At 44.8% G+C, this 72089-nt stretch overlaps 1 protein-coding gene across 1 annotated transcript; it reads left to right on the forward strand.

Annotated features, from left to right (window-relative positions):
• Nucleotides 1-4322: 4322 nt before the first annotated feature.
• Nucleotides 4323-59910, forward strand: DCT (dopachrome tautomerase). Its single transcript, XM_088457083.1, has 8 exons — nt 4323-4983; nt 45402-45701; nt 46336-46436; nt 46678-46844; nt 54356-54535; nt 55095-55230; nt 58349-58550; nt 59062-59910. Exons 1-8 carry the CDS (start codon nt 4692-4694, stop codon nt 59241-59243), a joined length of 1560 nt encoding a protein of 519 aa, XP_088313209.1. The 5' UTR covers nt 4323-4691; the 3' UTR covers nt 59244-59910.
• Nucleotides 59911-72089: the final 12179 nt, after the last annotated feature.

Consider the following 72089-nt stretch of genomic DNA (forward strand, 5'->3'; position numbering starts at 1 on the left):
TTACATTGCACACATCCGAAATACTTAGCAGAATAGTGAAACCATCGGTACAATCGAGTACCATCGCAGCCTCACGCACACTTGCACAAACTCTGACCTTACTCAGAAATTGCTAACAACCACGCCTGCTATGTAATGGCGGAACTAGCGGTGGTGCACCCGGTGGCTTACACCGGGGCCCACAACTGCCACTGCACCTGCCGCTACTGTCCCCGGCGCTAGTCCAGTGCAGACCGCAGAGAGCGCTACACAGTAACAAAACACACAACAGCGGCAGCTGTGTGTTTGTTATAGCAGCCAATGAGAGTCAGGCAGACTCTCATTGGCTGCTGCTTCCACGGAGGGAGCCGGCTGGAGCTCACTCATGAGCTCCGCCTTCTGGTTCCCCCCCGCAGTGGGTGATGGGAGAGATGTCATGACGTCTCTCCCATAGTGCAGAAGAAGAGCGGGACGGGACTTGGCGCAGACAGCAGCAGTCACGTCAGTAGCAGGGATTCAGGTGAGTTGTGGGTTTTTTTTGTCAGTAAGGGGCACTGGCACTGCATAGCCCCCCTACCTGCGCTACAGGGAGCACTGTATGGGGGGGGCGCTACTAGGGGCAATGGATAGGGGGTCTACTTCTGGGGGCAATGCATAGGGGGGACTACTAGTGTGGCACTGTATAGGGGGGACTACTACAGGGGGCACTGTAAAGGGGGGCGCTACTAGGAGCAATGCATAGGGGGGACTACTAGTGGGACACTGCATAAGGGGGACTACTACTGGGGGCAATGCATAGGGGGTACTCATACTGGGGGCAATGCATATGGGGGACCACTACATGGGGCACTGCATAGGGGGGCCCAAAGCATATTCTTGCACCTGGGCCCACCACTCCTTAGTTCCGCCACTGTACTGGGGGCAATGCATATGGGGGACTACTGCTTTGGGCACTGTATAGGAGGGACTACTACTGGGGGCACTGCATAGGAGGGACCACCTCTGGGGGTACAGTATAAGGGCCACTACTGGGGGCACTGCATAGGGGGACCACTACTTGGGGCACTGCATAGAGGGGCCCAAATCATATTCTTGCACCTGGGCCCACCACTCTCTAGTTCCGCCACTGCCGCTATGAGACCTCACACTGCGTATTGCATCGCAGTGGATAATTTATGCACGTCCCTGCAATGACGTAGGAACGTACTGGGATGCCTTTGTTTCCCCGACCACCCCCCCATCACCTCCCACAAATGGAACTTCCTTTCAATCACTCTGCGATAGATCTGCATAGTCACTGCGATCGCAGTCCTGATCGCAGAGGCCGGTTCGTGCACACGCACTGCGATGCATACACAGAATGCAACAGTCACCCGATTGCGTAATCACAGTTGCGTATGGTAGTGAATCAAGCCCCAAATCACCAACATTTCAGGCCTGAGCAGTGACTAGCACACTCCTGTCTCGCCAGCGCGCTAAGCTACTTAGACAGTCAGACTACTCCCACTTGCAATAGGCAGCAGCGAGGGCCTCACAGCGCACTGAGAGAGATATATGGTGAATGGGGGGGAGGCGGGGGGCAGTGGGAGAGAATGTATGCGCCGGGGGAGCTGGTTGTCACAGACAGAGGGGAATGTGTGTGTGTAAGAGGGGGGCCACTGACAGACAGTGTGGAATGTGGGGGGATAGCTGACAGAAAGAGGGGAATGTGGGAGGGGCATTGCTGAGACAGAGAGAGAGAGAGAGAGAGAGAGAGAGAGAGGAATGTGGGTCATATCACTGGCACACAAAGAGGTGAATGTGTATGTTTGGGGGGATCACAGAGAAACAGGGGAATGTGCAGGGGATTACTGACACATAGGGGAGTATATGGGGGTATTGCTGAGGGAGGGGGTAATGTGGAGGGGATCGCTGAGAGAGAGAAAGGAATGTGGAGGGGATTGCTGAGAGAGTGAGGAATGTGGGGGGAATAACTGGGAGAGAGAGGGAAATGAGGAAGGGTTTGCAGAGAGAGAGAGTAATGTATGGGTTGTTACTGAGATGAAGGGGGGGGGAATGTGGAGGGATTGAGGCTGCCTGGTACAATAAAGTCAAATTTTTTTATTATGGCAAGGCACGTGTGACGCCATTACATTATGCTCACCACACCACTGACAGAGGATCCGGCCAAGTGAAGAGGAGCAGCCAGAAGACACAGGAGACAGTCAATGTCTGTGGGCTGTAGGGGGGCAGGATGCTGTGGCTGTCAGGAGAGACAGAGGGGTGCTGGCTGGGGAAACACTGTGGGGATGAAGTTGCAGAAACACAGGGAAGGAGGGGCCCTGCCTATTTTGTGAGTCCCCGGCTCCACAATTTCTGATGGCTGCCCTGATCATAGATATTAGTCAGGTGATTTGATAACCATTTTGTATATGACTGCTTGGTTCATTATGAAGATTTGCAGATTTTGGGGCCTATGTATCAAAAATTGCAGCAGTGCCGTGATTGTAAACAGTCCATATCTATCTGCATTTTTCCATATTTTAGTCAAATATGCCCTCTATTTATTTGTCCTTGTGATTTACATACCGGCACAAATGAGGAGTCTCACATTTTTTAAACAACAGTTAACGCCATCTGAAGATGGCATTAACCTACGAGGCCACAGTCTGAAAAGCTACCCTCTTTGGAACACAATATACAGTATAGAAGCCAGAACATATTCCCAATTAAGAATAATAGGGATTGCAGTTTCCGCAAGATTTAAGTAAGTAGGGATCTCATACTTTTATATATTTGTATTGTTTCGTGTAATACAGAGGTTCTCAAACTCCGCCATTACAAGTCGAGGTTTTAGGGATATTCATGCTTGAGTCCAGATGGTTAAATCAAAATGACTGTTCTAATTAAGTCACCTGTGCTCAAGCTTGGATATCCTTAAAGTGTGGACTGCAATGGCAGAGTTTGGAAACCTCTGGAGTAAGGCAACAATATTTTCTATGCAAAGATTACGGTGCAGTGATTAAAGTGCTTTCAGCCACAGAACCTGTGTAATTCATGAGTGTCCCAGTTTAAAGGGACAGTATGGTAAGTATATATATATATATAGGCGCTGCAGAACACTTGTATACAAAGGCAAAAGTGCGGCACTCATCCTAGAAAAAACGCTTCAAGATCTATATGATATATATCAACGTTTCAGTGCTATTTATTGCACTATCTTCAGGATATTAAGAAACAAAGAAAACAGTCTTAAAGTGCGTACACACATAACAATAAAACTGAACGATAATGATATCGTTCAATGATAAATCGTTCATATCATTCATTATTATGAAGTGAGCGATCAACCAACGACCAACGATGTGCATTCCAGAATGAACGATAACGATATCTATGGTCTTTCATGCCTGCAGGCCAATTTGGACGATTTTGTAAAGATTTGCCTGTATAAAGATAGATATCTATGATAGATATTTCAGTGAAGCTATCAGTGTGTATAATCAAAATCGTTTGCCCTGCACTACAGAAAGTTGGAGGGAAATCTATCAGCGATATCTATGGTTGTTCAAGTCGTACCGTGTGTATCTAGTATTACCTTTATACTTTAACACCCCTGAGACTGAGCTTGAACCGGGACCTCACACCCCGCAGGTGTCCATGGTCAATGACATAATTGCGATAAATAGCACTGAAACGTTGATATATATCATATAGATCTTGGAGCGTTTTTTCTAGGATGAGTGCCGCACTTTTGCCTTTGTATACAAGTGTTCTGCAGCGCCTTACAAAGTACATAAACAAATAATTTGACAAGTGACTTACAGTACAATATAGGACATGGACATGGATAATATACATTGCTACATTAGTGACCATAACACTTAGATATGCAGCAGAACATATTAGGTTAGGTATTTAGTAGCATAGGTTTGGCACTCCTCCTCTGAGCATTAGGCTCCGGGTGCCCTCCGAAGTAAATGAATACAAGCAAACAGGGTAGTGGAGGCACTCCACAAAACAACACGTTGCCTCCACCACCCTGTTTGCTTATATATATATATATATATATATATATATCATCACCTTAGTAAATTCCTAAGAGTTCACAGTAGTATATATGGAATACAATGACCCTGAACAGAATATAATTGCCCTACACCCTATTTAGTACCTCCATAGACGTGTGTGCAGTTCAGAACACATGATACAATCCACACAATATCAGCATTCTTTTCTATAGGTTTGTCATGTGGCCTATGTCATCCATGTGGATGCCTGCAGCATTAATCATTCCAATGGCCAGTAATACCCCCTCTATATAAAGCGAGGAGCAGATGGAGCTGCCTCCTTCCTAACGAAGCACTGTTAATGAATGAACAAAGGCCTGGGAAAGGAATCTCACCCTGTAAAACGTTACATTATCTGAAGATTATAGACAACCACGTGAAGAGGATTGCAGAAAGGGGTTAGAGGCAGTGCAGTGGGCTAAACGGTTTTGAAAGGAGAGAACGTCTAGTTTAGTCATCTTAAATTAGTAGCGATAGAGGAACACACTGCATGTAATCAGTAATTTATTGGATAATTCGAAGTATTATACATGCAATAAATTGTTTAAAAGTTAGGGTGGGAATAAAGAGGTGTAGCCCTCCGCCCAGTTGATGACTGTTTAAGTGCTAATTATCTCTTGACAGTAGTTGAGAGGCTGTTCCTCTCCTCAGTAGTTACTCGTCATGCCGTACACCAAGCATCTGGGGATTTTGATGGTTGCTCTGTGCTTGGTTCATTTGGCTCAAGCACAATTTCCCAGGGCTTGTACGACGGTCGAGGCGCTGGTGACCAAGCGATGCTGTCCTCCGCTGGGATCGGATCCAGCCAATGTGTGCGGCTTACTGCAGGGTCGCGGCAGATGCGTGGCTGTGGTTGCGGATGACCATCCCTGGAGCGGTCCTTACACCTTGCGCAACGTGGATGACCGGGAGCGCTGGCCTCTGAAGTTCTACAACGCCACCTGCCAGTGTATCGGTATGTGCTACTCCTGTATCTAGCTAATAGCTCATACCAATAAGTTACTATACACTATCTCTGACATTCTGTCTTTTCTCATTGTTTTATTAGTTCGGTGTAAAATGGTTTTACTGTGATAAATGTCCACGATTCTAACTCAGATAGTGTTTGTGTTATGATGTTGCACTCCAGCTAGGATCACACACAGTGGATGATGTAAGGAATGTGGAGTAGGGTTGAGTAGTGTAATTCCTATACTAATTGGTCCCATAGCATCAGATGTTTGATGTTTCTACTTGTTTGAAGTAAAGTAGCTACTTAAACACGTATTACACTTCTAACTTTCTGTGATCATCCTTAGAATTACATACATTTTGATGGAAGCTTACATACAATTCAGTTGGCTAAAAATTGCTAAAGATATATACAATTTAATGAATCAGGTTAATATTTGGCTCTCTACGGGGGCGAATTCAGTAGCGCCAGGAGCGAGCTCCCGGAGCTGTCAAATTCAGTGCGCTGTTTGGGTGGGCTAATTATTTTTTCTCACGCGCCCCTGGGGATGCGAGGAGAAATCCGACCAAAGTGCCGGGCGCGCAGCTGTTTTTCTGCTTAGTGCAGCGCTATCAGCTGCGCGCCTGGTACTTTGGTCAGCGAATGCCGGTTAATGCGCCTTAACACCCATGTTAAGGCGCAATAACCGGCATTCTCCGACCACACAACGCACTGAATTGAATATCTCTGAGAGCTCGCTCCCAGCGCTATTCAATTCGCGTTGAATTGAATCGCCTGCTATATATGCAGCCGTTGCCGATCAGAACAGGCTGCATTGAGCTGAATACACTGTACAACAAAAATCCTTTTTAGTTTTGTTTATGTTCTAAGACTAGTCCTACTTTCCTAATTTGAGGTCCAGAAAAGTGAATATGACTTCAAAATGTTTTTCTAGCTCTAGTTTTTGAGCTGCACTACGTGTGCTATATGTATTTCAGTAATAAAGTCAAAGTGAAAATCTATTTTAAAATATCCTGAAATTTTTCTTAATTCACCAAATATAATAATTTTCAAATCAATCGCAAAAACGAAAACCAGACAACATACAGCAACCGAAAGTACTATCTCAAACCGTGGCCTATTCATGAGAGCGCTTTCTTTTTGCTTGTCACTTGTACTTCTCTCCTTGAGCATCTCTTGTCACTGTCCATCAGTAGTCAGCCAGTATAGAAGCATCCCACCTACCCTGATATCTTCCTTCCATTGCTGAAATGTCTGGGTGGAATCGGTCACCGTGCTCGTCACTCGCTGCACGGCAGGTGTCAGGGCTGAAGTCCAGATGAGAGCTGAGAAAGTAGATGTTGAGTGACTTGTTGCAGCCTAATTGATACTTTTCTAGAAGGTTGTTCACAATCGCAACATAGTTCCCAGCTGTTCTGTAATACCCCTTTTACACCGGAGCTAAAACACGGGTTTTTGAAGGGTTAACCCGGGCAGCTCCCTGGTGTAAAAGGGGAGAGAGTTCGTTCGCCGGGTCGAGTGACCCGGCAATCCAACCCAGGTAACTAGCAGGGTTTAACACGGGCGTAGCCCGTGAAACCCTGCTGTGAGAACAGCGCACTCCGGGTCACGATGACCTGGAGTGCGCTGCTAGCCGGCCAATTGGTCCGGCTTCAGTGGCGCTTGGAGATGACGTCATCTCCAAGCGACCACTTTCACTCCGCAAAAGCCGGGTCTATGCAGACCCGAGTGCGGTGTGAGCGGCGTTGACTCGGGAATATCCGAGTCGGCGCCGGCAAAATTCCGGGTCTGATCCGGATAGGAACTTTGTTCCAACTCCGGGTCAGACCCGGAATTTAGGTGGAAAAGGGGTATTACACAAGAAGCCATGCACTATGTACCTTTTTTAAAGGTTTCCCTTTTCTCATTAGCCTGGAGGACTTGGTCAATTTTTTCATCTCAAAGAAGTTGATGAATTTACAGACCAACAAGGATTCCTTCCTTAACTTTAGCATCACTCATAAAAGAATAAAGATGGAGAAGCTTTCAAGTATCTAAGAGGAAAATTTCCATTTCTAAGTCCTAGGGGCCTATGTATCAAAGCTTGATGCAAGATAAAATTGTGAGAGAAAAAGTATTAAGTAACCAATCGGCTCCTAACTGACATTTTTTTCAAACACAGCCTATAAAATGTACGGTAGAAGCTGATTGGTTGGTAATTTATAGCTCACAATTTTATCTCTCATCAAGCTTTAGTAAATAGACCCCCAAGTTTGATGTGTAAATGGGCAAATAATTTAGCTTCGATCATCCAGAGGACACTGATGGATAAAACATGGCCTACAATGACTCAGTATTCCTGTATTCCGGGTTGCTAACCTGTATATTCTCTAATTGCCAAAATTTCCTAGTATTTAACAAAATATCATTACATCGTCATAAATGGGCTGTATCCCAGAACAGGGAGCTAACTGAGGTTTTTAAATGTCAATTCGAAGTAACTATTGTTGCACAGTGAATATTAACCCTCTACTGCCCCCACCTCACCCATATATTGCAACCTGCACTTTACATGGAGTAATCAATGTGAGGAGCTGCAGCCAAGCACCACTGACACATTTTTAAAAGAGACCTGGAAAACATGCACTGTGTGGCATCCTGAGGACCGAGTTTGAGAACCTCTGCTCTAGAGTATGTCCCTGCAGAGTTACTTAGCCTGGTGATATAAAATGTAAACATCTTTATCATTTTTGCACCAATTGTATAGTATATAAGCCTCCAAGATTAGTATAATTTAAGGATGATCACAGAAAGTTAGAAGTGTAATGTTTTTAATAGCTACTTTACTTCAAACAAGTAGAAGCATTGGAAACCATTGATGTTTAAGTCTACACAATGTTTTGTGACCGATGTTAAACATTAGTATAACAATTTTCTCTTCTTCTAAATAGAAGCTGGTTGCTGTCTGAGCTATATATATAGCTCCAAATGTTCTTTATGTTCCCTTATCATTAAAGTAAATATATTGCAGCACAGTGATTGCCTTATTAATGCTAATAGGCATTTGCTTATAATGGAATAACAATGCTTTTAGTTAGAATCCTATTACAATGTCTGAGATCACCTTTGTGTAATTTTATACAGTATTCCAGACAGTGCCGTAATAGTGCTTTGTGCTGGCCCCGCCCCCTAAACACATGATTTCATGATGTAACACCTAGGGCACGGGCTGTTGAATCTGCCTCCGAATCTGGTAAGTAGAGCACTGCCCAGAGCATCTTAAGTACTCTCAGGCAGCTCCACAGGCTGCAGGTTGCTTGTCAGGAGTGTCCCTGCAAGTAGCACTAGTGGCTGTAGGGTGCTGTTCCAGGTGCCTTGGGAAAACGGTGGTGCTGCCCTTAGGGCTCTGTGCAGTGGCACTGCACACACAGCCATAATTATGACTGTGATTCCAGAATATACTGGCTCTATATACACCAGTACAAGGTGTCAAGGCTGGATTCATTTTTTGTGTGGGCTCCTAAAATTAAACTTGTCAAAAGTATATACGGGTGATGATGTTAAAGTATAATGTTTAATATTTCCAGCACCGCAAATATATTGAACACATTCTGGTGCCCCCAGTTATAATTTTGCAATAGTGCTCCCCTCGCTAGTGATCAGAGCAGCAGAGAGCCGGCCAGGAGGAATGGGACGTGGCATGACCACACCCCTTAGTAGAAAAAACTATTTGCAGTGCTGGGGAGGGGGCACTGTGAGCCCCTCAGCATGGTGCAAATCCATAGGGGCTGGGCCAGATTAAGGCTTCCTGGGGCCCCTACAACTTAATTGCCATGGCACCACGCAGTGACTACTTTCCCCCTTACCTTGAGGGAGACGGACAGAGAGGGAGACAAAGAAAGAGAAGTCATGAGGGAGATAGTGAGTAAGAGAGAGAGAGAGAGGGAATCTGCACATGCAGTGGCTTAACTACAGAGTGTGCAGGGGGTGCAGTTGCTATGGGGCCTGACGCTAGGGGGGCCCGAGTTCCAGCATGCAAATTGCACCTTTTTCTTATATTCTTTTTAAAATATATATTTTTCAATACAAAGTTTATTCAATCCGGCCCTGGTGCACCCTCTGTAGTTATGCCGGCCCACTGCCTTCAGGTCTCACCGGGAGTCCCTTACTACTGTGAAGAGCTTCCCAGAGCCGCGACATGAAGCAGCGCAGGAAGGAGACGCCGCCGAGAAGTCTGCTGCGTTGAGTACAACCCTGTGCCCCGGGCCCCCCTCCCTCCCTCAGTGCCGGCCCAAGTCACCCCGATCACGTTGCTGCCGGTCAGTCACAGACTGACACACTCTGTCCCGAGCCCCGCTGCTGATTGCTCCCCCCACACCAGTGCCAGCCAGACAGTCCCGCATAATACATTGAACTCCCCTCCCTCGGGTCACTGAGGGCAGTCAGTAAGGTGCTACAGGGGGAGTAAGAGGTGCTACAGGTGAGCGGAGTGAGGTACTACAAGGTGAGGGGAAAAGAGGTGCTGTGAGGGGAGTGTGAGGTGCTACAGGGTGAGGGGAGTGAGGTGCTACATGGTGAGGGGAGTGTGAGGTGCTACATGGTAAGGGGAGTGTGAGGTGCTACAGGGTGAGGGGAGTGTGAGGTGCTACAGGGTGAGGGGAGTGAAAATATATATATTTATATATTACATTTATAATTTTATATACAGTCAGGTGCATAAATATTGGGGCATTGACAGAATTTTCATATTTTGGCCTCTATTCACCACCACAATGGCTTTGAAATGAAACAAACAAGATGTGCTTTAACTGCAGACTTTCAGATTTAATTTGAGGGTAATTACATCCAAATCAGGTGACTGGTGTAGGAATTACAACGGTTTCTATATGTGCCTCCCACTGTTTAAGGGGCCAAAAGTAATGGGACTATCAACTAAAAAGCTATTTCATGGACAGGTGTGGTCTATTCCCTCATTATTTCATTATCAATTAAGCAGATAAAAGGTCTGGAGTTGATTCTAGGTGTGACATTGGCATTTGCAATCAGTTGCTGTTGACTCTCAATATGAGATCCAAAGAGCTGTCACTATCAGTGAAGCAAGCCATCATTAGGCTGAAAAATCAAAACAAACCCATCAGAGAGAGAGAGCAAAAACATTAGGTGTGGCCAAATCAACTGTTTGTAACATTCTTAAAAAGAAAGAACGCACCGGAGAGGTCAGCAACACCAAAAGACCTGGAAGACCACGGAAAACAACTGTGGTGGATGACAGAAGAATTATTTCCCTGGTGAAGAAAAACTCCTTCACAACAGTTGGCCAAATCAAGAACACTCTCCAGGAGGTAGGTGAATATGTGTCAAAGTCAACAATCAAGAGAAGACTTCAAAAGAGTGAATATAGAGGGTTCATCACAAGATGTAAACCATTGGTGAGCCACAAAAACAGGAAGACCAGATTAGAGTTTGCCAAACAACATCTAAAAAAGCCATTACAGTTCTGGAACAACATCCTATGGACAGATGAGACAAAGATCAACTTGTACCAGAGTGATGAGAAGAGAAGAGTATGGAGAAGGAAAGGAACTGCTCATGATCCAAAACATACCACCTCTTCAGTGAAGCATGGTGGTGGTAGTGTCATGGCGTGGGCATGTATGGCTGCCAATGGAACTGGTTCCTTTGTATTTATTGATGATGTGACTGCTGACAAAAGCAGCAGAATGAATTGTGAAGTGTTGGGCAATATTATATGCTCATATTCAGGCAAATTCTTCAGAACTCATTGGACGACACATCACAAGTGCAGATGGACAATGACCCGAAGCATACTGCAAAAGCAACCAAAGAGTTTTTTAAGGCTAAAAAGTGGAATGTTATGCAATGGCCAAGTCAATCCCCTGACCTGAATCCGATTGAGCATGCATTTCACTTAATGAAGACAAAACTGAAGGGAAAATGCCCCAAGAACAAGCAGGAACTGAAGACATTTGCAGTAGAGGCCTGGCAGAGCATCACCAGGGATTAAACCCAGCATCTGGTGATGTCTATGCGTTCCAGACTTTAGGCTGTAATTGCCTGCAAAGGATTTGCAACAAAGTATTAAAAAGTGAAAGTTAGATTTAGGATTGTTTAGTTTGTCCCATTACTTTTGGCCCCTTAAAAAGTGGGAGGCACATATAGAAACCGTTTTTTAATTCCTACACCGTTCACCTGATTTGGATGTAATTACCCTCAAATTAAATCGGAAAGTCTGCAGTTAAAGCACATCTTGTTTGTTTCATTTCAAAGCCATTGTGGTGGTAAATAGAGGCCAAAATATGAAAATTCTGTCAATGTCCCAATATTTATGCACCTGACTGTATGTATACACTCTGGTTGAGATCTGAGTTGGGGGTCCTCTTAAGAATTTTGCTATGGGGCCCACACATTTCTAGTTATGCTCCTGTGCACATGCGCAGGACCCGTTCTGCAATCGTGCAGAACAAGTCCTGCCTGATCGCATTGAGCCCCTTCTATGCCTCTGCCTGATTGACAGGCAGAGGCATTTAAGGTGCAGTGCAGGGGCGAGGTCGGCTTGCATTCCCAGAAACGGGGACGTGTCCGCTCCATTTTCTGGAAGTGGCAAGACCACTCAGCTGACTGGCGGCCATGGTCCATCAATGACTGTGCTGTCGGGAGCCAGCCAGAGAGGGTACAGAGTGGCCTGGAATGTTTAACTGCCCCACCTATAATCTGGCCCTGCATGGAGGTGGGGGACACAATCACTGAGAGGAGACTGCTGCCGTGCTAGACTGCTGACAGGTAAGAGGGAGGGGGGGCGTAGTACCCGGGCCCCTCCAGCAGGCCCCGGTAGTTAGTATCCACTTGTCATCATCATATTAAATTTCTCCCTTTGACATGTAAATGATGTTGCAAGTTTGGAGAGAAGATCAGTATATCATCCATATAGACTGCTACACAGACATAAAGCAAGCCCTGGAATATCTTTTATGGAATTCTGGAAGACACCAGGAGCATTGTTAAGGCCAAATATTCATAGTGGCCATCATGAGCATTAAATTATGTTTTCCAATCCTTTTAAGATTATAAGCACCCGAAGGTCCAACTTGGATAACATAGTTGCTCCTTTTACCCTGTCAAACAGTTCATATATCAGTTCAGAGGATATCTGTTTTTATGGTAATTTCATTTAACCCACTATAGTCGATGCAAGGACGTAAGCCACCATTTATTTTTGTTTTTGTTACAAAAAAGTATCCAGCTTCAGCAGAAGTTGAGGGATGGATGAATCCTCTGTCCAGATTTTCTTTGATCTAGTCAGACATGGCTTGAGTCTGGAACAGAGATGAAGGATAAACTCTACGTCTAGGGGGAGCCTTGTCAGGGAGGAGATTGATGGGACAATCCCAGTCTCTATGGGGTGGCAGATTCTCTGCCTCTTGCTTGCTAAATAAGGGCCTGATTCAGACCCACTCGCGAGCGGCTGTCCGCTTGCAAGTGGGTCGATGTTGTGCACTGCGCATGCGCACGACGGCGGGAGCTCCGTCGTGCGCATGCGCCAGATGCGACGAGCGAAGGACTTTCCTTCGCTCGTTGTGTCTGATCAAAGGGGGCGTGCTGTCGATGTTGATTGACAGCACGCCCCCTTTGGTGGGCGTGCCGGGGGCGTGCCTCCCTGACGGGGGCGTTCCCAAGGGAACGCCTACCGTCAGAAGCAGGCCCACTGACATCACTAGTGATGTCAGTGGGAGTGATTTTGGCTCTGATAGAGCTAAAATCACTCCGGGCCTTGCGGTTGAAAAACTCAACCGCAGGCTACGGCTCGCAGTGGCAATGGTCGCGATGGTCAAGACCATCATGGCCATCAAACTGCACGCTCGTATAGGCTGTGGGTGGTGACCCACAGCTATACGAGCGTCCAGGAGGACGCTCCATAATTATGGAGGGCGGCCCTCATTCAGAGCGTGCGCTCTGCTCAGAGCTTACGGCTCTGAATGAGGGCCAAAGTTCACTGCTGCCCCAGAGTCAACAGAGAAATACAATCAGGATGAGCTGGAGAGTTCAGTCACACCTAGATGAGACTCTCCGGATGCTGCTAGGTGCAATAATTTCTAGGCCTCTTAGAACAAGATAGGATATCATGCCCTCTACAGTCACCATTCTTGGTTTGGTGCCGAATGGGTGGGCTAAAATACTTTTTGTTTTTTTTCTTTATTTCGAGGCATGGTAGGATTAACAAGGTAGTACACAGTACAGCGGTGTAACTATAAATTTTGCTCCTCCCTGCCAAAAATGTTTCTACCACCCCCCCCACAGCATTTTGGTCAAATAATTACAGGGCCATTTATATGCAATTTGGCTCCCAGTGCAAAAGTAAAAAATGTGCTCCCACCCCCCCCAGACAGTTTACTGTATCTTTCCTCCTTGTAGTAATGCCCCTTACACATTATGCCACACACCGTAATGCCCCTTACACATTATTCCACACACTGTAATGCCTATTACAAAAAGTGCCACTTACATATTTACCCCCTGACACCATTTTATGCCCCACAGTAAGGCTTCTAATTGCTTTTAAATTACCTGCTCATCAGGGGTCTCATCCTCATTGTCAGGGGTTTTATGCTCATTACCAGGGGTTTCATGCTAGATGCACGGGGTCTCTGGGTTTCATGCTTGTTGTCAGGTGTACCATACCCGTTGCCAGGGGCTCCATGCTCATTGCCAGGGGATTTACGCTCGTTGCCAGGGGTATAATATATATATATATATATATATATATAGATCGGAGTGTATGTAAATGGGGGCGCTGGTGCTACTTTGAATTCACAGAGCATCCCTGCTAGTCACAGAGCACCACTCCTAGTCACAGGGCATCCCTCCCAGTCGTATAAAACATTCTATATCGCCAGCATCCCTCACACTGCATGTATATGTACAATACACCATGTATTACAGAGCACCAATCATCATCACCATAATGAGCATCCTGCACAGATCATCCCTCCCGTACAGAGACAGAGCACAAAAGCAGAGCATTGCTCCAGTACACAGAGACAGAGCATTGCAGCCTGCACACAGCAGCATCTGGTACACATCCAGTATCCTGAGTGGCCTGGGTTTGGGGGGCGTCAGGTTGTGGCCACTGCAGACCCATTGGCTCCTTCCACCGGTGTCTGACAGCCCAGAGAAAGAGGAGAGAGATAGAGAGCCAGTATGAGTACCTGTCAGACAGCAGGAAGCGGCTGTACTCCTCCGTGTCCTCGGCACAGTACAGCGCGCGCAGGAGCCCCTGGGTGCAGGGCCGGTGCAAGGTTTCTTGGCACCCTAGGCATTTCTTCAACCTTGCACCCTCCCCCCCCCCTCTCGCATAGCTACACAAGCCCTTATGCAGTGCCCCTTATATAGTGCCCCCAGTAGCAGTGCCTCTTATATAGTGCCCCAGGTAGTGGTCCCCCTATGCAGTGCCCCTTATATAATGCCCCCAGTAGTAGTCCTCCTTATATAGTGCCCCCCCAGCAGTGCCTCTAGTAGTAGTCCTCCCCCAGCAATGCCCCCAGTAGTAGTCCCCCACCTATCCAGTGCCCCCAGTAGTAGTCCCCCTCCTATGCAGTGCCCCCAGTAGTAGTCCCCCCAGCAATGCCCCCAGTAGTAATCCCTCTCTCCCCCTCTATGCAGTCCCCATAGTAGTAAACACCGCCCCCCCCGCCAGACAGACACAGAAAAAAAATCCGCTTACCTTGATCCACGCTCCGGCATCTGCTCCTCCGTCCCGCGTACTCCCGGGCCGGCCTGCTCTGCATGATGGGAGAGACGTCTTTCCCATCACCCACTGCGGAAGCCAGCAGAGCCCGGCTCCGGCAGTGGGCGAAAGGCAAGCAGCCGATGAGAGTCTATCTGACTCTCATCGGCTGCTAAAACAAACACACAGCTGCCAGCGTCGGCAGCTGTGTGTTTGTTATACTAGTAGTGTAGTGCGGACTGCACTTATGTGCGGTCCACACTACCGCCCTGCCTGGGTGACTAACAGATGCTAGAGGTCCAGTAGGACCTCTAGCATAAGTCTCCTCTTAGGCGGCGGTCATTTTTGGCGGGCCGTTTTCAGCAGATTTCATGTGGACGGCTAGTCCGCATGGAATCTGCAGCCCAGCTGCCACCACGCCCCCACGCCCCCAAGCCACCTCGGGGTCTGTGGAGGCGGTAGTTACGCCACTGACACTGTATATCTGTCTACCATATTGTGTATGCAGTACCATAGCAGGGCAACACCCAGTGCCCTGTAGCTTCCTTGCAAATGGATGCCTGCACTCTGCAATGTAGAACATTGTGGTTGGATGTTGTTGGGATAGCATCGGGGGCAGTTCTAGGGGCTGTCTGACAGCCGCCCGGAGCCAGGGTTGCCAACCTTTAATATTCTCTTCCCGGGAGAAGCCCGGGTAATAGAAGCAGCAAGGGGCCGACGGGGGCGGGGCTTGACGAATCGCGTCATTAAGCCCCGCCCCCTCATGGTAAATTACCGCGATTGGGCACAATTTACATAGGGGACGGGGCCAAATGCTGTGATTCATGCAGAATCACAGCTTAAGCCCCGCCCCCTTCACGGGGACCCGCGATTGCCGCGGGTATTCTCCTAATTCTGCCCACTTCACTAGGAAGTGGGCAGAATGCGGGAGAAATGCCTACCCTTCCGGGGGTGCGGGGGGTTACCCGAAAAATCGGGGGCCTCCCGCGAAAACCGGGCGGGTAGACATGTATGCCCGGAGCCCTATAGCCTGGAAAGGTGCAGCCGAAGGCAGCCCAACCCCCTCCATGCAGCTGCTCAGCTGCTGTCTCTCCTCTGCTTTGTCCTTGCGATTCGCCTCCCCTCCTGGTCCCTGCAGCAGTAGCTGCTGCCTGCCTCTCCTCCGCTCCATCCAGCCCCCTGGTCCCAGAGCTGGATTAAAGGGGGGCATGGGGGACATGCCTTGGGCCCCTCTCACTCAGGGCCCCCATTTGAACAGTAATTAAGACTGCTATGCCCAGTGCAGCATCTGAACTGCCTGTGCTATAAGCACTTAGTAAGCATTCAGAGGAGGATAAGAGGGAGAGGGGGTGTACCAAGGATGGGGCGAGGCTAAACGGCACTGACAAGACAACTTCAGCTACTTGTCCTGCACGGTGAGAGAGTGTCACTGTAAGTATGTGTCTCAAACCTTGTCTACATGAAAGATCCCCTACCTGTGAGACTGTATGTATGACCTGCTGCATGTGTGACTCTGTGCCTGGGGCTGGCTGCATTTGTGACATGTGTAAAGCTGGGTGCACACTGTACAATTATCAGGCAGATAAGCCACTAATTGCATGATCGGGCCGATAATTGTATGATGTAGAAGCAGGAGCGTTGGCCGATTAATTGGCTTTAAACTGTTGTGAAAACTGTCTGATCGGAAGGTCGCATCTAATAAGCAACACATCCGATCCAACCGATATCGTTGAACAGATCAAAAGGACAGTACACACTGAGCAAGAAAGTGGTCAGTGTGTACGGGTGCCCACTGATCTGATAATCACTGCATCGAATGATATTGGATTGGTGGCACTTGTCGTATATTGTGTACACAGCTTTAGACTTGATATTTTTTTGTAGCCCACATCCCCCCCACCCCATGTTTGTTTGTCTTGTCAGTATCTTTTACCCATTGTCACTTGTTTTACTTTTTCTAGTGTTTCTATTCTCCCTCTCTCTGTAATGTAGGGTATAGAGGGGTCAGTAATGTAGTGTAGGGTATAGAGAGGTCAGCAATGTAGTGTAGAGTATAGAGGGGTCAGTGATGTAGTGTAGGGTATAGAGAGGTCCGCAATGTAGTGTAGAGTATAGAGGGGTCAGTGATGTAGTGTAGGGTATAGAGGGCTCAGTGATGTAGTGTAGGGTATAGAGGGGTCAGTAATGTAGAGTGTAGAGGGGTCAGTGATGTAGTGTAGGGTATAGAGAGGTAAGCAATGTAGTGTAGGGTATAGAGGGGTCAGTGATGTAGTATAGGGTATAGAGAGGTCAGCAATGTAGTGTAGAGTATAGAGGGGTCAGTGATGTAGTGTAGGGTATAGAGAGGTCAGCAATGTAGTGTAGAGTATAGAGGGGTCAGTGATGTAGTGTAGGGTATAGAGAGGTCCGCAATGTAGTGTAGAGTATAGAGGGGTCAGTGATGTAGTGTAGGGTATAGAGGGCTCAGTGATGTAGTGTAGGGTACAGAGGGGTCAGTGATGTATAGTATAGAGGGGTCAGTGATGTAGTGTAGGGTATAGAGAGGTCAGCAATGTAGTGTAGGGTATAGAGGGGTCAGTGATGTAGTGTAGGGTATAGAGAGGTCCGCAATGTAGTGTAGAGTATAGAGGGGTCAGTGATGTAGTGTAGGGTATAGAGGGGTCAGTAATGTAGTGTAGGGTATAGAGGGGTCAGTAATGTAGTGTAGGATATAGAGGGCTCAGTGATGTAGTGAAATGCAGGAAAAAGTACAGTCTGGTTATAAAGGCAAAGGTCAGAGTGACCCATTCCAGGCCTTGCACCATTTATCGTTCTGCTTAAACTGAGATTTTTTTTTTTGTATGATTGGGGACACCAAAGGAATTTTTCACCCTGGGCTCCTTTGGTCTAGAACCAGCCCTGGGTAGCAACCGTGCTGCCCCCTCGGCCTTGCACCATGGGTGGTGCATTGGTTGCACAACCCTCATTATGGCCCGGTGTTTATACTTTATTTCTGTAGGGGAAAGCCTCATGTTTAATGGGAAGGGCTGATCATGTTGCACATAAGCATAAGCACTATCCTGCACACTGTTTACCACTGCAGTTTTGTGTAGTTTGTATATTCGTTTTCCTCTATGTGGAACAGATCTAAGGACCTCATTCAGAGTCGGTCGAAGCGGCCGCCCGGTCGTAGGGGAAAAGGTTCCGGATATGCAAATGATTCCCTCGCAAGTTGCGTCCCTAAGTTCGGATCGGTAGCTGGCCGACCAAGGGGAGGAAGCGGCCGGAATTCAAAAAAATACGCCCCCTTCTCGTACGCATTGCACGTCATCTCCGGGCATATAACGATTAATCGAGACCATCGGGAACCATCGGAACTGGTCGTAGAGCTTAAGGTTGACCATACCCTCTCTTAAGCTCTACGATCATGTCAGTGTAAAAACCTCCCATGTCACATGTGCCATGACGCTACTTTGTTAATTATGCACTCCCAGAAACCGTAAGCACTCCCATAAAACGCCGTTCGCATAATTAGGCACACCTGCGTTCGGATCTCCACTCCCCCGTTTTCAAGCACCTTCCCCTGTTACCACCCACAAACGCCTCAATCTGTCACTCAAACTACCGACCTGGCTGTGTACAAGGAGAGAGAAATTACTGATTGTAGCAGCTAGTTTGCGCACGCGCATTGCGAACTTTACGCATGCGCAGTATAGCGAACATCGGTGGCGTATGACCATGTGGCCGCTTCGACCGACTCTGAATGAGGTCCTAAGTGAGATATCTATCTATGTATATGTACAGTATATGTGTGTGTGTGTGTGTATAATATATGTTCATGGTGTGTCTGCACAATTCCTACATACAGCCAATTTGCCGGGGTGCTAACCAAAGCATGGTGTAGAAAAAAACACATCCAAATGTATATAGTTCAAAAGATAGGGGTGCACTCACCATTCTTTGAGTTGTAGCAATAAAAAAGTCTTTATTCCATCATGTCAAAAAGTGACTTTGACACGATGGAATAAAGTCATTTTTTTTATAGCTATGACTCCAAGACTGGTGAGTGCAACCCTATGTTTTGAAAAAAAAATATATACATCTATATAATGCACAGTCATGCCTTATATTAGGGCTGAATCAAAAAAATCAGCATTTTCCCAAGGGGCTACACCTCAAAAGCTCTTAGAGGTACCAAGCTGAAATTAGGGATGGACAGGTAGAACTGTTGCTCGGTGCTGCATGCTAAATTTAAGGGCATGCAGCACTATTGTTCCAGGGTAGGTGCTTTTGGGGTTCAGGTAAATTAGAAAGTTACAGTTTTTAAAATAATACCTCACAATTGTGCCATTATACAGATAGGAAGTTTCAACTTGTTGCGCAGCCTCAGTAGGTGCCTCCAGCACTTGGGTGCGCCAAAATGGCTGTCCTTTGCGGGCGGTAGCGGCGGTGGGACTTGGGGGAAGAACAACCAGCCACGGCCTTTAGAGACCCAGTACTATTTGTGCTACATACAGAGAACAAACGACGAAGGGGTCCCCCGTATAAGGCGCAACCAGCACTGGCTTTTCAGAACCAGTCCTGGTTGCCAATATACAGGAGACAAACAACGTAGAGGTCCCCTGTATTAAGCGCAACCAGCACTGGGCTCTGAGCCGGATCTGGTTCTGGAAATACAGGGGAAAAAAGTGTAGGGTTCCCCTGTATTATCCAGAACCAGCACCTGACCCTTTCTAGTTGGGGGGGTAATGCCACAGCCAGGGGAGCCCTTCCACTGTGTCCCCCAGCCGAAGCATCACCCCTGGCCGCTATTCAGTCCAGGCTGGGGATCCCTGGGGAGCTGGGGACCCCCCCAATAAAGGGGTCTCCCTCTCAGGGCACCTCTGGCCCAAGTTAATAGCCTGGGGCTATCCCTGGCACCCCTGGCGGTGAGTGCTGGGTTGATTGTGTAGTGTGGTGCATTTGTTGATAGTAAAAATATTGTTTTTTGCTGTAGAACTGCAGGACCAAGCAAGCCTCCCCCGCATGCTGGTACTTGGAGAACCACAAGCACCAGCATGCAGGGCGTTACAGGCCCGCTGATACCTGTAGTTCCACAGCAAAAGAAATAATAAAAAGACAGGACATGCACACCGTTGACAGTAAAATGTTATTAACACATACTCGCCTATGTAGCCCATTGGTCCTCTTCTCCAGTAGATTATCCATAGTGTACCTGTAATAAAAAATCCATACTCTCCTCCTATGTGTGGATCATGCCACCTTTGTTCCAAAGTAGGCAATCCAGGCTCTTGGCAAAACAAAAAAACAAATTGCATGAGCCACGGACATTAGTACTGTCCTCTAAGAACAGTACTACCCGAATGACGGCTCAGCATCGGGATTTCACTATAGAAATCCCATTGCTGAGCGCTCATTGGCTGAGAGAGGTCAGCCTTCCGCCTCTCAGCCAATGAACGGTTCCCACCATTGACTCCAATAGTGAGAACAGCAAAAGTAAATTAAGGATACATCCATGCCAATTTCAAAAATGCCCCCATTGTTGAAATTTAAAGACGTCATCTCCTCGCCTGGCTTATATAAGCCAGCGGGAGGCAATGGCATGGCAGTCCAAAGGAGGGGAAGCAGCAGAGAAGAGCTGCTGAAGAAAGATGCCACAGAAGTCCTGGGGGAGGCGGCAGCCATGTAAAAGCACTTAAAGGCTGCTGCCTGCCAGGTGCCAGTGCAGGAAAATAAAATATTAAACAATTAGTGTTCTTGTTTTTAATTTTAATATTTCTTTTATAGGGGTACTATAGGTAACAGCGGGCCCTTAATCCTCTGCTTGCTGGTACTTGTGGTTCTCCAAGTACCAGCATGAGGGGGAGGCTTGCTGGGACTTGTAGTCCTACTGCATAAGACAATATTTTAACTTTCATATACACCACACTACACTATCCACCCGGCACCAACCGGCCAGGGTCCCAGGCTATCAGTCCAGGCCTGGGGTGCCCTTGAGAGAGAGGCCCCTTATGGGGGAGTCCCAAGCTATCCCCATCCTGGGATTACTAGTGGTCAGGGGTGATGCTTCGGCGGGTGGACCCAGTGAATGGGCTCCCCGTGCTGTGGCATTACCCCCCTGCTAGAAAAAGTTTGGTGCTGGTTCTGGAATTTACATGGAAACCCTACACTTTTTTTACCCTGTATTTCCAGAACCAGGACCGGCTCAGAGCCCAGTGCTGGTTGTGCTTCATTCGGGTGACCCCTATATAATTTGTCCCCTGTATTTAGCACAACCAGTACTGGTTTCAGATGCAAGCCACACAGATTGCACTGATCTGTGCATGCATCTCTGAATCAATTATTTTACACAGAGCCTGCATCACGGATCTCACTAATCCATGTATGCAGTCAGCTATCTTTAGATCTTGCACAATAGTTTTTAAGTCAAAATGTGCTGTTTGAGCATCATATTGTGTCGGGGCGTTTTCAAGGGAGATCGTTCACGATATCGCAACATGAGCACATCGTTCCATGTGTAGGGGCCTTAAGAAGCAGTTCAGGCCTGGGACCATCCGCGCCAGTGAGCCTTTCTGCCCCCTCTGCTGAACCTGTCCACTGCCCCACTGCTCTGCACACCTGCAGCCTGCCCCCTCAGCCATCTCTCCCTCTGAACCCCTGAAAGACCACCTGTGTGCTGTCCCCTCCACCACCAGCACTAGTGTTTCATTTTGTTGCCCTTCTCCCCTACATGTGGCCCGGTTTTGTGCTCCCATCCCTGATGGTTCATAAATTATAAAAAAGCAATGAAATTCCAGCATAGACAAAAAACCTTACGATTTCACATGTTCCATTAAGGCTGCTTAGACATGATCTGAAAATTCACAAAACCTATTGATTTTCTGCCACAAACTCCAAAAAGCAATGAAATTACGATCATTAAGGCTGACTCCTTAATGGACGTGTTCCTTGCGCAATACAGATATAGTATGCCACAACACCCAGTGGTTGACTGCAGATTCAGAACTCTCACAGAATGAGATTGCTGTCAGTCACAAAATGGTGGAGCTGCTAATTCACAGCATTGTGTGCTCATTGGAATACACACATGCAGTCTATGCAACTGAGGTTTGAGCAGTTATGTGGCTCCCACATCCCACTCAGTGCCCACAATCTTCCCATTTGATCACCAAAACAATATCACTGGCTTCCAACATTCTTCTCACTGCATATATTATCTCATTTAGAATACACGTTCAGCTCCATTATTTTTAAAAATATCATACTCTGTCTATGCATATACACTTTCTTCCCCTATATGCCTCCATGCTGCTATATATTCCCCAATCGCTACTGCTGTGTGGTCTCCCAACTGTGCTAGTCTGTGTTCCCTCATCCGCTCCAATGTTTTTCCCCAGCCGCACCGCCCTGCATCCGTGCCTTCTCCACAGCCACGTTGCTATCTTTCTCTCATCTGTGGCACTCTTTCTTCCTCCATCTGCACTACTCTGGTCCCCCTACTGTGCAACTCTGTCTCCCCCCACCACCCGCAGCACTCTGTCTTCCCCCATCCCTACTGCTGTGTGGTCTATGAACTATGGTAGTCTGTGTTCTCTCATCTGCACCTATCTGTCTTTCTCCATCTGCACCGCCCTGCATCTGTGCCACTCTGTTTCCTTCTGCACCACTGCCTTCCCCTAAGCCATGCCGCTGTCTTCCTTTCCTCTGTGGCACTCTTCCTCCATCTGCGCCACTCTGTCCCCCCCAACTGTGCAACTCTGTCTCCTCCCCCCACCTGCACTACTCTGTCTTCCTACCCATCCACACTAATCTGTTTTCCCCAATCACTGCTGTTGTGTGTTCTCCTATTTGTGCTAGTCTGTATTCCCTTATCCGCACCAATCTGTCTTTACTCATCTGCACTGCTCTGTCTCCCCATGTCCATGCCACTCTCTACCCCCATTCAAGTCGCTGTCCCCCCAAACCATGCCACTCTGTTTACCCCCTTCCACACCACTGTTTTCCACCCATCTGCATTGCTTTGGCTACCCCCCCTCTGTACTGCTTAACCTTCCCTCCTCTACATGCCTTTGTCTTACCTATCCACGCTGCTGTCTTCTCCCCCCATCCACACAACTTTTCTCCCATCTGCACAGCTCTATTTTCTGCTTTGACCTCAGTTGCATAGACTACATCTGTGTATTCCAATGAGCACACAATTCTGTGAATTAGCAGCTCCACCATTTTGTGAGTGACAGCAATCTCATTCTGTGAGAGTGCTGAATCTGCCGTTAACCACAGGGTGTGATGGCATACCATATCTGTATTGCGCAAGGAACATGTCCATTAAGGCGCCAGCCTTAATGATTGTAATTTCATTGCTTTTTGGAGTTTGAGTGGCAGAAAATCAATAGGTTTTGTGAATTTTCAGATCATGTCTAAGCAGCCTTAATGGGACATGTGAAACCTTAAAGTTTTTGGTCTATGGAAGTTCATGGCTTTTTTAAATGTATTAATTATCAGGGTTTGGATGAGCAAACCGGGCCACCTGCAGGGGAGAAGGGCAACAAAATGGTACATTAATGCAGGTGGAAGAGGGGACGGCACACAGGAGGTTGGTTTGGGAGGTGCAGAGTGTGAGACAGCTGTGGGCGTGTGGGGTAGCGGCAGCAGCGGTGGTGCAGTGCAAAGGGGGAATCAGTGGGCGACAGAGGGCTCACTGTTAGTGCGTATGCACCTGAGAAAATTAAGTCACAGATGGACGGATACAGCAGTGAGATCCAACGCATCTGTTAAAAATTGAATGTGTAAAAAAAAAAAAGCATAGCCCCACCCACTAGAAGACAACCAGCACCGTGCTTTGGAGCCGCAGTACTGGTTGTGCTAAATACAGGGGACAAATGACCCCCATATTCAGCACAACCAGCACCAGGCTTTTCAGAACCAGTCCTCGTTGCCAAAATGCGGGGGACAAATGACATAGCGGTCCCCCGTATTTAGTGCAACCGGCACAGGGCTCTGAGCTGGTTCTGGAAATACAGGGGGGAAAAATGCGTAAAGTATTCCTGTATTTACCAGAACCAGCACTGGACTCCTCCTAGCTGGGGGGGTGATGCCACAGCCAGGGGAACACTTTCACTGGGCCCCCCAGCCGCAGCATCACCCCTAACCGCTAGTCAGCCCAGGCCAGGGATCCCTGGGAAGCTGGGAGCCCCCCCATTAAAGGGGTCCCCCTCTCCAGGGCACCCCAAGCCCAGGCTGATAGCCCGGGCTGTCCCCAGCACCCTTGGGTGGTGGGTGCTGGGTTGATTTTTATGTTGTGTGGTGCATATGAATATATAAATATTGTCTTTTGCAGTAGTACTACAGGTCCCAGCAGGCATCCTCCGCATACTGGCACTTGGAGAACAAGTACCAGCAGGCGGGGCACTAAGGACCTGCTGAAACTAAATATTAAAATAAAACAGACACCATTTTTTTAAATTATTTATTTAGCGAGACCTTCACCTGGGGAGCGGCAGCCTTAGCTCTTTTACACAGCTGCCGCTCCCCCAGGACTTCTATGGCGTCTTCATCTGGAAGGCGACAGCCTTTAAGCTCTTTTTCCTGGCCGTCACCCATCCAGGCCTTCCGCGCCGTCTCCTGTCTTTGGCAGCTCTTCTCTGCTGCCTCCCCGCCACTGACTGAGTGCACAGCAACTTGCGCTGGCAGTATTTAAGCCAGCCGAGGGGGCGGGTTGATGACCTCACGAGCCATGATTGGCAGCCATCTTTGAATTTCAAAAATGGTGCTGAGGTGCCATTTTTGAAGAGGGCACACTTGGTTCTCACCATTGAATTCAATGGTGAGAACCACTCATTGGCTGAGAGGTGGAAGGCTCACTACTAATGTTCGTGGTCTCAGGTAATTCGTTTTTTTTGCCAAGACCCAGGATTTGCCTACTTTGGAATGAAGAGAACAGATACACGCATAGGAAGAGGTGAGTATGAAATTTTTTATTACAGGTAATCCATTGGATCATCTACTGGAGAAGAGGACAGATTGGCTTCAGGGATACTAGGTGAGTATGTGAGATAGTGTATGCATGTGTGAGTACGTGTGTGCGCACGTATGTTTTAATAAAATTATACTTTTCTACAGTGTGTGTTGTGTGTTTTTTTTAATATTGCTTTTGTTGTGGAACTACAGCTACCAGCACGCCCGTAATGCCCTGCATGCTGATACTTGTGGTTCTCCAAGTACCAGCATGCAGGGGAGGTTTGCTGGGAACTGTAGTTCCACAGCAAAAGACAATATTTTAAATTTAATTGCACCACACTTTACATAATCAACCCGGCACCTGCCGCCCAAGAGGGGGGTCCCCAGCTCCCCGTGGATCCCCAGCCTGGGCGTACTAGCGGTCAGGGGTGATTTTTGGCTGGGGGGCCTGGAGAAAGGGCTCCCCTGGCTGTGGCATCGCCCCCCGCTAGGAGGAGTCCTGTGCTGGTTCTGGTAAAAACAGTGGGGCCCTATGCATTTTTTCCCCCTGTATTTCCAGAACCAGGAACGGGTCAGCCCAGTGCTGGTTGCGTTGAATACGGGGGACCCCTACATCATTTGTCCCCCATATTTTGGCAACGAGGACTGGTTCTGAAAAGCCTGGTGCTGGTTGTCAGGGCTGCCATCAGATATTGTGGGGCCCAGGACTGACAAAATAGGCAGGGCCCATGGGCCCCCCCTCCAGCTACTGCTAGGTCTAATTAATTATGACTTACGTTATCGCCTTGTGCTTCTTCCTTCTGGCTTCTTCTCCTCCAGGGCTGGCTGGCGCTGCTCCACACACGCCGCGGCTCATCTGAGATCTCCCATCCAGTGGCGTGATGTCATGCACCCCAACTCCAAAAAAAAAAATTTATTAAACAAGTGCAGGGGCAAATACAGGATTTTCTGAGGGGGAGGGGGGGTGGTTTCTAATAAAAAATAAATAAATATATATATATATATATATATGTGTGTTTTGTTAAACACACACATACACATATAATATATACAGCATAACACACATGTACATGTTATATATAACACATATATCCACGCTAACGTACGTACATACACATACATCCACACAAACATACATACACATATGTACATTCTAACACATACAGATATATGCATATATACACACTAACACATACAGACATACATACCCATATATACACACTAACAGACATATACAGTACATACCCATATATACACACTAACACAGACATATACAGCACATACCCATATATACACACTAACACAGACATACACAGTACATACACACTAACACAGACATATACAGTACATACCCATATATACACACTAACACATAGACATATACAGTACGTACCCATATATACACATTAACACCTAACACAGACATATACAGTACATACACACTAACACAGACATATACAGTACATACACATATATACACACTAACACAGACATATACAGTACATTCACACTAACACAGACATATACAGTACATACCCATATATACACACTAACACAGACATATACAGTACATACCCATATATACACACTAACACAGACATATACAGTACATACCCACTAACACAGACATATACAGTACATACCCATATATACACACTAACACATAGACATATACAGTACATACCCATATATACACACTAACACAGACATATACAGTACATACCCATATATACACACTAACACAGACATATACAGTACATACCCATATATACACACTAACACAGACATATACAGTACCTACACACTAACACAGACATATACAGTACATACACATATATACACACTAACACATAGACATATACAGTACATACACACTAACACAGACATATACAGTACATACACACTAACACAGACATATATAGTACATACACATATATACACACTAACACATAGACATATACAGTACATACACACTAACACAGACATATACAGTACATACCCATATATACACACTAACACAGACATATACAGTACATACCCATATATACACACTAACACAGACATATACAGTACATACACATATATACATACTAATGGTGGGTACACACTACATGATATGCTCCCTGAGCGATATTCTGTAGTGTTGTCCCCGGCAGGCTGTGCTCAATGTCGTTCATGACATTGAGCACAGCCGCTGAACGATATCATTAACGATATCGTTCAGCGCCGGGCTCTCTCCCCCATTCCCTGACATGCAGCAACCTGACGAGATCGTCAGGTTGGCCTGCTTGTCAGCCCGATGAACGATGATGGCGAACGACCCGCCGTAACACGCGTCATCGTTCATCTTTTTGGTGTTAAAAATGGACGATAAAGTGGACGACTGAACGATAACGATATCGTTATCGTTCAGTCGTCCACTTTATCACCCAGTGTGTACGCACCATAACACAGACATATACAGTACATACACACTAACACAGACATATACAGTACATACCCATATATACACACTAACACATAGACATATACAGTACATACCTATATATACACACTAACACATAGACATATACAGTACATACCCATATATGCACACTAACACAGACATATACAGTACATACCCATATATACACACTAACACAGACATATACAGTACATACACATATATACATACTAATGGTGGGTACACACTACATGATATGCTCCCTGAGCGATATTCTGTAGTGTTGTCCCCGGCAGGCTGTGCTCAATGTCGTTCATGACATTGAGCACAGCCGCTGAACGATATCATTAACGATATCGTTCAGCGCCGGGCTCTCTCCCCCATTCCCTGACATGCAGCAACCTGACGAGATCGTCAGGTTGGCCTGCTTGTCAGCCCGATGAACGATGATGGCGAACGACCCGCCGTAACACGCGTCATCGTTCATCTTTTTGGTGTTAAAAATGGACGATAAAGTGGACGACTGAACGATAACGATATCGTTATCGTTCAGTCGTCCACTTTATCGCCCAGTGTGTACGCACCATAACACAGACATATACAGTACATACACACTAACACAGACCTATACAGTACATACCCATATATACACACTAACACATAGACATATACAGTACATAGACATATATACTAGGGGTGTGCACCGGCCACTTTTCGTGTTTTGTGTTTTGGTTTTGGATCTGGATCTTTCTTCGTGTTTTGGATCTGGATTGGTTTTGCCAAAACCACCCTTCCGTGTTTTGGGTTCTGGGTTTTGTGTTTTGGATCTGTATTTTTTTGAAAAAAAGCATAAAAACAGCTAAAATCACAGAATTTGTGGGTTTTTCTGCTCCTATGCTATTATTAACCTCAATAACCTTAATTTCCACTCATTTCCAGTCTATTCTGAACACCTCACACCTCACAATAGTGTTTTTATGTCCAAAAGGTTGCACCGAGGTAGCTGGATGACTATGCTAAGAGATACGAGTGGGTGGCACAAACACGTGGTCCATCTAGGAGTGGCACTGCAGTGGCAGACAGGATGGCAGTTTGAAAAACTAGAAAAAAAAGAGGTGCAAGATGGAATTGTCCTTGGGCCCTCCCACCCACCCATATGTTGTATAAACAGGACATGCACACTTTAACAAACCAAACATTTCAGCGCCAGGGTCTGCCACACGACTGTGGCTGAAATGATTGGTTCGTTTGGGCCCCCACAAAACAAGCTGGCAATTAATCTGTCCCTGCACAAACTGGCTCTACAGAGGCAAGATGTCGTCCTCATCCTCCTCATCCACCGATTCCTCACCCTCTTCAGTGTTGTGTACATCCTCATCCTCACAGAATATTAATTCGTCACCGCTGGAATCCACAACCACAGGTCCCTCTGTACGTTCTGGAGGCTGGTCTCCCTGGAAGAGTTGATAATTCATTTTATGAACATCATCTTCTCCACATTTTGTGGAAGCAACCTCCTACGCCTTTCGCTGACAAGGTTCCCGGCTGCACTAAACACTCTTTCGGAGTACACACTGGAGGGGGGGCAACTCAGGTAAAATAGAGCCAGTTTGTACAGGGACCTCCAAATTGCTTCTTTTTCCTGCCAGTACAGGTACGGACTGTCTGACATGCCTACTTGGATGCTGTCACCGATGTAATCCTTTAACAGACAGACGCACGCTTGTCGCTGCTGCTTTGAGGATGCAAGTGCGGCTACAGCCCACACAATTCACAAAGACAGAAAAAAAAAAGAATATTTTTATTGTTTGTGGAGCGCACTTTGAGGGTTACACCACCCTTTAACAGACAGACGCACGCTTGTCGCTGCTGCTTTGAGGATGCAAGTGCGGCTACAGCCCACACAATTCACAAAGACAGAAAAAAAAAAGAATATTTTTATTGTTTGTGGAGCGCACTTTGAGGGATACACCACCCTTTAACAGACAGACACACGCTTGTCGCTGCTGCTTTGAGGATGCAAGTGCGGCTACAGCCCACACAATTCACAAAGACAGAAAAAAGAAGAATATTTTTATTGTTTGTGTAGCACACTTTGAGCGTGTCACCACCCTTTAACAGACAGACGCACGCTTGTCGCTGCTGCTTTGAGGATGCAAGTGCGGCTACAGCCCACACAATTCACAAAGACAGAAAAAAAAAGAACAATATTTTTATTGTTTGTGTAGCACACTTTGAGGGTGTCACCACCCTTTAACAGACAGACGCACGCTTGTCGCTGCTGCTTTGAGGATGCAGGTGGAATCTACATGGGATTTGGAACCGGGGACACACTACCTCCATCAATTGTCTAAATCCCACTGCACTAATGGCGGATACCGGACGCACGTCTAACACCAACATAGCAGTCAAGGCCTCAGTTATACGTTTTGCTTCAGGATGACTGCTGTCGTACTTCATCCTCACCGCTAGGGACTGTTGGAGGGTCAATTGTTTAGTAAAAGTAGTGATGTTTCTACTTCCTCTCTGGGATTATGAACAACTCCCAGCAGCAGCAACAGCACTAGGAGGAAGTGGTTCTTGATCTTTCCCTATTTTATTTTTATCGGAGAAAGTTTGGTCCTCCATTTATGTTATATTGATATATACGTGCGGCTAAAGCGCACACAAACACAGAAAATATTTTTTTATTTTTGCTGGAGAGTAGTGCACTTTGTGGGTTACACCACCCTTTAAGAAATGAGCCACCCGGCTCTTTACTTATGGGACACAGGCGTACGCTTGGCGCTGCTCCTTTGTTGATGCACGTGCAGCCACAGTGCACACAAGTCACAAACACAGAAAATATATATTTTTTTGGTTTGGTTTGGAGTGTACTTTGGGGGTTACACCACCCTTTAACGGTCAAGCCAGCCGGCCCTTTACTTATGACACAGGCGCACGCTTGGCACTACTTTGTTGATGCACGTGCGGCTACTGCGCACACAATTCACAAACACAGAAAAAATATAATTTTTTTAGCACTTGGGGGGAGCACCCCTGATGGACAGAGCACCCCCTGGACAACACTACAGCACCCCTTTAGGACTGGGACACTGCACAGGACTTTGGAGTGGACACAGCCCCTATGGAGAACTGACTGCACAACACAGTCCAGCCAGCCCCTATGGACTTTGAAGTAGTGGACACAGCCCCTGTTAACAACAGCAGCACAGCACAACACAGCCAGCCCCTATGGACTTTGAAGTAGTGGACAACAGCAGCACAGCACAGCACAACACTACTCTGCACTACACTACACTACACTACACAGCCCAGCCAGCCCTAACTCCCACCCTCCCTCTTCACTGTCCACAGCCGAGTGAGAAAATGGCGCCGACGCGGGTACCTTATATAGGATCCAAAACCCGCGAGACCCGGAAAGCGGGATGATGACGTTTTGCCTCGATTTCAGATCCAAGTCAGGCGGGAAAAGTTGAGCCTGACTCGGATCTGACTCGGATCGGGGGAGCTCGGGGGGGTTCGGATTTCAGAAATCCGAACCCGCTCACCCCTAATATATACACACTAACACATAGACATATACAGTACATACACACTAACACAGACATATACAGTACATACCCATATATACACACTAACACAGACATATACAGTACATATACACACACTAACACATATACAGTACATACACATATATACACACTAACACAGACATATACAGTACATACACATATATACACACACTAACACATATACAGTACATACACATATATACACACTAACACATACAAACACAAACATATTTATTACTTACACTTCTGCACAGCAACTGGTTGCTAATGGGTGGCGGGCATCTTGCATTATTAGGCCCCGCCCCTAAGGAACTACGCAATTCGCGGGTGTTTGGGGGGCGGGGCTTGACATGGGCTCCGCCCCCATTTCAAGCCGACTGAAGAGAGAAGTAGGGGAATCGTGAAGGACGTAGGAGAGGGAGGGGTTTCTCAGATTGGTAGCAGCGCCCCACTCCCTTTTCACTCAAGGGGGTAGTGCGGGGGACTATGTTGCAGGAGCAAGCCCGGGCCCCCTCCCGTTCTGCCAGTATCCGGGCCCTGTACACGAGTACCGGCAGTCCCCCCCTGATGGCGGCCCTGCTGGTTGTGCTTCATACGGGGGACCCCTACGTCATTTGTCCCCTGTATTTAGCACAACCAGTACTGGGGCTCCAAAGCCCAGGGCTGGCTGCTTTTTGGGGAGGGGGCCACGCCATTTTTAATTTTTTTACACTGTTTTTATTTTTAAACACAAGCACAGACGGGTCTCACTGACCCGTCCGTGCTTCTGTGTTTGTTTGTTTTTAAACACAGATGCAGGTATCACGAAATTTTCAGATCTGAGCCTGCATCTGTGTGCTGCTACCTCCCCTGGGTCCTAACACCTGCACCACCACCACCCGCACTGCCGCCAATGCCCACTACCATCCCTGGTTCCTGGCCGCAGCTAATGCCCACTAACCCCTACCCCCTCTCTCCCGCATCCCGGCCGCAGCAAATGCCGGCTTCCTGCCCCCGTTACTGCCCACAAATGATGGCCATCTTGCTGCACCCAAGTGAAGCCACTATGACTACACCTGCTGGAGGCTGCGCAACAAGTTGAAAAGTCCTATGTCTACAATGGCGCATTCTTGAGGTAATAGTTTAAAGACTGTAACTTTCTAATTTACCTGAACCTCAAAAGCACGTACCCTGGCACAATAGCTACCTAATAAAACAAACCCCAAGTCTAAATTCGCCACCTACCCTGAGTTTTGCCTTCCCAAAAAAAACCCATAGACTACAGCAGAAAAGTGGTCCTAACTGAGAATGTCAGAAAAATGTGACAGTTTGAGCTTTAGATTACTCCCAAATCCTCACTTTTTAAGTTTATGCCCTGAAATTTGGCATGCAGCACCATGCGACAGTTCTACCCGCCCCTACCAAATTTCAACTCTGTACCTCCTATAGCTTTTGAGGTGTACCCCTTAAACACCTGCCCTTCAAAATTCTCAATGGAGAATTCCATTTTTGTTAGATGCAGCCTTAATATAAGGGCACGACTGTGCCCTTATAATATATATATCTGTACCAGTCAAAAGTTTGGACACACCTTCCCATTCAATGGTTTTTGTTTATTTAAGTTATTTTTAACATAGTAGATTAATACTGAAGACATCAAAACTATGAAAGAACACATATGGAATTATGTTGTAAACAAAAAAGTGTTGAACAAATCAAAATATGTTTTATATTTTAGATTCCTCAAAGTAGCCCCCTTTTGCTTTGATGACAGCTTTGCACACTCTTGGAATTCTCTCAATCAGCTTCATGAGGTAGTCTCCTGGACTGGTTTTGAGTTAACAGGTGTGCCTTTTCAAGAGTCAATCTGTGGAATTACTTTCCTTTATGTGTTTGGGACCATCAGTTGTTTTGTGCAGAGGTAGGGTTAGTACACAGTGGACACCACTATTTGACTACTGTTGTAATCCATATTTTGGCACCAACCACTCAACTCAGTAAAGAGAAACGACAGTCCATCATTACTTTAAGACATGAAAGTCAGCCGATACGGAAAATTTCAAGAACTTTGAATGCATCCTCAAGTGCAGTTGCAAAAACTATCAAACGCTATGACGGAACTGGCTCTCTTGAGGACTGCCCCAGGAAAGGAAGACCAAGAGTTACCTCTGCTGCAGAGGATAAGTTTATTAGAGTTACCAGCCTCAGAAACCTTTTACTTAACAGCATCTCAGATAGATACCACATAAAGGACCTCATTCAGAGTCGGTTGTTAAACTGCGCATACGTAAAGTTCGCAATGCGCGTGCGCAAACTAGCTGCTACGATCAGAAATTTCTCTCTCCTTGAACACAGCCAGGTCGGTAGTTTGAGTGACAGAATGAGGCGTTTGTGGGTGGTAACAGGGGAAGGTGCTTGAAAACGGGGGAGTGGAGATCCGAACGCAGGCGTGCCTAATTATGCGAACGGCATTTTATGGGAGTGCATAATTAACAAAGTAGTGTCATGGCACATGTGACATGGGTGGTTTGTACACTGACCTGATCGTAGTGCTTAAGAGAGGGTATGGACAACCTTAAACTCTACGACCAGTTCCGATGTTTACCGATGGTCTCGATTAATCCTTATATGGCTGGAGATGACGTGTAATGCGTACGAGAAGGGGGCGTATTTTTTGTCTTACGGCCGCATTCTCCCCTTGATCGGCCAGCTAACGATCCGATCTTAAGGACGCAACTTGCGAGTGCATCATTTGAATATCCGTCCCCTTTTCCCTTACGACCGTGCGGCCGCAATGACCGACTCTGAATGAGGTCCCAAGTCTTCACAGAGTTCAAGTAGCGGACAAATCTCAACATCAACTGTTCAGAGGAGACTGCGTGAATAAGGCCTTCATGGTCGTATTGCTGCAAAGAAGTCACTAATGAGGATGAACAGCAAAAAGAAGAGAATTGTTTGGGCCAAGAAACACAAAGAATGGACATTAGATCAGTGGAAATCTGTACTTTTGTTTGATTCCAAATTTGAGATCTTTGGCTCCAACTGCCGTGTCTTTGTGAGATGCAGAAAAGGTGAGCAGATGGTTTTTGCATGTGTGGTCCCCACTGTGAAGCATGGAAGAATAGGTGTGATGGTGCTTTGCTGGTGACACTGTTGGTGATTTATTCAAAATTCAAGGCACACTTAACCAGCATGGCTACCAGAGCATTCTGCAGCTCCATGCCATCCCATCTGGTTTGCACTTACTGGGACCATCCTTTGTTTTTCAACAAGACAATTATTATTATTATTATCGTATATTTATATGGCGCCACAAGTGTTCCGCAGCACCTTACAAAGTATATAAACAAATAATTTGACAACGGACTTACAGTAAAAAATAGGACAAGGACATGGATAATATACATTAGTGACCATAACACCTAGATATGCAACAGAGCGTAAGCAACCAAGTGTTAGGTGCCATGGTGGGGGGAAAGAAGTAGGTAAAAGTAAAGTAAGGAGAAGCACAAGAGGGTAGAGGCCCTGCTCGTAAGAGCTTACATTCTAAAGGGGAGGGGCAGACAAACAGGTGTGACACAGATGGGGTAAACGGAGGAAGGAGTATGTTGCAGCAAGTTAGGATGGGAGCTGGAAGGCTTTGATGAAGTAGTGGGTCTTGAGAGCCCGTTTGAAGGATTGTAAAGAGGAGGAGAGTCTGATAGGGAGAGGGAGAGAGTTCCAAAGGTCGGGAGCAGCACGGGCAAAATCTTGGAGGCGGGAGTGGGAGGAAGTAATCAGTTGGCATGAGAGATGGCGTGCATTGGTTGAGTGAAGGGGGTGGCCAGGAGAGTGGATGGAGATGAGGTCAGAGATGTAAATGGGAGAGGAATGGGTGAGGGCTTTGTAAGCAAGTGTGAGAACCTTGAATTGGGTTCTAAAAGGGAAGGGGAGCCAGTGGAGGGCTTGTAGGAGAGGGGAGGCAGATGTAGAGTGTTTGGAGAGGAAGATGAGTCGAGCAGCAGCATTGAGGACAGACTGGAGAGGAGAGAGATGGGAGTTGGGGAGGCCAGATAGGAGAAGGTTACAGTAGTCCAATCTGGATATGATCAGTGAGTGTATGAGGGTTTTGGTGGCATCCTGGGTGAGAAAGGGTCTAATCTTGGAAATAATTTTGAGATGGAAGCGACAGGACTGTGAGAGGCTCTGGATATGTGGTTTGTAGGAGAGGGAGGAGTCCAGGATAACTCCAAGACAGCGCACCTTGGGGCTAGAAGAGATAGTTGTGCCATCAATTGTTAAAGAAATAGTGGGAAGTGAGGTTATGTTGGAGGGTGGAAAAATGATCAGCTCAGTCTTAGACATATTAAGTTTAAGAAATCGCTGGGACATCCAGGAAGAAATAGCAGAGAGGCAGTTGGAGATATTAGTAAGGAGAGAGGGGGAGAGGTCAGGGGAGGAAAGGTAGATCTGAGTATCATCAGCATAGAGGTGATAATGGAGGTCAAAAGAGCTGATGAGTTCACCTAGAGAGGACGTATAGAGGGAGAATAGTAGAGGTCCAAGAACGGAACCTTGGGGAACACCTACTGTAAGAGGCTGTGGTGGGGAAAAGGAGTCATGAGAAGAGACAGAGAAGGACCGGTCTGAGAGGTAGGACAACAGCCAGGAGAGAGCAGTGTCACGTAAACCAAGTTAGTGAAGGATTTGCAGCAAGAGAGGGTGGTCAACAGTGTCAAATGCTGCAGAGAGGTTAAGGATAATAAGCAGAGAGTAGTGGCCCTTGGATTTGGCAGCAAGGAGGTCATTGCTGACTTTTGTGAGGGCAGTTTCAGTGCAGTGGAGAGAACGGAAGCCAGACTGAAAAGGATCAAGGAGGGAGTAGGAGGAAAGAAAGGTGGTAAGGCGTCTGTAAACACGCTCAAGGAGCTTGGAGGCAAAAGGGAGGAGAGAGATGGGACGGTAGTTGGAGAGAGTGTTGGGATCAAGGGTAGGTTTTTTTAAGAATGGAGGAGACTATCACATGTTTGAATGCAGAAGGGACAGTGCCAGATGAGAGGGAGAGATTGAGGAGGTGGGCAAGATGGGAACAGGCACAAGGAGAGAGGTAGCGGAGGAGATGTGAAGGGATAGGGTCAAGGGGGAGGTAGAAAGGGGGAGGACTGGATGAGAGCCATGACTTCCTTTCCAGATACAGGGGAGAAGGCTGTCAGAGTTGGTGAAATGGATGGAGATGGGTGATCAGGGAAAGAAGGAGGTGTAGAGAAGGGGGATTGGTGGGATGTGATGTCCTGGTGTATGGAATCGATTTTTGATGTAAAGTAGGTAGCAAAGTCAATGGCAGTGAGTGAGGAGGGGAGGCGGTGGACAGAGGAGGGAGTTGAAGGTGGTGAAGAGACGCTGGGGATTTGAGGACTGGGAGGAAATGAGGTTCTTGAAATAGGACTGTTTAGATAGGGAAAGGGCAACACTGTAGGATGAGAGCATAAATTTGAAGTGGAGAAAATCTGCCTTAGAGCGTGATCTTCTCCACTGTCGCTCAGCAGTTCTTGAACACCTTTGCAGATATCTGGTGCATTTGGAATGCCAGGGTTATAGTGTGGATCTGCGAGGGTGAGTAGTGATTGCCGGTGCAACAGAGTCCAGAGCAGAAGTAAGGGAGGCATTGTATAGGGAAGCAGCTTGTTCAGGGCAGGAGAGAGAGAGGATAGGGGATAGAAGCGAGTCAAGCAGGGAAGATAAAGAAACGGCATTGATAGCCTCAATGTTACGTTTAGTGATGGTGGCCTTTGGAGGTAGAGGAGAGGAGGGAGAGAGAGTTAGGTTAAAAGAAAGAAGGTGATCAGAGAGGGGGAATGGGGAGTTGGAATAATTAGAAATATTACAGCGGTGAGAGAAGACTAAATCAAGTGAGTGCCCACTCACATGTGAGAGTGAGGAGGTCCATTGTGAGAGACCAAATGAAGATGTGAGGGTAAGGAGTTTGGGGGCAGAGGATTCTGTGGGGATATCAATTGGAATATTGAAGTCACCAAGGATAATGGAGGGGAGGTCAGAGGAGAGAAAGTGAGGGAGCCAGGAAGCAAAGTTGTCAAGGAACTTAGAGGGAGGGCCAGGGGGATGGTAAATGACAGCTACTCGCAGGTGTACTGGTTGGAAGAGGTGTATAGCATGAACCTCAAATGTAGAGAATGTAAGGGATGGTTCAGAGGGTAGGAGTAACCTGGGGATAGAAGGACCCCCACACCACCACCATGGCGACCCCCAGGGCAAGAGGTGTGAGAGAAGGTGAGGCCCCCAGAAGAGAGAGCTGCAGGGGAAGTGGTGTCAGAGGGTGAAATCCAGGTTTCAGTAATGGCTAGGAGATGCAAGTTTTTGGAAATGAAAAGGTCATGGGTGGGAACCAGTTTGTTACAGACTGATCTGGCATTCCAGAGGGCACAAGATAGAGTGACAGTGTTTATGGGAGAGATGTGAATGAGATTATCAGGGTTGCTGTGACGAGAAAGTGAGATTAATTTGGGTGACCGAGATGAATGTAGTGGAGAGATTGTGCGGGCACCAGTGTTGGGAAGGGAACCTGGAGGTGGTGGGCAGGGAGGGAGTTTAATGAGATGTGGGTGGAGGTGGGGTGGCATGGTGTGGAGAGGATGCTTGGAGGAAGGATTAGCAGTGGGGTAGTAGGACCCAGGTGGGGTAGAAGAGAACAAATGTGGAGTAATGGGAGAGGAGAGGGAGGAAGGCAGACAGAGGAGGGGAGATAAAGGAAGGAGGAGGTGGAGGAGATAAGGGGGAAATGATAAAGGTGGAAGAAGGGGGCAAAGCAGTGGATCGGGTATACACTGAGTGGAGGAGGAATTGGATGAAAACATGGTCATGGTGTGGCTGGGTAAAGTTTGGGGAGGAAATCTAGATGTAGGAACAGAATATATATGTAAGAGAAAGTGCAGGAGATTTGCAGAGAATCAAGTAAAAGTACAGTGGAAGAAGGTGTATGTGTATTGATAAAAGGTTATAATTGAGGGAAGGAAAAATGGAGATTTAGTGGGGAAGAAATGGATTATTAAAGTAAACTGTGTTAGAAGACAGATGACAGGCTTGGCAAATAATTAAGATAGAGATAAACTGAAATTGGCACAGATACAGTACATTATGCTGTAAAATATTTGTGAAATCAGAGAGCCAGCCCAAATATTAGCAAGTAAAGTGTTAAGGTCATAGAGTGAGTCCAGTGAGTAATGTCCAGGTTGAGCAGACAGCAGTTGCTTGTAGAGAAGAGATCGTGAATTTACATATCTTGTTTATACTTTGTCCAGATGGTCAGGTTTTGTGGATGGGTTGAGGTTAGAGTGGTCTCCTTCTGTTAGACTTCAGTTTAATGCCGGTATAACGCCAAAATATGGATACAGTGCACTTGTAAAATTATGCACTTATTAATATTATGCACCAGCAGCCTGCAGCCTCTCAATGAAAGTTAAATAGTGAATGCTGACATGTGTATGCAATGATTGCAATGAACCCCCAAAACCCACCCAGTAAAATGGCAAGTAATAAAATTCCTAACACAAACAAACAATGAATACCACAAAGCTAAGAGGGACTTGGTCTAGTTAGCAATACACTGTGCAGATAGTTTAGACAGAGAGATACTGCAGCAGTGATGGAATTTACATAGATATACTTAGTAATCAGGAGATAACTGCAAACATCAGAAAATACTTCCAGCAATGTTTGGTTTTAGATATACCTAGTAATCAGGAGATAACTGCAAACATCAGAAAATACTTCCAGCAATGTTTGGTTTTAGATATAACTAGTAATCAGGAGATAACTGCAAACATCAGAAAATACTTCCAGCAATGTTTGGCGTTAGATATACCTAGTAATCAGGAGATAACTGCAAACATCAGAAAATACTTCCAGCAATGTTTGGTTTTAGATATACCTAGTAATCAGGAGATAACTGCAAACATCAGAAAATACTTCCAGCAATGTTTGGTTTTAGATATACCTGCAGATGGAGGAGAAAGGCGGGGTCAGTTCACAATCGATAACAGCAGAAGATAAAATCTAATAAATGCCGGTATAACGCCAAAATATGGATACAGTGCACTTGTAAAATTATGCACTTATTAATATTATGCACCACCAGCCTGCGGCTTGCAGCCTCTCAATGAAAGTTAAATAGTGAAACAATGACCCCAAACACACCAGGCTATGTAAGGGCTACTTGACCAAGAAGGAAAGTGATGGAGTGCTGCATCAGATGATTTGGCCTCCACAATCACTCGAGCTAAACCCAATTGAGCTGGTTTGGGATGAGTTGGACCGCAGAGTGAAGGAAAAGCAGCCAACAAGTGCTCAGCACCTCTGGGAACTCCTTCAAGACTGTTGGAAAACCATTCCAGGAGGGTACCTCATGAGCGGATTGAGAGAATGCCAAGAGTGTGCAAAGCTGTAATCAAAGCAAAAGGGGGCTACTTTGAGGAATCCAAAATATAAAATATATTTTGATTTGTTTAATACTTTTTTGTTTACAACATAATTCCATATGTGTTTTCTTTCATAGTTTTGATGTCTGCAGTATTAATCTACTATGTTAAAAATAATTTAAATAAACAAAAACCATTGAATGAGAAGGTGTGTCCAAAACTTTTGACTGGGAATGTATGTATGTATGTATGTATGTATGTGTAAATAATAATATATATATTTTATTTATTGTAATGTGCAAACATTTTTGGCAGGTGTGTTTTATCAATTACAGTGAATGAACAATGAATCTAAATCAAATCAATATTTGGTGTGACCGCCCTTTGCCTTCAGCACAGCAATTATTCTAGGTACACTTGCACATGGTTTTTGAAGGAACTCAGCAGGATGATTGTTCCAAACACCTTGAAAAACTAACCACAGATCTTCTGTGGATGTAGGCTTGCTCAAATCCTTCTGTCTCTTCCTGTAATCCCAGACAGACTCAATGTTTAGATCAGGTCTCTGTGGGGGACATATTATCCCTTCCAGGACTCCTTTTTCTTGTTTACGCTGAAGATAGTTCTTAATGACATTGGCTGTATGTTTGGGATCGTTGTCCTGCTGCAGAATATATTTGGAGCCAATGACACACCTCCCTGACGGTATTGCATGATGGATAAGTAACTGCCTGTATGTCTCAGCATTGAGGACACCATTAATCCTCACCAAATCCCCTACTCCATTTGCTAAAATGCAGCCCCAAACTTGCAAGGAACCTCCACCATGCTTCACTGTTGCCTGCAGACCCTCATTATTGCACCGCTCTCCAGCCCTTCGGTGAACTGTGTCCTCAGTGAAAAATAATTGGCTCCACCTGTTGAACTTTTAAAATATGTCAGCCAATCAGCCAATATAAATATACACCTGTGCACCAACTAGCACAAAATGAAAACCATGCACTGTTATTGCTCCCTGAGGAATGAGTCTGTTTTGTGTAACAAAATATACATGGGTCACTCTTTTTAATAAGATAAAAATAAAGCATTTCTTTACCATCAGACTGTCTTGACATAAAAAGTAGTAAGAAATTAGGCTTTTTTTGTTTTTTTACATGAAAAAAAAATCTAAAGAATTTGTCTCAAATTACTTTAAGCAGCGGTTATCAACTCCAGTCCTCAAATACCACCAGCAGGTCATGTGTTATGGATTTCTTTAATCATGCACAAGGTAGGTAATCTACTTTTGTTGGGTCAATAATTATCCCACCTGCTTCCACAGACAGAAATCCTCAAGACTTGTTAGGAAACACCTGAGAGTTGAGAACTAATGGTTTAAAGCATGGTGCCAATGAATTTATTCATTATCCATGAAAATGAACAGTCCTAGAAGTTCAGATGTGTAAATTCTAGTAAAATAAACAGCTGAAGTTAAATATTTCTGATATAAAACCTAGTCCTAGCCACTGAATTTATAGTTGCACAGAACAAGAACTGCACAATACAAGGCGGTTTTCTAAAATCCAAGGACCTTACCTTGTATGAAAAACTGGTTGCCATAGAGAGGCCTTATAGACTGGTTCCTGAACCGGAGGCCTGGATATTTTCATCCCTAATCTATTAGGTCAGCATCACAATAACAAAATGCAACTTATTGTGACCGTTAAAATGCACCCCAAAATTGATAAAGGTAATTAGTAAAAATGTGTAGTTATCATGAACAAGCACCCGCTAAGCATGAGGATGTGCCTGTACTGGCCACAGTGACAGCAGTATGCCCTTACACAGGAGAGACAGACTCAGTGGGGTATATGTAGTAGCCTGTGACTTTCAGCTAGACTTTGGCACTAGATTTATAGCGCCAATGTTAAAAAAACAAAACAAAACACCCACACCCAACCCAGACTAGTGTGTGTTGTGTGTGTGTGTGTGTGTGTTTTTTTTTTTTTAGATTTCATTACTAAATGGCCAACATCTTACGGCTGTCTGCAGCTCGCAGGCTACGACATATACAGGGGCGTTTCTAGAGAGGATGGGACCCGTGTGCAGCCTCCGACACGGGCTGTGCGCGGCCAGCACCGGAGTTATAGACTCCGGGCACTAGAGTGTGCCCAGAGTCTATAGTGTCTGCACAGGTAACCGGGAAAATGTACTGTACTGTACTGCGCATGTGCAAACGACAGTTGTTTTACAGCATCGGACGCCCACTCCGACGTGGGACTCCGGAGAGGTAAGTAATATTATGGGTGCAGGGTGTGCGGTGCAGGGGCCCGTGTTACCCGCACACCCTGCACCCATTATAGATATGCCCCTGGACATATACATCAGTCTCATGGTTACAGCATGACTGGCTTCTTTGCAAAGAGGTATCGGGGTCTATTCATCAAACCATATTTTTCATGCTATTTTTAACATATTTACGTATGTCTTGTGTTAATTAAAGGACTTGGCGCAGTCAATATGACTAATATCTCCTTGTTAAGTCTGTCACAGTTATAGTAATATGGGGATGTTGAAATTACTGTATTCATCTTAGATTTTCGGTATAATTGATGTTGTAAATGTACACCATCTCCAACCCCCGAAAGCACTCACAAGCTGCTGTTTAGACGGCAGCTTGTTGCAGTAGTATACACTTAGCTGCTCTCCATCGCTCCCTCCTCAGGCTTCCGGGTCCGGATGCACTGTTCACGCTGCTGCTGCATGCTGCTAGTTCCTGGAAGCATCTCCCCCCTGTTCCCTGATGGTACTTGTAAGTGCTTCTTCAATTAACTGTTTATTTACTAGAAACCGTTTGAAATAAACAGTTCATTGAAGAAGCACAAGTGCCACCAGGGAACAGGGGGGAGATGTTTCCTGATGGTAGCAGCAGCATATTGCGGCTGGGAGAAGATGGGAAAGTGAAAAAAAAAAAAATTCCTGCAGCACCTTCTGCCCAGCTGTCCCTGGCCCCGCTTGTAACTGTAAGGGAGAGCGGGCCCAAGAGCGGGGGTCTGCACCAGCGGCTGCCAGCCAGTCATGACCAGGGAGTGGGGGAGATTTGTGGAGGACATAGGATGCAGGAGAGGGGTCCGGAGCTGCTGCCGATCAAAACACAGTGGATGGAGGAGGCAGGAGGTCTGAGCCATGCAGCCGGGGGGACAGAACTCTGCTGCACGGGAGACAGAGCATGACAGTGGATGCAGGCAGGGAAAAGTGTCTATTTTCCGAAAAGCTGTAATCGCAAAAATGACAGCTTTTCAGAATGGATACTTATGGAGAGGAGGAATGATTAATTCCTCTGATAATTAGAATGAACTCCATGTGAGTTCTAAACCTAATTATCTCCAGAGAATTGTATGTGGTAATGAATAGGTCCTATAGCAGGGACTTATAAAGATAATTTCTGCTCAAGTCCACAAAATGTGAAGTGCTGTACCTCAGTATGGCACTAATTATTTGTGCACCCGGTCACAATTTAAGTCCATACATATAGGGGGAAAATGTATCAAACATGAGTAGAGAAGTTGACCATAGCAACCAATTGGCTCAGGAGGGCTATCTGCCATAAAAACAAATCAAGAACACAAGTTCATCCATATCCTTCTCCACCCCTAGAGGAGTGGGTGGGGCCCTCAGGCAGTGGAGCCCACCGGGGAATGCCCCTGTGTGTCAGTCCGACCCTGTATCAGCTTCTAGTATATAAAATGACAGGTAGCTGATTGGTTACTATGATCAACTTCCCCACTCCTTAGGTTTGATCTATTTCGCCATAGGATGTATTCAGAATCCCGATGCTCAGTATATATCGGCAGCAGGATCCCGACGGATCAAAATGGCAACCACTTCAAACTGTATGTGGGTTAGGGTTAGCCTTAGAATACTTACCAAAAATCTCCAGCGTTTTCACCATCGGGATTCTGCTGCCGGCAAACCTAATTATCTGCTCCCCCTCTTCATTCTGGGGACTCTATTCTGGGCTCTTTAAACAACCAGTGTTTCTAATTGGATAATATACCACTATGTTTAGTGGCATTGTTGATTTGTTCTAAGCAATTTATCAGCACAAGGTTGGTCAGGTGACTTGAAATCTGATCTTTTTGTCAGCTAGCTTTGTAATTCCTCAATGCAGGTGGTGGGGCTGCTGTGGCTCAGGAAGGAACTGACTCTTCACATGTCCGAATACTGGTTATGGGAATTAAATAGGGGTATTGAATCTCTTAGCCACTAACCCATGATCTAGAAAGCCCTGAACTGAGAAAACAAGCGGTAGTGGGAAAATATTTTATTGATTTTTGTTGTATGTATACACAGCAATAATACAGTAACTATGTTGAGCATTGCTAAATCCCTACACTAGAAGAGTGCCAGGTACATTGTGGAAAAGCCAGAAGGGTGTCACCCTGATGAAGGACCATACATCAGAAACGCGTTGGTGTTTGATGTGAGGGACTCTCCAGCAACTTTTATACCTGGACTTTTTTGGTAACCTCCTGAGTGGAGGAGGTGATATTATTCTGCTGGTTCATGTTGGAAGTGCTAAGGAATCTCCCTTTTTTGGTTTTACTATGGCAGACTTGTGTTAATAATATATTCATATGGAATAAAAAAAACTTTTTTGATGATGAAACATTGCTTATGTCTGACTTGCATATGGAGGGAAGGACTTTCTGTATATACAGTTGAATAAGTGTGATTACCCATTTGATCAAAGAAACCTTTATGTGAACGTTGACACCTGGTCCCAGGTGAGTGTAAACTTTAAGGCAGGGGTGGGGAACCTTTTTTCTGCCGAGGGCCATTTTGATATATGTAACATTATTCATGGGCCAGATGCAGGCCATGCCCCCTGCGTGTGAGGTCACACGGGGATGGAGCCACAATCGCCAGTGATGACAGCAATGCCGGGAGCATCCTGAGGATGTTCCGGGGAGCTGTAAGGGCAGCAGTGTGACCAAAGGATGCTCCAGGTAGCACTGCTGCATAGATTCTGGCTGCAGGGTGCCATAATAGGCACCCTGCTATCCAGAAGAGGCTACCAGAAAAAAGCTCAGAGAGCCAGACCAAATGATTCCGGGGGCCTTATACGGCCCCCAGGCCTGAGGTTCCCCATCCCTGCTTTAAGGGGATCCAGATGGGGTACATGTGAAAGGAAGCTATGTATATGTTTATTTGTCTACGTGAAAAGAAACCTTTTATATGTATGCATCTCATTGTTAAGAGGTGAGCTCCAGGGGAATAACTCCAAACATCTGATCCGTTCATATATATTGACATAATTTGATGTCTTGTTTTTTTCTATCCTTGAGCGGAGGTCCCTATCAAGGCGGATGTCATCTATACTTTAATCAAGAAGACTGTGCTTAATATTTGGACCACTCAGTTTGTTATATTGATTTGAGGTGTGGTGCACTAGAGTGTGGACTAAGCTGCAGTTGCGGGGTGCAAGTTGTTTTGTTTCTTGTTACTCCTCACTGCTCTATGCCTACGCACCCTCCCCGCTCTGCTCCTACTCCTGCCGCTGCTAAGGTGACTCTGCATATGCCGGGTCATTATACTAGTTCCCTGCTGCCCCTGACTTGCTGTGCACCACCCCTGCTCCCCCGGGGGATGGCACATGCACAGACAGTCCCAGCTTGCTGAGTTTGTTTTCTCAGAGGACCTGGATTCTGCCTATCTTCGCCGGACTTGTGAGGTGAGTATTAATGAATGGCTACATAACACCACTATATATTGCATCATATCAATGTGATGTATAGTAGTAATTGCCGGTAGCCATTTCATTTTATACATGAATAGACCCCATGTTCTCGTACATCATTGCTCGAGTCGCGCCAAATAGCCTTTCCCGGCTCACGAGATCCCGTGTCACTCTGCTTTGCCATGGGTCTTTTTTGCGTCTTTCTCTCCAGCTGACTGTGCTGATTTTATTTATTACACTCTGCATGACTGAGTCTCTGAATCTATATATGAAGTGCTATGATGCATCAGACGCAGCTTTTTTTCAGGCCAATTTCTGCTGTATATCTGTGTGTGTGACTGAGCCTGTAAACAAAGCACCAGTGTCAGTCTCCTGGTGCATCCTAGTATATCGCATTGCTACTAAGATGCATTTTCGGGCAAAAAAGATGCCCGGTGGTAGTAGAGATACACAGGACCTGGCGGCTCACTCACGCCAAGCATCTCTCACCACATGGCATATTGAGGCTAGATGTTTGTAAACCAACAAAATTAAAACAAATTCTCCAAACATCTTTTGCACTTGAAACATAAAAGGAGGGGAAATAAAGTTTTAAGAAGGAAACTAAATTAAACTATTTTCTTTTATTGTCTCTCAGGAAACTTTTCTGGATACAATTGTGGAGACTGTAAATTTGGCTGGACAGGACCAAATTGTGACCAGAGGAAGCCACCAGCTGTGCGGAAAAACATCCTTTCTTTAACTCCCTTGGAGAGGGCTCGGTTCCTAGAAGCACTGGACCGTGCTAAGACCACCATTCATCCTGATTACGTGATCGCTACACAGCATTGGCTTGGTATTCTTGGGCCAAATGGAACCGAACCCCAAGTATCAAACACCAGCATCTATAACTTCTTTGTCTGGCTTCATTACTATTCTGTCAGGGACACACTCTTAGGTTTGTTAATTCATTATTAATGTTTGAGATCACAAGATACAATAATTAGGGATGACTTGTGTCATGAACCCAGTAGTAAATATGTAGTAAACCCCAAAAAAGGAATATTCTGGGAAATGTATTAAAGCTTCTAAAGAGTTGTGAAGTTGCCCAATGCTTGTCACCTTTTCGACAGCTTGCAGGAAATTAGGTGGGATGAGTTTATTAGGTCTCAATTTGCAAATATTTTGGTGCAGTAGCTAAAGCAGCTATTTTTTTGTTTATTGTAGATGTAGCCATTTTATTATGCAGTTTATTTACGCAATGGAACACATTTTTAAGTTTTTAGATGCTCTATTCTGAATATTTATTTCTTGTTCCTATAAACTAACTTGCCCAAAAGATCAATATCTTCTGTTCAGCTATTAAAAAGCAGCAAACCTAGAACCGAACCCTGCAATATCATTACTCTGCCATACTAGACTCCTCGTAATAGGTTGTAAGTAATTGCTCCACTGGCACCTAATTTAATCTATTGATTGTCCGTTTGAAAATTCTACTTCATGCTCATTTATTCTTGTACAGAACTCTTTGGTGCAGCAATGAATATAAGAAGCTTAAATTAAAATTCTAAAACCATTTTTTTCGACTTTAGGGCCAGGACGTCCATTCAAAGCCATTGATTTGTCTCACAAAGGCCCGGCTTTTGTTACTTGGCATCGATACCACCTGTTGCTGTTGGAGAGAGAGTTACAGGTAATGCAGCACTAACTGGTTGCCATATAAAACCCTCTTTGATGTAAACTTTAAACTATTTTATACCATACCCAATAACAATTGTTGGAATTGAGCAGAAAAAATGATTATATTTTATAGGTATATTTATCTAATGAGGGATTCTTATGGACAGTGGTTCAGCACAAGGAAAATCGGAGTGGAGATGTCTTATATAAATGCCTTGTGTGTTTTGTTATTCAATATGACTTTATTTCAACAGAAAATGCTGGGTGATGACTCGTTTGCCTTACCATACTGGAACTTTGCTACTGGCAGAAATGAGTGTGATGTCTGCACTGATGAATTATTCGGAGCATCCAGACTGGATAACCCTGCTCTAATCAGTCTAGGTTCTAGATTTTCACGTTGGGAGATTGTGTGTGACAGGTAAGATCTTTCATATGTTCATATAAATTAAATTAATCTTTATTGACTTTTAAAATTGTTGGAAGACCGTGCCCCACGCTGTCTCTCCAACTGGTACTTGGACCACGGACTGCCAGAAGTGCGACTTTTGACCTTGCGTGCTATTGTGCATGTTTCAGCTCTGCCAATAGTTTATGGGCCCAAGCCACAAGGCTCCCAGGCCATCAGTGTATGCAGATTAGTGATGCTGAGATCTTGGTTGCAGCGACACGGAATAAAAGATCTGAGGGAGTACAGAAAAGTCCTTATTCACAATTAAGGGTGAAAATCGTACAGTTCAGATGCAAGTATGAACTTTGCCAAGTTAGTGGAATGCTACATGGAAGTTTGCTATGCAGTTAAAGCAGAAACATTTTGGAAAGTTACTAGTGATCCCAGTGATAATCTCAGTCAAGACAATGTGGCTATACCCATGGGAACAATAGTTCATTTGTACAACCGCATGTATATTCCATAATTCATGGGAAGGTAACAGCATATGATATGTGGATAGCATTACAGACCTCTTATGAAAACAAAGAATTAATGAAAATAATTAATCTGATCTGAGACTCTGTACAGCACTAGGCTAACTGCATGCAAAAATTTGAAGGAATATGTAGATAGGATGTTGTCTATCTCAGCAATTGACTTCAGTAGCCATCCAAGTAGATGAGGAGGTTGCAATGGTGATGCTGCAATACTGTATGCAAGAATGGTTTATTAGGAGTTCTTTTCTATCCACAGATTGTATGAGCCAAGCTAATGCAGTTTCAAGAGTGTATACCTGTTTTGACTAATGCTGATAATTCTATTGTCAAAGGTGTGAATCCTAAAAGGCCCAAGTACATGTGCCACAAAATGGGACATAAGGCCTCCGGATGTAAAAAATTAATCATGTGGTATTTCATCATGCAACTGTGATAGAATGAGTTAACATTAAATTTAGCTGACCGTCACCACAAAGATTGCTGGTACATGGACTTGGGAGCCACAAGACACTTCAGCTGTAATGGAAGTTGGTTCAAGTCACTAAAGTAATTTTGTAAATGTCAGAAGAATAGGAGATAGTAATTGTCCTGACTTTCATGACATTTAGGACTGTGAGCTTATAAATTAAAGTAGAAACCATTGTCACAGACATAAAATATGTACTATTTGTGCCCGATCAGGTCTGATAACATTTTCAGAAAAGGTAAATAGAGCTCTTGCTACTTTTCTAAAGAGGAATGGCATCTAACACAAATTAACAGTTCCCTAGACACCAGAGCAAAATGCCAGGAGTGAAAGGACAAATAGAACAATCATTGAGAAAGCACGGACTATGCAAAGTGATGCAGATTTTGATATCGGTTAGACCCCAAGTCTATCTTGTTTTAAGCTTGGATATTGTCAGCAAAGCAAATGATGCAGATTGTGGGACATTACTAATCAAAAGCTCAAAGTCGAGAGATATAGGAATCTATTAACTAAGCCTTAGAGAGTGATAAAGTGGATATATAAAGTACCAACCAATCAGCTCCTAACTGTCACTTTACATGCTGTTTGATATATGACAGGTGCTGATTGGTTGATACTTTATCTCTCTTCAAGGCTTAGTGAATAGACCCCGTAGTCTTTCAGCAGGCAGCATCAACCAAAGCAAGCTTAATATTGCAACACAACAAGGACTTGTGATGTTAGACATGTCAACATTTTGGAAGTGTCAGAAGCTGAGACTAGAGATGTAAGTGATCAACCACAGAGCTGGAGCTCTAAGAGGAGTAACAAAGGTAGACCACCTAAAAGACCCAGCGAGGAGTTTGCTAACTTTACTTTTTGTATAGTTTGAGGTTCACTGCAAACAAAGTCAAGCAGCAACTGGAAAGTGTGGCAATCTGCCATAGACAAAGAGTTTACAGCTTTAAATGACAATGACACGTGGACCATTGTGGATAGGCTGAGCAACCATAAAACAGTCCAAAACAAGTGGGTCTTCCCCGAGAAATTAAACACTGATGGAAGACTTGCACATAACAAAGCCTGACTTGTTGTCAAGGGTTACACCCGGAAATCAGACTTTGACAACTGAAAGATCTTCTCACCTATTGCAAGGTATGTACATTACATATGGTCATTGCTATATCTGCTATGTATGATTACTACTGAACCAACTGGACTTTGATTCAGCCTTCTAAAAGGGTGAGCTAGCTGAAGAGATTTACATGGAGCCACTGGAACATTACAATGTAAATGCATTTCCAGAGAGAAAAGTGTGCTTACTAAAGAAATCATTGTATGGGCTAAAACAAAGTGGTCGCTGCGCAGTGTATTATTGGAAATTGACTTTGTACATTCTAAAACTGATCACTGCCTATACTACAAATGGAAGGAAAAATATTTGCTCATCATAGTTGTGTACGTTGAGGATTTGTTGCTTGCTGGGCAAGAAAGCCAAATATCCAAAGTCAATTTGTTGTTGGTTAAAAATTTCTAACTAAAAGATCTTGGCCCATCATACCAACTACTAGGTCTGAGACTCATGCAAAATTTGAATGCTTGGACGGTTACTATTGACCAACAAGGATACATCGATGCTCAACAATTTTGGCATGGAAGACGCAAAACCAATCAGTACACTGACTGACCAAAGTACAAAATATCTAAAGCTGTGTGTCCAACTTCAGAGGCCGAAATGGCTAACATCGGTACACGTCCAGACATCACGCATGTCCTGTCAGCCAATTTGCTATCAATCCTGGAAAAGAGCATTGGATTGCTGCTAAGTGTTTCCTGAGATACCTGAAAGGAACAAGTTCCTTGAAACTAAAGTGTGAGAAAACGAAGTTTGGAACTGCAAGCTTTCCGTGATGCCTATTGAGGATCAGATGAGGACGATAGGCTTTCCTACACTTGATAATTAGCGGGAGCAGCTGTTACTCTGAGATAGCAGAAAACAGCCTACTATTGCCTTGTCTGCCACTGAAGCTGAGTATAGCAATCCCAGAATCAACCAAAGAGGCAATGTGGCTGAAGACGAGTTTGTGTGAACTGAGGAGCTGATTCAGACACGCTCGCTAAGATGCGTTTTCTCATAGCTGCCAGATTTTTCACAATCTGCGTATGCATCGCAGAGCACAAACCAGTGCAAGAGATTGGGAAGCGTTCGCTCGCTGCTCATAGACAGCCCAGAAGAGTGAGTGACAGGAGAAGCTGTTTGTGGGTAGTGACCGTGGCTGGCCACTAGAAATGGGGGAGTGGAGGTGTGAACGCAGGTGTGCCTGAGCATCTCAATCCGTTTTGGAGGCATGCATAATTAATAGGCAGCGTCATAGTACAAGTCACCTGTTTGTATTTCACACTGAAGTGATCACAGTGCTTGCGGAAGGGTATAGTCAACCTGAAGAGCTGTGATCTCATCCGATGGTGATCGATATACCAATGGTTTCAAGTACTTCCAGAGAGAGATGATGTGCACAAGTGGGTGTCTTATGAATGGCTGGTGGGCGTCTACATACACTAAGTGATCGCAAGCCAAGACATAATGGGCGTGCTAATGCCTTGCAGTGTGATCGCCTGCCTTGCTGGGAGTGTGCAGGATTTGCATACACTGGGTGTGAGCGAACGGGTCTGAATGAGCTCCTGAGTCCTCAAAGTCCAGATAATACCAGCATTGCATGTGACAAAGGTGCAATCGATTTGTCTTCCAGGACCAAACACTATGGTTGCTCTAAGCATAGTGCTATAAGACAGCTCTTTTGATCAGTGAGATATATTTAGTTGGTGAGGAGAATCTTGACATAACGTATACTGAATGCCTTTCTAAAAAAAAAAAAAAAAAGATGGGTTGGAGTGTATTTGAAATGTTGATGTATTATGTTAGGGTTTTACTCTCTCGTGTTTTTAGGTACATGTTAAATCCGAAATGTGGTATGTCTTGTAAGTCTAACTAGAGACAGCCTTGAGAAAGGGTGGGTGTTAGGCGAGAACACCCACGTTGCCTATGCCCGGCACAAGCAGGGCCGGATTAAGGCCCACATGGGCCTGGAGCTGAAAATGTTCAAGGGCCTATATTGAGAAGGGGAAGAGCTGTGACCGGTGCTGTGCGGGTGTAGTCAGTCACCTTGGTGTGTGCACCCCCTACTCTATGAACACAATGTATCCCTAACTACATAGAAATAGAAAAATTGCATTATTTTTTTGGGGGGGCAGGGGGAACTAGAAAAACGATTTGAATACTTAAAATTTATGGCCAGTTAGGCACCTGGTAATCATGCTGTCATGTTGATGGGCCTATTTTTATGTGGAGACCTGGAGCTGTAGCTCCATCCGCCCCATTGTTAATCTGGCCCTGGGCACAAGGAGGAGCAACCTCTGACCTTGTTAGCTACTGCACATGTGAGGCGCGTCGGAATCTTCAGCTCATCCTCCATGCTAGAAGGATGTTCCCCTGATGGACTTCAGTGATTCTCTCATAGAGATGGCGTTACAGAGGCCAGTGACCCCGGATAGTTCCACTGTACCACCACTGCTATACTGCTGCATGTATAGAGCCTGTGTGCATACTACACTGCCACCACTACTACAAACACTGGTGTTTTCTCACCTGTTGCACACCACCTGCCCTCCCCTATACATTCCTGGCTGGATCTAGTACATACATTATATGAGCGCTGTATACCTGTTATACATAACTGATGCATTAACCCTGTGTCATCCTGTACCCTATTCTGCATGGTTAATAAACCAAAGACCTGGTTGAGATTAGTCCACTGGGTAGATAAACTTAATCGCATACCTACAGTCAGGTGCATAAATATTGGGACATTGACAGAATTTTCATATTTTGGCCTCTATTCACCACCACAATGGCTTTGAAATGAAACAAACAAGATGTGCTTTAACTGCAGACTTTCAGATTTAATTTGAGGGTAATTACATCCAAATCAGGTGAACGGTGTAGGAATTACAACGGTTTCTATATGTGCCTCCCACTTTTTAAGAGGCCAAAAGTAATGGGACAAACTAAACAATCCTAATTCTAACTTTCACTTTTTAATACTTTGTTGCAAATCCTTTGCAGGCAATTACAGCCTGAAGTATGGAACGCATAGACATCACCAGACGCTGGGTTTCATCCCTGGTGATGCTCTGCCAGGCCTCTACTGCAAATGTCTTCAGTTCCTGCTTGTTCTTGGGGCATTTTCCCTTCAGTTTTGTCTTCATCAAGTGAAATGCATGCTCAATCGGATTCAGGTCAGGGGATTGACTTGGCCATTGCATAACATTCCACTTTTTAGCCTTAAAAACTCTTTGGTTGCTTTTGCAGTATGCTTCGGGTCATTGTCCATCTGCATTGTGAAGCGCCGTCCAATGAGTTCTGAAGCATTTGACAGAATATGAGCATATAATATTGCCTGAAACACTTTAGAATTCATTCTACTGCTTTTGTCAGCAGTCACATCATCAATAAATACAAGGGAACCAGTTCCATTGACAGCCATACATGCCCACGTCATGACACTACCACCACCATGCTTCACTGATGAGGTGGTATGTTCTGGATCATGAGCAGTTCCTTTCCTTCTCCATACTCTTCCCTTCACATCACTCTGGTACAAGTTGATCTTTGTCTCATCTGTCCATAGGATGTTGTTCCAGAACTGTAATGGCTTTTTTAGATGTTGTTTGGCAAACTCTAATCTGGTCTTCCTGTTTTTGTGGCTCACCAATGGTTTACATTTTGTGGTGAACCCCCTATATTCACTCTTGTGAAGTCTTCTCTTGATTGTTGACTTTGACACATATACACCTACACCATATACACCTACCTCCTGGAGAGTGTTCTTGATTTGGCCAACTGTTGTGAAGGGGTTTTTCTTCACCAGGGAAATAATTCTTCTGTCATCCACCACAGTTGTTTTCCGTGGTCTTCGAGGTCTTTTGGTGTTGCTGAGCTCTCCGGTGCGTTCTTTCTTTTTAAGAATGTTCCATACAGTTGATTTGGCCACACCTAATGTTTTTGCTCTCTCTCTGATGGGATTGTTTTGATTTTTCAGCCTAATGATGGCTTGCTTCACTGATAGTGACAGCTCTTTGGATCTCATATTGAGAGTCGATAGCAACTGATTCCAAGTGCAACTGTCACACCTAGAATCAACTCCAGACCTTTTATCTGCTTAATTGATAATGAAATAACGAGGGAATAGCCCACACCTGTCCATGAAATAGCTTTTGAGTTAATAGTCCCATTACTTTTGGCCCCTTAAAAAGTGGGAGGCACATATAGAAACTGTTGTAATTCCTACATTGTTCACCTGATTTGGATGTAATTACCCTCAAATTAAATCTGAAAGTCTGTAGTTAAAGCACATCTTGTTTGTTTCATTTCAAAGCCATTGTGGTGGTGAATAGAGGCCAAAATATGAAAATTCTGTCAATGTCCCAATATTTATGCACCTGACTGTATATCAAATATAGGACCTATAAAACCTTTTTATAGGTACTGTGGTTTAAAATGTAATGTTATCTCTGTTGTCCTGAACAGTTGTGTGTATATTTATTAATAAGTTTCTGAAATTCTGCATCATTTCAATTACTCTTGAAGGAAACTGAGGGGACAATGTTTATATTGAAGAGCAGCAATCATCCCATTCCCCAGTTTTTTTTCTAGTAGAAAGAATGGATACATAACTGCCATGACTATGAAGTAGTAAACCCCTAGTGATGATGGGGGATCTCTAATTGTACAGAAACTATGGCAAATAACCATGGATTTGTTTTGAGGACTTTCATCTGACTCATGTACAAGTCAATATTTCGCCATATATTTACTGTAATCCAACTTGTTTCCAAACTACATAAGAACCTATGACCTGTTCATGAAAGATTCAATGTAGCTTAAATTAAATCTACCACACTGCCTAGTGTGAACTTGCATGACATCAGTCACTATTCTAAGGTTAAGAGTCCGCTGCTGGCCTCCCTGCGAGTTGATTGATAAACAACTTTAGTCATAAAAATGGCCGACAGCTGGGATCTGAAGGCATAATTTGATTAGGTTATGTCTGTATTACTGTCAGGACGCACCTCTCCTCTCCTGTAACAAATCACCAGGACCCTGTTGACATTTTAAACGCTTCTAGATTGATATTCTCAATGCAATTACAAAAAAGTTCCAACTCTAACCCCATACTTAATAGGGCCCAGACATCTGTGATATATTGCCTGAATCCTGTGTTCTCCCAGGGATTGGGGAAATCCAACATGTTGGAAGTCCTCGAGTCACCGATCCTGACCAAAACATTATCGTGAGTGGGGAGTTAGGGATTTTAACATGCTGTTTTTCCCCGATCCGCCGACTGATTGCCGATCATTGATGTCGGGGGTCATAGTCTTTGAACGCCAATTGGCGGATTGGATCTAAACTCTCTGCCCCATGGTATCTGCAATCCTGTATTATACAGTCTATATGAACTGCAAAACTGACAGGTTTTTCTGTGTTTAAATCCTAGCTTAGATGAGTACAATCGTCTGGTTACACTGTGTAACGGAACTAATGAAGGTCTTATTCGGAGGAGCACAATTGACCAATCTGGTGGGAATCTGCCAACAATGGATGATGTAAAGAAATGTCTTTCACTTGGAGTGTTTGACAGTCCTCCTTACTTCACAAACTCTACTTCAAGTTTCCGGTATGTGCATGTTCATTGTGGTCTGAGGTTTTGAAATGGTTAAGAGATGTTGCGCTTGAGGTATCATCTAGTGTATAATTCATAAACACACACACACACACACAGACACTACGGTGTGGTGGCTTGTTTTGTAAATGCTTACAGGAGTACTGCTTTTGTTCTAAAAGTCACTGAATTTGATTCCTAAATTCTGTGAAAACCTTTATCAGCAATTGCTAACAAAGTACAATACAGCGTGGAATTTGGCGCTGACACGTCGATAAGGTGAACATGTTGCTTACAGCATGTTAATTAGATCGGTGTTACAACTGTTAACATACTGGTAAAGCCAATTGTGTGGGCAATCATAACATGTTCTACGTAGCATGTTAACCATGTCCACATGCCAGCACCTGCATTCCAGGATAGACCTAGTCACTGTCTATCCTGTATGGGGTAGCACACAACAAATGAAGGCTATACTTGCATAAAATTAATCTGTAAGAACTCATTAAGGTGAGATTAATTTGTTCATTTTCAGATGGAAACTACTAATATATTTATTTTTTTACTTGCACAGGAATGCACTTGAAGGTTTTGAGGAGCCAAATGGAACATTGGATTTTCCTGTAATGAGCCTTCATAATTTAGTCCACACATTCTTAAATGGAACCAGTGCATTGTCCCACTCTGCTGCTAATGATCCAATTTTTGTGGTATGTATTCCCTTTTATGCAGTAGATCAGTGTTTCCCAAACTCATTCCTCAGGGAGCACTAATGGCCGGTACACACTAGACGATATGTCGTCCGATCTGTCCAAATCGGATGACATCTAGGGCACATTATCTAGTGTGTACCCTCAATGTCACTGACGAGGCACGCTCCCGCGCATAGTCAGCGGCATCGCCCGTCGGACCTGCATGCAGGACAGACAGGCGACACTGTCGCTCCCAACATCGGTAAGTGTGTATGCATTTGCCGATGCCGGGCCCCCCACCGGATCCCATCACATGATAGTGCAACATTGTTGAATGTGTATCCAGCTTAACAGTGCATGGTTTACATTTTTCCTACTTGGTGCACAGGAGTATTCATTACTGGATGACATATATTAAATAATCCACAGGTGGAGCTAATTTTATCACTTGTGATTCTGTGAGGAGACCTGGAAAACATGCACTGTTAGTGCTCCCTGAGGAATGAGTTTGGGAATCCACAAAATGGAAAAGCCCACATACCACTCTGAATCAACAGGCCATTTGTATAAATGTGTTTGTACAATGCTCCTCACTATATTTGCATATATGGAATGCATTTCTGTGGTGCTTTAATGGCAGAATCAGTATTAAAGTCATCTAATCAGTGGCGCCATGCAGGGGGTACGGGCCACACTCGGGTGTCAGCAAAATGCCGGTTCCTCTGTCACACCGCAACACTCTGCTCCTGTCACTGCAATCTCCTGCAGCACCCGGCTCCTGTCATAGAAGAGGAGCCAACAGTGCAGACTGCCCAGTCTCCGTGGGCAGCCCAGCAACTCGGGTGATGCTGGGTTGCCCCTGGAGTCATGCTATTGGGATCCCCTATGAGGCCACACCCCTTTATTTAGGCCATGCCCCCTTTTTAGCCAGATGTGCCTCCGGCTCGGGGGGGGGCTATCCAGAGTGCGCACCGAGTGTCGCCTCTGCATCTAATGGGGGAAGTTTTTGCATCTAGTGGGTGCTATGTTTTCCTACCAAAGTCCACAAAGGAAAATCAGGCAAACACAGGAAGAACATAAACACTTCACAGATGGTGCCCTGCCATGGTTGTTAGTTAGTAAATCCTTTTACCAAGGCTGACTTTCTCCTTACTTGCCAAGTCTACCTTAAGCTGGAACATGCTCCCAATTACAGTAAGTACCACTCTTTGGATCTTATGTGGGTATTCGTGAATAATTTGGTGAAGTTTAGTAAATCCGTAAATGATAACTAGTTGAATATAGCGAAACTTGAAGAAATAAACAACACCTAAGTTTAATGTCCGAACACAAGACTGATGGAAGTCCATTGGGGTTTGTACGCTGTCCTGTTAAAAGGCCTTTCTTAATTTCATACTGTGAACCTTTGTGATTCTTCAGGGGCTCATCATTCAGTTCCACAGCAATGCTACAAGTGATATCAAACTACCCTGTCACCTATGCATGTGCAGCATTGAGTAGTAGTTTTAGTTATTTTACAGCTCTGTAAATATGCTATGTATGTTGATATCCACTGTTTGAGGATTGAATTCCATAAATTTCCTAAGCAGTTTAAACTATTATGTAGTGCCCTCACTGTATGACAGACTAAAATAATTCTGTGTAGCCGATGTCCACATAGTGACCTGTGTCCAGGCTGAGTCTCCCAAATCCAAATATTCAGAAATACGGAATATTCCAAAATACAGAATATTTTTAGCATGACTGAAAAAGTGAAACCATTGCTTTCTGATGGTTCAATGTACACAAACTTTGTTTAAGGCACAAAATTATAAAAAATATAGTCTAAAATAACCTTTAGGCTGTGTGTATAAGGTATATATGAAACATAAATTAATTTCATGAATGTACACACTTTTTTTTTAATGCACAAAATAATTAAAAATATAGTATAAAATGACCTGCAAGCTGTGTGTATATAAAACATGAATGCATTCTGTGCTTAGATTTAGGTCCCATTCCCAGGATATTTCATTATGGTATGCATATATAACAAAATATGGAATATTCCGATGTCCAAAATACCCCTGGTCCCAAGCAATTTGGATATGGGAGCCTCGACCTGTATAAAGATCAGTTTGATGTCTGTGAACCATGTATAGTGATTAATAGTACGGAATGGATCAATTGGAAGAGAGAGTGCAAAGCCTTGCCTAAAGCCAAGTTGGAGTCTCCATCTGGCTCTGAGTAATGGGAGCAGGAGAGGTGCCCCTCCTGAATCCTAAAGTAAGAAGTAATGCTTCTGCTTGCCCGCCTCAATCCTAAAGTAAGAAGTAGTGCTTTTGCTTGCCCTGATCATCCACTCTCCATGCTGCTTGTATGTTGCTACAAATATTCTCAGTAAAATGACCTTTTTATTATCGTTTAGATGTTGATGTTGTACCATACTGCCCATAAGTATCATACTGCGCCCAGTGTGGTTTTTCTTTTATGACAGACCAGATATTGTTCTGCTCTTAAACTTGACAGCTAATTTTAATAACTAAGATTATTTTGCCATCACAACACCTGTGGAAAAATAGGTGGAGGATTGTGTGTGTAAATTTCTTTCATTTACTTACTTTTATTTATGTAGTCTGAATTTTTTTTTTTTGTGTTGTATACTGTTCAGGGTATTGCAGTTACATTTGGATACTTCTTGGTGGTGTTTTTTTTTTTTTTGTGAAATTTATCCACATTATTCATTGTATTTGTAATTTTAATGTGTCTTCCAACCATTTATTGTTTGAATAAAGTTGTCCTTAAGTGAATTAAATTGCTGTAAATTCTAACTGAAGAGGACGACTATCGGCTATAATAGTTCACCAATGATAAACCTGGGACCTAAAATTCAGATCTGCTTCTAGGTGCCAGGTTTCAACACATGTTTTGAGTTGGTCCGTGCCACAGTTCCGTAGTGAAATAAAGGGAAGGAGGTAATCCAGCATGTACCAGGTGAAAGTCAAAGCTCCTTCACTTTGTAGCTTACTTCTCATTAGCGTAATAAAGCAGATATGCTTACTCACTGTGATGCAAGTAATGCGCAATTTTTTGGCTCTATTTTTTGTTTATCCTGAAAAATTGTAATCAACAGTTATGGTATACGTCTTATTTGTAGGTCCTCCATTCATTCACTGACGCAATATTTGACGAATGGATGAAACGCTTTCAGCCCACAGATGCTGTTTGGCCTCAGGAACTTGCACCAATAGGACACAATCGCATGTACAACATGGTGCCTTTCTTTCCTCCTGTAACTAATGATGAGCTTTTCACACCTGCTGAGCAGCTGGGATACACATATGCTATTGAATTACCAGGTAACTTAAAGCACTTCAGTATTGCCCAATACCTGCACACTACAATGTTTTTGTATTCCCACCTCATTTATTCCAAACCAAAAATTCACTAGATATTGTAGAACACTACATGTAATTGTTTAGCAGTTTATTTTAAACCATGGAAATACAGATAAAGCAGTTGGCTTTTCAGTTCCCTTTCATCCTGTGGCAACATATGCAAAAAGTAATAAAGACCTAAAAGACACAGATGGTCCTTTGGGTACCCCAATGAGCTGGTACAGGTGCCCAGACTGAACCCTGAAGCAGCATGTCCTGATATTGCAGCAGCTGGAGATACAGCAGCATATTTAACTACTTGGTGTTAACCAGCCAAATATGTTTGCCCCAGGGCTGGTTACACCACGGATCAGTAAGAATGTGGCCTTGGAGTAAATAAAGTACTGTGCTATCAGCATTTCATATACATATTTGGTAGGCAATAATTTGGGTAACATTGAAAACCTAAGTAATGTATTTCCTTCCTCTCCAGCCTCTGATGCGGACAGTCGTGCCATCGCTGTGGTTATTGCATCTACTGTTGGTGGAGTACTTATCGCCTTGCTTGTCCTCTTGGTGCTGCTTGTTCTCTTTATGAACAGAAAAGGGCGACGAGGTTTTGAGCCACTAATGAATGCCAGCTACAACAGCAGGAAATACACAGAAGATGCATAAAATATCTTAAGTCTAGATCTTTGTAATATACCTACATTTTGTTTGTGTGTGGCTGAAGTATGTTGGTATGTGTTACAAATTAAATTTACTTCTACACCACAATGTATTAGCTTGAAATGCTTGTGATGAGTCTCTCCCTTGTTAATTGTAGTTACTTTTATTGTCAAATATATCCTGGCATTATGTAAATAATACATGCACTCTGGGTTGGTTGTATACTTTAACATTAGTATCCTTACTCCTCTTGTACCTAGTATAGATGTACTGAACAATGTTTCCTAGTATCAACTCCTAACCAGTAATACTGCACAATATTAATAAATGACCCAACAAGCTAGTGAGTTTATGCAAAAGACAGATACACAGTTTAAAAGTAGGACAATCACAGGGATGATGGTATAGATGAGCAATGATATGTATGAAAACTAGAACCCGTTAATTAGTTTTTGCTGATCCTGACACTGTTTGATATGCCATTTGAGGGGGACTACACATAATATCCCGGATGCTGTACGTCCAGCTAGACTAAAGTATATTAAGTACAGAAGCACAAGATAATATATAAACTGTACCTACTTTGTATCCTCCCTGGTAAAATAAATAAAATATGAAATATTTTGATGACTTATTATGTGTTGATGTCTGTCTAGAACACAAGCAACTAGGCACAAGTGTTCTTTGTAAATATTTTGCCTCATTCGAATAATACAAACTTCTGTATTAAAAAGGAAACACCCAAGTCAGCCTGAGGGTCGCTCTCTTTTGTGCTCATTTAGCATGCTAACCTTTTTATTGTATTTCCATTAAAAGTTTTATATTTTGGCTTACAGTAAAATGAACCTGATCCTTTTTCTATAGGATTCTGGGCCTGATTCAGAGCCGGACGCTATTTGCGGACGGTCGTTCTAAAAAAGGGGCCGGCTATTTAAATTGAGCGCTCGCTCTTTGCGGTTTGTTGACGCTTCTATGTCTGAGCGAGCGAACTAAAAATGCGCTCGCTATTTTGTAAAGGCGCCCCTTTGCCGTTCGCATCACACGTCATCTCCGGTATTTATTAGATTAATCAGGTACATCGAAAGGCATCTGAACTGCTTGCAGTGCTTGTGGTAGGTTTTTCTTACCGCTATCACTGCGAGCAGTTCAGGCTAAAAGACAACCAAGTGACGTGGTCGATGACGCCCCTTTACTAATTATGCACTCCCATAAAACGCCCTTTTGACCGTTAGGCACGCCTGCGTTCGGATCTCCACTCCCCCGTTTTCAAGTACCTTCCCCTGTTACCACCCACAAAGGGTACATTCTGTCAATCAAATTAGCAGCCCCTCTCTGTTTTGCGAGCGCACGATTTCCGACCGCAATGACTGGTTTGCGCATGTGCATTACGACCCATATGCATGCGCAGTTGTGGGAACATCGCTCAGAGCGAACGAGCGGCCGCTTACGTGCGGCTCTGAATCAGGCCCTCTGTTATAATTGCAATGTATGCTGCAATTTAGGACCTATTAATCCTAAACATTTACTTTGTCAATAAACTATTTAAACCCATATGTCTATGCGGGATGTATTCCGCATCCCTGCGTGCGGGATGCCGACTGTCTGAATACCGGCGCAGAAATCCCTGTTTATGCTAATTGTGCACAGCAGAAAGTTCAGTAATATGGCAGTAAGATGTTTGCTCTTTATTGCTGTGTGATGTGTGTACAGCTTTTACTTTTTAACCTCAACACTAACTGTATTTGTTGTGATAGGAATTAAGAGTTGAGCTTGACATTAACTCGGCGGATAAAATAAACTAGCGTGAACCCATTATATGCAGTCGCATGCCTGTGCAATGCTGTCTTCTGGTAAAGTTTGGAACATAGAAATATCTTTTGCTGTGAGCAGAATGAAGACGTTATGGCAGCACTGTGATGCAGGTCAATCGTAGAAAAATAATGTGTTTCCTGCCCCATATATGTCATTGGATGTGGACCTGGAACATATGGAATTTGTCAGTATATGCATGGCTTAGACACTTGTAATTGTAACTTTAATGAGCAGCTTAGAATGAAAATTTGCAGATGTGTGTGAGTAAAATAGATACACTTTGGATGCGTGCCTACAGTCTTACGCCCGGCACAGACTAGACGACATTTGTAAACAAATTTGCAGATAACGACCAATCATTACTACGAATTTAAGTCGTCCAGTGTGTACGGACAATGACACTAACTGTGCGTCTTCAGTGACATGTAGGTCCAACAGGCGATATAGTCAGTGGCGCCATGCTGCCGACTGCAGCATGACCTCCACTGTCATTCCCCCGATGCCAGCACCCCACCGGGTCCTGTCGTGAGTGAGGTTGGTACACATTAGGCATCGTATAGTGTGTACTCTGCTTTAGTCTTGTTGGTTATAGACCTGGACTAGAAAAAAAAAATTGTTCTCCCCAGGACACAAATCCAGCAATAAGATGTGAATACTAGATGATAATAGAAATTTAGAGATCTTTGGGCCTGATTCAGAGCCGCTCGTAAGCGGCCACTCGTTCGTTCCGAGCGATGTTTGCACAACTGCGCATGCGTATGGATCGTAATACGCATGCGCGAACCAGTCAGTGCGGCTGAAAATCGTTTGTTCGCTAAATAGCGAATGCCTGCTATTTTGAGTGACATGAGGAGGTGTATGTGGGTGGTAACAGGGGAAGGTGCTTGAAAACGGGGAGTGGAGATCCGAACGCAGGCGTGCTCAAAGGTCAAAACGGGCGTTTTATGGGTGTACATAATTAATACAGCAGCGTCATTGTCCACGTCACTGGGTTATTTTATAGTCAGAACTGCTCGCATGATTGCGGTAGGAAAAACCAACCACAAGAATAGCGAGCAGTTCATACGCTGGTCGATGTACTCGATTAATCTAATAAATAGCAGACATGACGTAGGATGCGAGTGGCCAGGGGGCGTAGTTTTCCAAAAAACGACCGCATGTTTTGTTCGCTCGTTCAGACCTAGAGGCGTGAACAGACCGCAAAGAGCGAATGGTTCATTTGAATAGCCACCCCTTTTTTCTGAACGAGCGAGCGCAAATAGCGTCCGGCTCCGAATCAGGCCCTTTGTTGCATATATTTGCAAAGATATGTTTAAGCACCGGGACACGTCAAGGCATCCTTTATGCTACATGATAATAGCACCCACTATGGGTCATATAATTGCATACTGTTATGGCGTATTCATTAATATATCTAAATTGAGAGCCCACTTACCTGGAGGTACCCCAGAGTCCTCCAAAATAGCACTACAGGAACCAGCACACCCTCCCAATGCTGGTCCCATCCATGTTTCTCAGAACAATAATACAACATAGTGGTTGCTCAGATCAACTTAGTATTTCACAGGTGCTTGAAAAGAGAGGGGTTTACTCTAGGCTAGAAAATAACTTGTTTTTAACCCAGAGCAGACTGCAAAGGTCAATCAGTAAGATGTGAATACTACATGGTAATAGAAATTCTAAAATCTTTGTTGCATATATTTGCAAAGATATGTTTAAGCACCAGGCCACATCAAGGCATCTCTATACCAGTGTTCCCAATGCTACATGATAATAGCTCCCACTTTGGGTCATATAATTGCATACTGGTATGCCACATGATAATATGCCAAGATGCCTTGATGTGGCCCGGTGCTTAAACATATTTCTGCAAATATATACACCAAATATCTCTGAATTTCTCTTCTCATTTAGTATTCAAATGTTATTGCTTTAATTTTGCAGTGTGCTGGGGGGAACAATTTTTATTTTTCTCTAGCCTAGAATAAACTTTTCAAGCACCTGTGAAAAGCTATTAAGTTGATCTGAGCAGCCACTATTTTATATTACTAGTTATAGATCTGAACAGTCTCCACTCCCAACTGACCCATTACTGAGTGTTGCTGAAACAATATTTAGGTGAACATCCATGTAGCTACTACTGTTGTTCTTCACAATTGATACAACAGTGTTCACTGGGATATCCAAACATTTATGCTGGGTACACACTAAATGATGTGTACCCAGCATGATCTCGCTAGCGATGGGACCCGGAGGGGGTCCTGGCATCGGCAAGTGCTTGCACACTTGCCATTTGCCGGGAGCGGCGGAGCATTCGGCAGTATGGCCCCTGCTGATATTGCCCGTCGAATCTGCATGCAGGTCCGATGGATTATGTCGCTGACGACACACGGGAGCCCGCATAGTTAGTGACATAGCCGGTACACACTGGCCGATTGTGTGTAAATGTGTTGAAAAATGCTCAAAATCGTGAAGTACGTTGGTCGTGAAGTACTCTGCTTTCGCTGATTGTGTTCAACATAATTCCCGATTCTGTGCACCTTTCTTTTATTACAAGTTATAGCATTACTCTGGAATTTGGAGGAATATACATAGGAAGGGGGAGTAGCAGCTGGAAAAAACTATTGTTGCTGCCATACAACATGATATTTGTGCAGGCAGGATATTGTTCTTTGATATAATACAGTACAGTATGTGTATATTATGTATATCCAAAGAAAAAAAATGAGAAGGCACTAGCGGGAGTAAATCACACCTGTTAAAACCAATATAACACTACTGCAGCTACCAATGAAAGAGGAGCTGATCCTTGTTCATAGCCAAATGAGCAGAGCCGCCCCTAGGCATAGGCATAATAAGCAAATGCCTAGGGGCGACTTGAATGCCTAGGGGGCATCCAGGGGTCTGCAACTAACCAGCCCCCCCGTCTGCCACTGCCCCCCTATCGCGTGACGTGATGCTTTTCATCCCCCCCACCGGTGGCAGCTGTCCCTCACCTGCCGCGATCGGAGCTCAGCTCCAATCAGACAGCGCAGCTTGAGCCAGGTCAGAATGAGCTTCTGCACAGAAGCTCATTCTGGCTAGGCTACAGGAGGAGAAGCAAGATGGCCATGTTAGGGCATGCTGCGCATGCCCAGGCGCGGCCACTCCTCCCATGGGCCTTTGCAGAGCAGAGACGTGAGTGACAACTCACGTCTCTGCCCATATAACACATAATAGCCGACATAGGCAAACGCAGGGGGGGTTTCCGTCTGCCTGGAAACCCCCCTCCCCAGCCCACACCATGACCACAATAGAAATAGTAAGATAATTTTACCAGCGCTGCATGTTCTTCACAGTATCACAAATGAAATAATTAGCACCACCTGTGGATCTTTTAACATGTATCAGTCAGTAATAAATAACATGCGCACCAACTAGGAGATCTGGAAAACATTCACTGTTAGGAATGTGTTGCTATAGAGCCCAATATGTACATCTTTCCTTCCTATCTTCCCCTTCTGTGTCACGCCTGTCTGTCTGCCCCTTCCCTTAGAATGTAAGCTCTCACGAGCAGGGACCTCTTCCCTCATGTGCTTTTCTTTACAATTTCTTCTACTCTCTACTCCCCATTAGGGCACCTAACACGGGACTGCCATCTCCCGGCAGCTTATTGTGAGTGCTTTAATCACTATTTCAGCAATGTATATAAGTTGTGTCCTTGTCCTGCACTGTAATGTACTGTAAGTTACTTGTTTCTTGTTCACCTATTAGTACTATGTACTATGTAAGGCGCTGCGGAACATTTGTGGCGCCATATAAATAAAGGATAATAATTAGAATAATAATAATACATTATTATTATTATTATTATTATTATTATTATTATTATTATTATTATTATTATGTCCAGGGCAGTGCTAGATTATTCTGCTGCTCCCCCAGACTCCTGGACTTGCTCTAATACTCTGGAATGGTGCCCACATCTAAAATAAAACCATTCAGCTCAGGCAGGATGGCCTACTGCCACATCTAACAGGTTACTGTGATTGCTGGTCCTGTATATGCTGGAATTATGACACACAATATACTTTGTATGACGCATATTAAAGCTGGATAAATGCTAATTCTACCATCTTCATGGACTATCTACACTCACTCTAAAATCAAGCATTTGGAAACCCCCAACTAGAAATCCTGTGTTTGCAACAGGCCGCCCGGCCCAATGCCCGTCGCTCAGCAAAGGAGACTGGACAGGCTGCAGTTTGAAGAGCAGCATTAGCTGCATCAAGGTAATAACATTAGCTGCATCAGGTGCAGGCACTGACTGGGGGTATATATGTGTGTGTGTATATATGTATGTATATATATATGTGTGTGTGTGTATATACTGTGTGTATATATATATATATATATATATATATATATATAGTCAGGTCCATAAATATTGGGACATTGACAGAATTTTCAGATTTTGGCCTCTATTCACCACCACAATGGTTTTGAAATGAAACAAACAAGATGTGCTTTAACTGCAGACTTTCAGATTTAATTTGAGGGTAATTACATCCAAATCGGGTGAACGGTGTAGGAATTACAACAGTTTCAATATGTGCCTCCCACTTTTTAAGGGGCCAAAAGTAATAGCCGCTATACTCCTGTCTGTCTGGGTTCATCAGCCTCCTCCGACACCTGCACGGTTTCTACTTACCTGGATGTGGACTTAACATATTCGTAAGTGAACTCCAGATGATACTGTCTCCCATCATGTCAGGATTGAACATTAGTTTGTTGTATTCCTGGTGAGATCATCAAATAGGAAAAAGGAACAACCTATGTTTTTCAAATTGGATGACAACAATTGCTCATATAATATTATAGATTTTTTTGGATCCCCCTCCTTCAGCGATCCTTTTTAATATATTGGCACAATATGTTTAATTAATTTTATAATGATTTAATATTTCTGATTGTTTCATTTATTGCTTATTTATATTGATCGGTCAACTGAAATAATAGTAGTAAAAATATATATATATATATATAAAATTAATTTTTTGTGTTAGTTTTGTTTCATTCACATCGATCTTCTTGGAAACAAATATTTATTAGCGCAGATATCCATACTTTTTCACATTTTAAAACACACCTGATCTCCAGGTGTATATATGTGCTGCCACAAGCACATTTAGTTTTTCTGCTGCTCATTTATATGATTACTGTGATGACCTTTATTTTCTTTCTATTTGGATAAACATTTTATATATAATTATATGTAAATAGCGCTGGGTTTTGTTCTCTGTTTTATGAAATAGTTGCAACCTGCAATAACAGAAAAAAAATAAGTATTTAGATAAGCTGCCTTTAGCTCAATCTAAAGCTTTTGTAGACATTAGAATAAACCACAGGTACCCAAACGCGGTCCTCAAGGCACCCTAACACAGTTCAGGTTTTAGAGATATCTATTGTTGAGCACAGGTGGTTAAATCAAATTGACTGAGGTGCTGTCACCTGTGGTAATGCATGGCTTTCCTAAACACCTGGGGCGGAATGTACTAAGCATCGCTTCCCCCAATGCGGTACATCCCCCTGACTTCGGGTACATACCGCGGTTCATTACTGCAGTATGTACCAAGAATTTTGCAAAGGACAGCTCTCCCGATAAGTAAGTGCTGTCCTTTGCGATGCTGCCAGGCAAAGGGACTTCCGGGTTTAATACCCAGAAGTCCCTCTGGCATCTATCTGCGCATGCCGGCTCATGGGAGGGATCCGATCCCTTCCAGCCTGGAGCGTCCGATAAGAAGCCCATAGGCTTCTCTTGCAGTTAGCAGAGGGGACAAGCTGCATTAATGTTCTATACAGACAAAAAAGTCAGACCTCAAAGATAGTATATATAAGAGGACCATTAGCAGAGTTTCCTGATCTCCATTACAGTCCAGGTTTTAAGGATATCCATGCTTGCAGGGGCGTAAGTTCATCTCAGTCGCCCGGAGGCAAGTAAGAGTTTAGTGCCCACCCCCCCTTCCCAAATAAACGGTAAACAAATTTGGTGTGTATATATATTAGGGGTGAGCGGGTTTGGATTTCTGAAATCCGAACCCCCCCGAGCCCCCCCGATCCGAGGCCGATCCGAGTCAGGCTCGACTTTTCCCGCCTGAGTCAGATCTGAAATCGAGGCAAAACGTCATCATCCTGCCTTCCGGGTCTCGTGGGTTTTGGATTCTATATAAGGTACCCACGTCAGCGCCATTTTCTCACTCGGCTGTGGACAGTGAAGAGGGAGGGTGGGAGTTAGGGCTGGCTGGGCTGTGTAGTGTAGTGTAGTGCAGTGTAGTGTTGTGCTGTGCTGTGCTGTGCTGCGCTGTGCTGCTGTTGTCCATAGGGGCTGGCTGTGTCCACTCCTCCAAAGTCCATGGGGGCTGGCTGTGTTGTGCTGCTGTTGTCCATAGGGGCTGTGTCCACTCCTCCAAAGTCCATAGGGGCTGGCTGTGTTGTGCTGTGCTGCTTTTGTCCATAGGGGCTGTGTCTACTCCTCCAAAGTCCATAGGGGCTGGCTGTACTGTGTTGTCCATAGGGGCTGTGTCCACTCCAAAGTCCTGTGCAGTGTCCCAGTCCTAAGGGGGTGCTGTAGTGTTGTCCAGGGGGTACTCTGTCCATCAGGGGTGCTCCCCCCAAGTGCAAAAAAATAAATATTTTTTCTGTGTTTGTGAATTGTGTGCACAGTAGCCGCACGTGCATCAACAAAGTAGTGCCAAGCATCTGCCTGTGTCATAAGTAAAGGGCCGGCTGGCTTGTCCATTAAAGGGTGCTGTAACTCCCAAAGGGCACTCCAAACAAAATAAAAAAATATTTTCTGTGTTTGTGAATTGTGTGCACTGTGGCTACACGTGCATCAACAAAGGAGCAGCGGCAAGCGTGCGCCTGTGTCCCATAAGTAAAGGGACGGCTGGCTCATTTCTTAAAGGGTGGTGTAACCCACAAAGTGCACTAGTCTCCAACAAAAATAATAAAAAATTATTTTCTGTGTTTGTGTGCGCCTTAGCTGCACGTATATATCAATATAACATAAATGGAGGACCAAACTTTCTCCGATAAAAATAAAATAGGGAAAGAACAAGAACCACTTCCTCCTAGTGCTGTTGCTGCTGCTGGGAGTTGTTCATCATCCCAGAGAGGAACTAGGAACACCACTACTTTTACTAAACAATTGACCCTCCAACAGTCCTTAGCGAGGAGGATGAAGTACGACAGCAGTCATCCTGAAGCAAAATGTATAATTGAGGCCTTGACTGCTATGTTGGTGTTAGACATGCGTCCGGTATCCGCCATTAGTGCAGTAGGATTTAGACAATTGATGGAGGTAGTGTGTCCCCGGTTCCAAATCCCGTCTAGATTCCACCTGCATCCTCAAAGCAGCAGCGACAAGCGTGCGTCTGTCTGTTAAAGGGTGGTGTAACCCTCAAAGTGCTCCAAAAAATAAAAAACTATTTTTTTTCTGTGTTTTTTGACTTGTGTGCGATGTAGCCGCACGTGCATCAACACAGTAGCAGCGCCAAGCATGCGCCTGTGTCATAAGTCAAGGGCCGGTTTGGACATCTGGTCCGGACTGAAGGACGTGCCAACAATTTCTGACAAGTCTACTGTCACTGCATATGATACTGTCCTCAAAGCAGCAGCGACAAGCATGCGTCTGTCTGTTAAAGGGTGGTGTAACCCTCAAAGTGCGCTCCACAAACAATAAAAAAATGATTCTTTTTTTTCTGTCTTTGTGAAATGTGTGGGCTGTAGCCGCACCTGCGTCCTCAAAGCAGCAGCGACAAGCGTGCGTCTGTCTGTCAAAGGGTGGTGTAACCCCCAAAGTGCGCTCCACAAAAAATAAAAAAATCTTTTTTTTTCTCTTTGTGAAATGTGTGGGCTGTAGCCACACCTGCATCCTCAAAGCAGCAGCGACAAGTGTGCGTCTGTCTGTTAAAGGGTGGTGTAACCCCCAAATTGCGATACAACCAAAATAAAATAATCTTCTTTTTTTCTGTGTTTGTGTGTGAAATGTATGCACAGTAGCCGTACCTGCATCCTCAAACGCAGCGACAAGCGTGCGTCTGTCTGTTAAAGGGTGGTGTAACCCTCAAAGTGCGCAAAAAAATAAAAAAATCCTTTTTTTTCTGTCTTTGTGAATTGTGTGGGCTGTAGCCGCACCTGCATCCTCAAAGCAGCAGCGACAAGCGTGCGCCTGTCTGTTAAAGGATTACAACGGTGACAGCATCCAAGTAGGCATGTCAGACAGTCCGTACACGTACTGGCAGGAAAAAGAGGCAATTTGGAGGCCCCTGTACAAACTGGCTCTATTTTACCTGAGTTGCCCCCCTCCAGTGTGTACTCCGAAAGAGTGTTTAGTGCAGCTGGGAACCTTGTCAGCGAAAGGCGTAGGAGGTTGCTTCCACAAAATGTGGAGATGATGTTCATAAAAATGAATTATCAACTCTTCCAGGGAGACCAGCCTCCAGAACGTACAGAGGGACCTGTGGTGGTGGATTCCAGCGGGGACGAATTAATACTCTGTGAGTATGAGGAGGGGGCCCAAACACAAAACACGAAAAGTGGCCTGTGCACACCCCTAATATATATATATATATATTTTTTGGAAAAAAAGCATAAAAACAGCTAAAATCACAGAATGTGTTGGTTTTTCTGCTCCTATGCTATTATTAACCTCAATAACCTTAATTTCCACTCATTTCCAGTCTATTCTGAACACCTCACACCTCACAATAGTGTTTTTATGTCCAAAAGGTTGCACCGAGGTAGCTGGATGACTATGCTAAGCGACACGAGTGGGCGGCACAAACACGTGACCCATCTAGGAGTGACACTGCAGTGGCAGACAAGATGGCAGTTTGAAAAACTAGGCCCCAAACAGTACATAATGCAAAGAAAAAAAAGAGGTGCAAGATGGAATTGTCCTTGGGCCCTCCCACCCACCCTTATGTTGTATAAACAGGACATGCACACTTTAACAAACCAATCATTTCAGCGCCAGGGTCTGCCACATGACTGTGGCTGAAATGACTGTTTCGTTTGGACCCCCACAAAACAACCTGGCAATTAATCTGTTCCTGCACAAACTGGCTCTACGGAGGCAAGATGTCGTCCTCATCCTCCTCATTCACCAATTCCTCACCCTCTTCAGTGTTGATAACATCCTCATCCTCACAGAGTATTAATTCATCCCCACTGGAATCCACCACCACAGGTCCCTCTGTACGTTCTGGAGGCTGGTCTCCCTGGAAGAGTTGATAATTCATTTTTATGAACATCATCTTCTCCACATTTTGTGGAAGCAACCTCCTACGCCCAGGGCTGCCAAGAGAAATCCTGGGCCCCGGTACAGCAACTTCCCAGGGCCCCCCCTGGACGGAGTGTGGCCACAGCATCTTAGGGACAGGGCTGCACCTCTTTGGGGGTGTGTCTAACATGTGAGAAGCACCCACCCACAGGAGCATGACCTAGCTACCAGCAGCTGGGACATAAGTATTCACTATTAGGATCATACCTCCCAACATTGGTGATTCAGCGGTCGGGACATCTGCGCGCCGAAGGTGCACACGGCCCAAAGAGGGGCGTGGTATTATGGCACGCCCCAATTACAATTGACATCCTGAGGTCCCAATAAATCACCGTGGCATAGGGTTAACTTTTTGATTTTAAAGACCCTGATTGCCGCCTTTCTCCATATATTGCTGTATTTATATACAGACATATATATATATATACACCATCACCATCACCATCATATATTGCAACCATCACCAATAGTTTATATTAGATATATCATATTATTAATATGATATATCTAATATACACTGATGGTGATGCATTATATTTATAAATTATATAGCATTCACATTTTCAACTTGCAACTAGATCACAGTGTCAAAGTCCACTTGCAGCCAGTCAGTGGCGCTCGCGCTTGGCTCTTCCCTTCACAGCCAGTGACAGGCTTATTCCGACTCACTGTCTGTGCCCATAAGCGAAATTAGCCATTTGATAATGGGTGGTCCCAGTTCCAACACCATGACTTATGTTAACTTTAGTAAAAAAAATCGGTGTGGTCACGTGTCATTGGGGGCATGGTCACTGGAAATGTGGGCGTGTCATCATGACACTCCACCCATTTCTCGTCACTCTGGGACCATTCCTCTCCATTCTGTTCCAAATGCACCTTACCTATATGGTGGTTTCTCTGCAACGTAGAACCTCTGAAGAAACTTATCCTCCCTGGGCAGACGTGGTCTTCAGTCAGTATTCACTTTTCATGTTGGAGATCTCATGGTCCCAGAAGATGCCTGTTTGGGTAGGAATATAACCATATCATCATCATACGACAGAAGTTCAACCAGACTTGTGCCCTGTATCACCTACTGCCCCCTGTATCCCTTCCATTCCCCTGCCCTTTTTTCTAATACCTATAATTTTTAAAATTACAAATTAATTTGTTAATGTATGCATTATACAGATGTACAGGGGGTGATTCAAATGTTTAGCGTGCCCCCTGCTGGTGCCTGAACCAAACCTCCCCCCTAGTGCCTAATCCTAACCTCCCCCTCCCCGGACCCTAACCCTACCTCCCTGGTGCCTAAACCTAACCCTCCCCCCTTTGTGCCTAACCCTATCATAGTGCATATTCCTAACCATAAACCTAAACCTCCCCCTAACCCTAACCCCTGGTGCTCCGGAATCTGGAGACAGAGGACCTCATTCAGAGTCTCTCGCTAGATGCGATCGCTCGCACTCAGCGTATGCAAATTTGTCAAAGTGACACCATGGGAAGCGATCGCTCGTCACGGCATAAGCACGCCCACCATGTCTTAGCGAGCGGCCAGCGCGCCCAATTGCACAGGCAGAGCCGCCCACTAGCACACGTCATCTCCAGGAAGTGTATTAAAACATTGGTACTTCGAGGACAATCGGAAGCGATTGCAGCTCTTGTGGTTGCCTTACCCTACCGCAAGTACTGCGAGGACTTCAGTGTAAAAAACATGCATGTGACGTGTACTATGACGC

The sequence above is a fragment of the Taudactylus pleione genome, unplaced genomic scaffold (assembly GCF_031769625.1).
Source record: "Taudactylus pleione unplaced genomic scaffold, aTauple2 ptg000041l, whole genome shotgun sequence".
Taxonomy (NCBI): Eukaryota; Metazoa; Chordata; class Amphibia; order Anura; family Myobatrachidae; genus Taudactylus; species Taudactylus pleione.

Excerpts from the sequence above, each read along its gene's own strand:
- DCT (XM_088457083.1), top strand. The coding sequence starts at position 4,692 with ATGCCGTACACCAAGCATCTGGGGATTTTGATGGTTGCTCTGTGCTTG. Across the intron at positions 4,984-45,401 it reads CGCCACCTGCCAGTGTATCG|GAAACTTTTCTGGATACAAT; the intron begins GTATGTGCTACT and ends ATTGTCTCTCAG. Across the intron at positions 46,437-46,677 it reads TGTTGGAGAGAGAGTTACAG|AAAATGCTGGGTGATGACTC; the intron begins GTAATGCAGCAC and ends TTATTTCAACAG.